Source organism: Pagrus pagrus, assembly GCF_965226575.1.
Source record: "Pagrus pagrus genome assembly, chromosome: 18".
In the NCBI taxonomy this organism is placed as follows: Eukaryota; Metazoa; Chordata; class Actinopteri; order Spariformes; family Sparidae; genus Pagrus; species Pagrus pagrus.
In genome coordinates, this window is record NC_140202.1 from 4,740,166 (window position 1) to 4,800,851 (window position 60,686).

The 60,686-nt window shown below is 42.3% G+C and overlaps 1 protein-coding gene across 1 annotated transcript; it reads left to right on the forward strand.

Moving 5' to 3' along the window:
* Positions 1–4,501: 4,501 nt before the first annotated feature.
* Positions 4,502–46,209, forward strand: gabrr2a (gamma-aminobutyric acid type A receptor subunit rho2a). The gene is made up of 9 exons (XM_084381117.1): positions 4,502–4,792; positions 8,482–8,588; positions 25,085–25,152; positions 30,885–31,108; positions 35,418–35,500; positions 39,385–39,525; positions 40,817–40,969; positions 42,301–42,509; positions 45,360–46,209. Exons 1-9 carry the CDS (start codon positions 4,671–4,673, stop codon positions 45,693–45,695), a joined length of 1,443 nt encoding a protein of 480 aa, XP_084237243.1. The 5' UTR covers positions 4,502–4,670; the 3' UTR covers positions 45,696–46,209.
* The last annotated feature ends 14,477 nt before the right edge of the window (positions 46,210–60,686 follow it).

Below are 60,686 nucleotides of genomic sequence, written 5' to 3' on the forward strand. Positions count from 1 at the left end.
CAAAAATTATATGCACTTGTATGTTCTTACCCATAGCACTTACATCATAGCACTTTTGTACTTAAGGTATCATTGATAAATAGATAAATAGCAGCTACTTTGCTCAGATGAGGGCTTTCTCTACTTTATCGATGGTAATACTTTGTGGTTTCTTTCGTGTGACAAATGTACTTATTGTAAGTTGCTTTGGACAAAAGCATCTGCTAAATGCCCTAAATGTAAATGTAAATGTTGTGATTGCACTCTTTCAGGATTTTTGTGAGCTGATCATAATATATATTATATTATAGCAAATTGACATTTAAATGACATTTGTTGGGACAAAATTATTTTTAACCCCACATACTCAAGAGTGTTACCAGGTTTGAACACAACATGTTCACATTTAATGCCATTTTTTACATATGTAAGCACCCCCCTCCCCTCAGCTCTGTCCTGTCTACAGCACTGATACCCTGGCACCATTAATACATGAACAGGAGTGGATGGTTGTAACCGTGTTTCAGAATTGCAGTGAAAGTCCAGATTTGAGTCCCACAAAAGAAGAATTAACTGGTCACTCCTTGCAACAACACTTCTAATGTTCAATGTTTACTTCAAGAATACATTTTATTTACCAGTTTAAGATGCGGTATGACAATAAGGCTGCTGAAATAAAACTCAGAAAGACTGACTTACTGTATTTAACTCTTTTCTTTGGTTAGAACTGAAATTACTCCTTTTGTATTACAGAGTGAGTGAAGTACTGAAAAAAGGTACTGTTGGGTACCAGTATGGAATTCCAGGTACAGTCAGAACTGGTATCACTTCAAATGTGGACGGTACCCAACCCTACTCACTGCAGTAAGATAGTGCAGAGACAAGTGAAAGGGTGGTGGAGTGGCTGAGACAGACACTGTAGCATCCAAATGATTTTGAAGCTGCTATTTTAGGGTCATAAAGTGTCATAATGCTGCTTTAAAGGAGTATGTGTAGGCTGATTGGTTAAACTGATGTAACTGAGTAGTTTGAACTCAAAGACTTTCACTATTTATTGACACATTCATTAATGTTCTCCGTCCCTGTGGTAGCTAATTTTACACATTGTCTTCTGCATGAGTGAGGTTTCTTTTTCAAGATGATCTTAAGTTGTGGAAATCCATTCAACACTTTGTGTGTTGTCTGATTGTATTCTATGTTATTGTCAAAAAATCAAACGTGCAGACCAGCCATGAATGTATCTATTGGTGAGACCTGTCAAACAGAGAGGGACTCTAACCCTCTGTTAGTCTGACTGAAACACTGAGTGAATGGTAAATGGACTGTATTTATACAGCACTTTTCTTGTCTTACTCAAAGTGCACACATTCACAGTTTCACTGCGGTGACAGAGGCTACCAGGAGTGGTAACCATTCACACACAGTCACACCGACTGAAGAGCCACCATGTTGCCAGAGGACACGACCACATGTGGACTGTAGGAGGCGAGGATGACTCCTGAGCCACAGCTGGCTGCTTCATGTTGTGACAGGTTAACAGTGTCAGCACCTCTGAACTCATCTCATCAGTTATGTAGAGCGTTTCCTCTCTGGTGTTACTGTCAGTGTTTGTTATTCATTATTGTTATTACTTTTGTCTGGTGTGTTATATTGTATATCTGTAGTAAGCATTGTGTAAGCATTGTGTGTGTCTCACAGGCTGGTCGATGGTATTCTTCTGTGCCACAGAGCTCCAACATTTACTCTGACACTGTGCTGCTGCCATTCATTCTTACCAGGATGTCCCAGTACGTGTTCTTGGCCCGGTCCGGATGATGTTGAAGATTTGACAACAGTCAGTCCAATCTGACTTTTTTATATATTAAATGTTGACTATATTTACCTGACACCCTGAAATAACACCTGTAGCCTACCTCATCTGACACACCTTATTTTTCATGAGATTCCTGATAGTGGTTCAAGAATATGAGAGGTATAATCTGAACTGATTGATAAGATATGAATGAAGGTTTAAGAGAATGAGTCCTGATATTGTCATGCTGCAGTCAGCTTCAGGGAAACATGTCACTCTGCAGCCAGGATTATTGATTGTCTATCATCGAGTTACTGATCAAGCTAACATGGGTGGAGGCTCGGAGCTGAGAGTCACAGACAGGTTAGTCTGCTGACAGTAATAAACATGTAGAATTTAAAAAGGCAGCTCAGGAGGGACATGTTGAACTAAACCAGGGACAGAAGGGCTTCACGGTGGTGTGGGTGTGGTGTGTGAAAGCTTATGTGAACAAGTATGATCAAATAAATCACATTTTGACCTTGACAGCAAAAAAAAAACAAAGAAGAAAAGAAGACATGACTCACCAAGTTAATTTTCTTCCATGGATGTTTTCGCTGCTCTTGAATGATTCAAGTGTCCCTTTGTCCTTTTGTCACAGTTCACAAATATGTTTTTGATCAGCTCTGTGCTGCACCTGTCAGGAAGTCTGATGGTCATCACAGTGAAAAGCCTCTCAACAAAGGTGACTGAGCCCGGCACACTGTGCAGCCGCTTGGCTTTGCTCTGTCTTTAGAAAACTGCCGTCCCCTTCTCACTGGTGGATTTTGTGGTGTCCTGTCTGGATTTCTCTATTTCCTCCCGACTAGAACAAAACTCTTTATAGAGTCGATCCATACCGACCCCTCTGTCATTTTCAGGGCAGCCACCAGCTGCTCCAGGTCCGTGAAGGAGAGCTACTCATAGAGTCTGATCGGTTTTAGTTTCACATCTTCTGGTGAGAAATCAAACCACTTGTCACTGTCAGCTACGACAGCTACTTGGTCTGGTGTCCTGTTTCTGCAGCAGCATCTTCATCTTGAGCGTCTGGACTTGATGTAGAGCTGTGTTCCCTTCAACTTCTGTTCACATTGTGGGAAAAGCACAGATTAATCTCATCCTCAAAACTCTTCCTCGGTACAACAGGACAAGCCTCCCCACCTGAAGACCTGAAGTCTGCAGTAGGAGCTGGCCAGTTGTGTGGAGACGGTCGACAGCTGGATGAAGAGAGAGCCATCGTGTGCAATGAGCGGTGTTTACCAAATGGATATTTGCATTATCTGCTGCATGGCCTGTGATGTTTCTAATATCCAGCTCATACTCTTTCAGCCAGTTCACCAGAGCTTCATGTATGCCATTAGCAGTTTCATCACTGTCTTCAGAAAAGTCCAGTGCGCTCCATCCGACAGAATTATCTCACACTCTCTGGAAGCATTTTCAGTATTCTCTCGAGGCATCAGTGACAACTGAGAAATTCACAGGTTCACTGTTACGGCCTGAGAGCCGTCAGCGGTTGTGTGTGTGGGTGTGGCTGCTCTCTTCTGTGCTTCTGTGTCCTCCAGGTGCTGCCCTCCCCTGCTGGAGCAGGTGATGTCTGGCTGTCTCCAGTTAGTAATCAGGGCAAGATATAAGCTGGAGCCGGAGGGTCATCCAGCAGTGTCCATGATTTGTGTTTCATGAAGAAGAGAGCAGTGTCAATGCTGTGTGTGTGTTCTGAAGCGTCGAGAGCAGACTGAACCTTCTAGTGTTTTTCTGTTAGTGGAAGCTTGTTTGTGCAGTGCCACCGGCTTCCCTGTTCTTCTAAAGGGAAGTTAGTTTTCTGTTTGCATTTTCACTATGTGTGTTTAAAGAGTAAATCTTAGGTTTTTTTTGGGTAACCTAATAAAACCTGAAAACTGATTTGGGAGTTAAGCTTTCTTTTGTAATGTGTTACTCCCCACGCCGCCTAGACCTCCCAGGGGACGTAACCCTCACCTTCAGTCAGGGCCAGTTCGTCTGAAATATCCCTCACAGTGTTTGGTCCTGAAACATTCACTGTAATTAATCAGCTCAGCGTTCACTCTTCCTAAGTGCATCTTCTTACAACATACGAGTCACTAAACACACTGAAACACTGAAACACTTATTGTGACTGCATGGGAACTAAAACTGATCATTAACAAAGATGTTAATTATTTATTGAGGAGTGAAAATCCTGCTAAAATGAAGTTGACTATATGAAAACACTGACGTCATCCTGAGAGCCGTGCACAGTGCCAGACATTCATCTACAGCTGCTCTGCATGGTGCACAAAGCTCCAACAGCAGCACCACCATTAAATATCATGTGGGAACTCATCTTACTCATCTCATGGTGAATGATGGAGCCCCTGGCCCCAGAAACGCTGGCTCCGGCCTTGTACTAAGTGAAAATGGGGGTTGCATTTAAACTGCTCCAGCATGTCCCTGAGAGGACTGAAACATGATTCCTGTGATGAGGTTTTTATTTACAAGAGGGAGGAATAATCTGCCTCTCTTGTTGTGTCAGGCTGCAAATAATCCCTGTGTGCGTGTGTGTGTGTGTGTGTGTGTGTGTGTTTTTCCCCCCTCGGAGCATGTAGGCTACAGATGTTCAGTCTCTCTCTCTCTCTCTCTCTCTCTCTCTCTCTCTCTCTCTCTCTCGTGAGGATAAGCGCACATACACAGTGTATGGGATCGCACACACACACACACACACACACACAGACTCCTGCAGCCTCACGCGGGAGAGAGTCTGATGCCATGACCAAGGACGCGTGCAGCCTCCTCTGCTGAGAGCCATGCGCTGCCGGCTGCGCGCTGCTGGAATGAACCGACTGAAAGGAGCTTTCAACAGACTCACCTGTAGATCTGCGCCGTCAACATGCCTTATGTGACCAAACCTCTGATCTTACTCTTATGTCTGGTTGTAACCGGTGAATGCCGTCGGCACGGCCACCGGGTGCGGAGATGGACCGGCACTGTGGAGACCCAGAAGCATGGCACGTAAGTGGCAGCGAGTCGCTCCATGAGGGAGATTCAGTGTGATAATTGATTTGTGATCATCTCATTAGCAGCATGTCTCTAATGGACGGTGTGACAGGAGAGACAGCTGGAAGCTGAAGAGTAGTGGAGCTCAAGCCCACTTTATTATCAGAAGATCTGACCAGGGCTGCTTCTCATGATCGGTCATTATGTCGGATATTTCACGATTTATCATTGAGGCATTAAAATGTCGAAATTAAAAATGCTCATCACAGTTTCCCAGAGCTGCTTCTGTCCAACCAACAGTCCCAAACTCAAAGACTCTCTGTCACATTGAAGCAGCTGCAGACAATGTTTGACATTTTTACTTGAAAAACGTCTACAGCATGAATTGATGATCAAATGTTATGCTTATTAATTTTCTTGATTGATTAAATCTTTGCTGCTCTGCTTTTTACATTTCACAAATTAAATGTTGAATTTAAAAAAAACAAAAATTATTAAAAATAAGTCCTCAGAGTGTCAGGAAGATAACTCAGCTGCTCTATCTGCTAATAATCAATGATGCGTGGTGGACTCCATGCTAGGAGAAGTGCAGGCTGTGACTGATCAGAACGGGAAAAAGCCACTGGTCTGAACTCTGCTCTGTGTGAGCGGTTTGTGGTCAGGAGAGGAAATGTGTAGCTTCATGTCGAGGCATCTGTGGCTGTGTTACAGAAGAGTGATATCTGGTTAATAAGAGAGTGACCTGTATGTCAGCACTTTGTAACAAGAGCGAAGGAGTGGAGACGATGAGGAAATCATATAAAAAAAGGTTCAAATTGGGCAAATGAAAAGTGCATGGGCTGTAAACAGTAAATGGACTGCAGTTGTATCAGAGCAAAGCACTCTGCCAACACCACCCACACAGGAGGGTGGAGAGGCTGCCTGCAGGACGGCAACCTGCTCATCTGGAGGAGTGTGAGGTTCAGAAGAAGAGCACTGTCCTCACAGAGACAGACAACAGCATCACCTGCTCTCAAACAGCCAGCATCTCTGTGAACCAGACAAAGACCTCTAGTGGTCGCGTGAGTTATAGCTGCTGTTTGTAACAATGTTGGCAGGGAGCCTCAAAACCTTTCAGGGTGGAGGACTGGGTGGATGAAAGGTCGACGGAGCAGTCACTGATGCTGCTCCCTCTGACGGTCACCTTCAGTTTCTGATAGCTACGCCCACTTTTAGCTTTACACTCAATCCCTCCCCTGAAACCTGAGCCAGGTGGCTTCTTTAAACGTCATATAGTCATGAATTGTAACTGAGCAGCGCTGAAAATGAACGTGGTCCTGCAGGAAATGCTCCTTCAGGGAGGCAGAGTCCTGTTATGCTGCTTGGTCTGGGGGACACGTCATGGTGTTACTGTAGGAGGGTCAGAGAGAGAGCCCTTCCATTCAGAACCATCCATTCATAAAATGTCAGGCAGGTGTCACGTCTGCGGTGAGGTCGACACCAAAGCATGTAACAGACTCAGAAATCCACTAGAGGACACAAGTGTGTGTGAGGGTTTGGTCTCCTGAAGCAGCAGGGGGCGATAAAGAGAGCAAAGGATCAACGTAGTACAAAGAGCCAGACAGGCCACATGCAGAGGAGGTCGGGTCGGTCAGGTGGGTCATCGTTTCAAGCAGATAGTTGCTGCTGATTGTTTAGGAAGTAGTTATTGTTAGGCCAAACCACGACTAGTTTCTGTGCCTTTATTTTGAAAGTGTAACCGCACTCACACCCACTGCAGGTTTACTGTTGCACACTCACAGTGAATGAGGCCATGCTGTGAGTCCAAACACCACATGGCACAGTGGACCGGCGGGTCTAGTACACGGTCTGATGTGATACCTGTTGTTGGTTAAGGTGAGGGACATACTGTGGGTCTGAGATGCTGTTTTAATGTTGCTGAAGTCTCTGAGGATTCTTTCTCTGTTCATTCAGACCAAACGCTCCTGGTCCTGCAGCACCAGCATCCAAAGGTTCATAAACGCTGGAGTCACTAAGAGTAGATATTAAACAAACATGAACATTTTCTGATGTTTCTGTGGTGACATTTAATATCACACAATTAGAAATATTTGTATTTTTCTCATTTGATCAGGCTATTTTAAGAAAATGTGTGTGTGTGTGTGTGTGTGTGTGTGTGTGTGTGTGTGTGTGTTTGTGTTTGCGTGTGTGTGTGTGTCAACCTGGCGTCAGAGAGAAGAGAGAGAGAGCAGCTGATGTATCTCTACTGCAGAAAACGAGTATTGTGTATTGTATTTAGAACTGTTATGTATCGAGAAATATATATTTTTGAGAACACATTTATGCTTTTCATTCAAAATTACTAAGAATTTAAATGGTCGGAAATTTAAATAATGTTTCCTTTAAAGCATGTTTGCTGTTGTAAATTACATATAAACATATTTTGTGTGAGACGGGTCGGACACGAGAGACATCTCACCTCCATCTCCTGACAACAGTTGTTCTGTGGCTTTGTGTTTTCAGTGACCTCAGCGGTTAGCATCTTGTAAACAGGGTTGTAAAGGTCATGGAAGGCTGAGACCACATTACAACATCTGTGGTCACTCAAACCTGGAAGTAATCAGAAAGTTTAAGAAAGTAAATGAAAGTGTCAGAAGTCACAGTGTTATGAGAAAGAGGGTCTTCCTCAGCGTCACATCATGGGCAGACTAAAGGTTCCTAAAGGGAAAGCCTTCCTAAACTGGACCAGTTGTTTCCAAAACACAAGCAGACAGACCCAAAGTGAGCACAGCATCAGAGGATCAATACATCCAGCTCAGTTCACTGAGAGACGGAAAAGCAGCTTCAGCACAGACACAGAACTGACTAAATTAACAACACAAGAGTCCAATCAGTGGTCCTGTCAGAACAGACTGTCCTGTAGAGTCTCAGAGGACGAGCAGCAGTTTGTCAGGAGCTGAATGTGTGAGGTGGACTGAGACATACCTGGATTTCACAGATGACGAGTGGTTTCAGACTGTCAGAGCGCACTGTAGCTGTCAGGTAGATTAACATTACCACGTGTCATTCTGGAAGGCATGTTATTATTCTTAACATTATTATTTATATATTATATATATATATATATATATATATATAAAACCCAATCCAGAAAGTGTGTGAGATGAAAAGATGACGCTCCCGCTCAGTGAGACAGAGTGTGACGCTCAGACAGAGCTGCATTCAAACATATCGTACCCTGAATGGACACGAGGGCAGGGAGGACAACACGTCTGTCTCCTCTTTTCTGCTGACTGTTAGAGAAAACATTTATCCGTCTGTCCAGACAGGTGATTTAACACAGCATGTGCTCTAAACACCGCATCACTGTGAGACCCACAAAATAGCTCTGACAATTATCACAGCACGGCAGTCTATTCAACCAAGGACACAAAAAGAGTTTTAGGAGGAGCGTGTCTGCTGTCAGGGTGACTGTGTGGTTGGAACACAGGGCTGATCTCTAAAACACATTAGCATTTTCTCCACCATGATATGATGATTAGTGTCGGGTTGAGCTCTCAGTGGCTCCTTTAGACATTTGGGATGCAGATGAAAGAGAAAGACATTTACTCTGCTGAGGAGAAAGGATCGAGTGTCAGTTCTTGTCCCCAGCTGTCCCAGCAGACAGAGTCAAGTCTTCAGTGTTGGTTCAAAACCTCCTCTGACAGAATCTTCTCTTCCTCTAGCTCTTTGGCAAAGAAGCCTCCAGATGTGACCAAGTCTCGCAAAATGAAGACGGAGCATCTGCTCAAAGTAGATGATCATGACTTCACCATGAGACCAGCATTTGGAGGTAGGTGTGGAGAGTTCCCCACATTTTCATGCATTATTTTCCTGTTGTGCATTTATTCATGATCACACATACATACACACACACACACACACACACACACACACACACACACACCGAAGCTCCTGCCAGCTGTTTTTCTTTGAAGCTTCTTAGTTGTCTTGTGTCTCTTGTCTCCATTCACTCATGAAGAACATGAGATGTGGTCAAAAATTAAAAAATAGTATCAAAGTTCATTCAACAGGCTTCCTCAAACCTCCTGTATGAATCCAAATCCATTATTATCAGGATGTGTTCGGTACCTGCAGCTCCATCTACAGCTCCGTCTACAGCTCCACCTGCAGCTCCACCTGCAGCACGATCGCCACGTTGGTGTTGTGTCTGAACGTCATGATTAATCATGATCGTGATCAATGTTTTTGTCACCTAAACCTAAAACAGCAAACAAATAGGTAAGAGTAGGTGAAGTAGAGACCTCCGGCTTGCTCTGGAAGTGGACCTTGTGGCTGTTTGTTGAAATGATGGTCCTGGTGCCACATTTGTTATGATGTTCCAGAGGAACACCAACATAAGTCTCAGAACCATGACATCAGAACAAGGTGATTGGTCAGTCACAGTGATGATGCTCTTTGATGTGATTCCACCACTGCCTCCACCCTCAACATGACTCGCTCCATCACCAGCCTCCACCCTCAACATGACTCGCTTCATCACCAGCCTCCACCCTCAACATGACTCGCTTCATCACCAGCCTCCACCCTCAACATGACTCGCTCCATCACCAGGTTGTCTCAACAATTAACTGACACTTTTTCCCTGCTGGATCACAAAAGGAAACAGTCAAGAGTCTTTCTTTTGAAGCCTTCACAGGATGTTTCATACACTTCATACACAAGCTGTTGTAATGTTAGAGTTGTTCATTGAAATACTTGGAAAGTCACTGAAGCCTCAGTCATTGTTGATATGCTCAGTGCCTCTTGCACCTCTCTTGGGTTCTCAAATGAAAGTCGTTGGATCTACTCATAAAGACATCTAGAAGCTAAGACAGACTTGCATCTCTGCTCTGAAATAGGGGGGGACAGGAATAAATCTCCTGACTCGTCTTCCTCTGAAGTTGTACCTTGTTAGCAGCGGAGGATGAAGCTGTTGTTAAGTGATGTCATTTCTCCGCTGTTAGTGTGATTGTTCAGAGAAAGGCAGAGCGTGCAGCCGGAGGTCACAGTGGAAATGGGACTAAAAATAGCCGGGTTCTGGCACAAAGTCCCAGCAGAGGATACACGGCTCTAGTTGCATTAGTATAAAGAGTCTGATACAAAGGGCTGCCCCTCCAGATGTGTTTAAACCCTTAGCTGTTTTTATACTGAATAATACTTTAGCATGGGTTTTCCAACATAACAGATCAGTAAGCTACTGGCTTAGCTGCATCAGAATGAGATAGGCTGAAAGAGTCCTCCCTTTCCTCTGATAGGCAAGTCAATAACAGACTGAGAGCATATAGAGCAACCTGTTGTCATCCAGAGCAAAGGGAAAATATCTGGTCGCTTTCCAAAAAGAAAACCAATTGTTTAACCCAACTTGGCTTTTACTTCTGTAGCTGCAGGCAGCTCATGCACTCACATGATCAGGTCACTTTTAAATACGCAGAAAGTTGATCCAGATCATCTAAACCTGTTTTTTATTTTGGTGGTCGAACTGAAACAACTTGTGTTTGTTAAGCCACTAAAAATCTGTCTTATCTGAAAATGAAGTTTTAAATCTGTCTGTAAACTGTGATGGAGGTTCACAGGTTTCCATTGTTTAAATATATCTTAGTGAACCTGACACAGCAGATGGTTCAATACACAGACCATGTGGAGAGAGACCGCCGGGAACATTTTGTAAAAGGGCACAAAAATACTCTGGAGGTGATCGTCTCTCACGACAAACTTAAACCACCAGCAGAGACTGCTGTTACATTTAGCAGATGCTTTTGTCAGCATATCAGGAGCAGTTTGGGGTTCAGTATCCTGCCCGAGGACACTTTGACATGCAGACCAGGGGAATCAAACCAGGGACCTTCCGATAACAAGACAGTGGCTCTACCCCTGAGCTACAGCCACTGCTTTTAAATCAAACACTTACTGAAGTCAGTGAGGAGAAGAGTGAAAACATCTCTTCCTGGAGAAAAGCCTCCAGTGCTGGTCTTCATTCTTCTCTCCACTTCTGATAGAGCTGATGCTATAGCAGCTACACTAACCTGTGGAGGAGCCGCCATCGTTGTTTTCAAACAAGCACTTATTTTTCTCGCTGGCCATCTGAACCTTGGCAGTAGCTGCTAGAAGTTCCTCCTAGGGCACTGATTGGATCTATCTATCTATCTATCTATCTATCTATCTATCTATCTATCTATCTATCTAACTATCTATCTACCTACCTACCTACCTACCTACATACCAACCGACCAACCAACCAGTGAATGAAGCTAACAGTAAAGTAAAAGCACAAATGAACAGTTGTTATTTGATGTTGATCACTGAGATTGTCGTCAACACAATTAGTCAGAGCACTGTGTAACTGAAGGTTTGAGTTACATCATCCTCATCATTTTAAATCTTTCATGCTTGAATATTGAATGGCTTTATCTCCCTGGCTGCATGAAAGTGCTAGCAATCATGGCAATCTGTGTCATACAGTGTTGGATTTCATGTGGCTAAGTGGAGAATGTGAAGCTTGAAAGAGCACAAAGTGCATGACGTGTACAGTCCCAGTTGGGAGCAGGTGGAGGAACAAGAAGAAGTAGTATGTACAGCTATGACGAGCTTCCAGGAGATAAATTAGGCAACACCGTGGCCATCAAGGCTTACCTGACAGTGACCCTGATGGCTGAAATGCCTCTCTAAACTTGAAGGAGCTCACAGTTGAGTGAACGACCTCTTTGTTCCATTTTGTGAATGATGTTTTAATGAGGATGCTAAAGAAAAGATAAGAAAAACACTGAGTCGGATTCCTGATGCAGGGTGTCACTATTTACATTCTACCTGGCCAGTAGCTGGCCAAGACATCTGACAGTGATGATGAATATCTCCATCCTCAGGAGATACAACCCAAAATCAAAGAGAAACTCAATTAAAGGCTCTTTCAAGACACTTGTTGGTGTTGAACTTCAATAGTTTTGGAATTCACAAGCAATATACATTTATAAGAAATGGTCCAAAAGTTAAAGGAATAGTTCACTCTAGAAGAAATTCAGTCATTATCGACTCACCCTCATGCTGATGAGAAGTCCAGTGTAGTTTCTTGTTCCTCAAAGTGCAGCTGGAGACCCGCGGGGGTACAAAAACTACACAAAAACGTTGTAATATTCCTCCATACTGCTCGTCCACTGCAATCCAAGTGTCCTGAAGTGGCGACATCCAGAGTTTATTCGAAACAACGTCATTTAGTACATTTTTACAGCCTAAACAGTAGAGGTGGGTGCAATTCATCGATGTGGCAACGCATCGCGATGCGTCACGTGACGATTCGGCATCGAATAATTAACGTCGATGCTTTGCTAGGTCCGCGCATTTAGACAGAAGGCGGCAAATTGGCGGTCTGTTTTGGTCCGCCAATTTGACGCCTCTGAGGGTACACTTACTGCCGCCTCCATTGCTATCTAAATCCGAGGCGTCAATGTGCCGGCAATTGCGGGACATGGGCGGAGGTGTCAATAACGTGCACTGTTGTGCGACCCGCAGCCGGGAGTTTTAAAACCAGGAAACAGCTGATCGCGGATGTCAAGATGAGCAACTGGAAAGCCGCTGAGATCCGGGAGATGCTACCGTCTCCTCGGTCTCTGTAGCTGACAGCTAGCGGACACAACCAAACAGCAGTAACAGCTGCTGACTGTCAGCTGTTGTGTAGCGGCAAGCTACGAACGGTCGCTACTTTCAAATTAAAAGCCCCCCGCTAAGAACCCAGTTCTAAAATCCAATGGGGTGCAATGTAAAGCTCTGATTTTGAAGACAACTTTGTTGTTACTGATCACTGCCCAACTTCATGCTTCACGCCACATCACGTCACATGTTTACGCCTCATTAAATCCAGGGCTTGACTGTTTTCAGTGTTTTCCGCCAATAGAGGGGGCTCTCCTGCAAGTGGAGCTTTCCCTGGTCAAAGTTAAGTAGGTCAAAGTGCAAATGTTTACATAAACATTTCATAAAATAAAATATTTTGTGTCTTTGAAGTCAAATGTTCAAAAAACCTTGTTATTTACTTTATGAGTGTAGTTTTAGAGGAACTGAGTTAATTGAAAAAGGCTATTTATTTACAAATATAGCCACAGATGAAGACAAAATCAATCTTGTATGGAAAAAAGCATTAAAAATTGCAATAATCGAAGAATCATGGCCAATAATCGAATCGAAGCTCCCATAATCAAAATCGAATCGAATCGTGAGGTAACCTTGTTGGAACACCCCTACTAAACAGTCACTATGCTATACACGGAGGCACGCTCCGCGTTCATGCCAGTCTCCCTCACAGCGTTTGCACTACGGAAGCCGTATCGGACAAGATGAACGAGACTTGCGATAGATACACACCGGTATTTACATCCTGCTGTGAGTGTCAAAGCTTCAAATCACCAGTACAGCAGATCCCTCTTGTGTTTGTGTGTTGCTCGGTCGCTCAAAGTATCTACCGGTATCTATCGCTCAAACTTGCGATACATACCGGTGTGTATCTATCGCGAATCTCGTTCATCTTGTCTGGCTCGGCATCCGTAGTGCAATCGGCTGTGAGGGAGACTCGCATGTCCCGCTGCTGTCCAAAGACTCGTTACTGTCCACAGTCTGGTTACTGTCCACAGTCTCGTTGCTGTCCAAAGACTTGTTACTGTCCACAGTCTGGTTACTGTCCACAGTCTCGTTGCTGTCCAAAGACTTGTTACTGTCCACAGTTTGGACAGCAACGAGACTGTGGACTGTAACCAAAGACTTGTTACTGTCCACAGTCTGGTTACAGTCCACAGTCTTATTGCTGTCCAAAGACTCGTTACTGTCCACAGTCTGGTTACAGTCCACAGTCTTATTGCTGTCCAAAGACTCGTTACTGTCCACAGTCTGGACAGCAACGAGACTGTGGACTGTAACCAAAGACTTGTTACTGTCCACAGTCTGGCTCCTGTCCACAGTCTGGTTACTGTCCACAGTCTGGTTACTGTCCACAGTCTGGCTACTGTCCACAGTCTGGTTACTGTCCAGAGACTTGTTACTGTCCACAGTCTGGCTCCTGTCCACAGTCTGGTTACTGTCCACAGTCTGGCTACTGTCCACAGTCTGGCTACTGTCCACAGTCTGGTTACTGTCCAGAGACTTGTTACTGTCCACAGTCTGGCTACTGTCCACAGTCTGGTTACTGTCCAGAGACTTGTTACTGTCCACAGTCTGGTTACTGTCCACAGTCTGGCTACTGTCCACAGTCTGGTTACTGTCCAGAGACTTGTTACTGTCCACAGTCTGGCTACTGTCCACAGTCTGGTTACTGTCCAGAGACTTGTTACTGTCCACAGTCTGGTTACTGTCCACAGTCTGGCTACTGTCCACAGTCTGGCTACTGTCCACAGTCTGGTTACTGTCCAGAGACTTGTTACTGTCCACAGTCTGGCTACTGTCCACAGTCTGGTTACTGTCCAGAGACTTGTTACTGTCCACAGTCTGGTTACTGTCCACAGTCTGGCTACTGTCCACAGTCTGGTTACTGTCCAGAGACTTGTTACTGTCCACAGTCTGGCTACTGTCCACAGTCTGGTTACTGTCCAGAGACTTGTTACTGTCCACAGTCTGGTTACTGTCCACAGTCTGGCTACTGTCCACAGTCTGGTTACTGCCCAGAGACTTGTTACTGTCCACAGTCTGGCTACTGTCCACAGTCTGGTTACTGTCCACAGTCTGGTTACTGTCCACAGTCTGGCTGCTGTCCACAGTCTGGTTACTGTCCACAGTCTCTGTTCAGCTCAGCTTGTGACTGCTGCTGACTGACTCTGGACCAGCAGCCAGTGCATGACTGCAGCACAGGCAGGAGGACTGATACTGACGTCTTTCTCTCTAAACTTTACTCACTGGTTTGATTAGATTTGTTTCTGGTGACTTATTATTGACATATTATATGACATATATTGATTGTGCTGCTGTAAATATTACTGTTGCTGCTCTAGAAACAATAAACATATATGTATTTATTTATGATCTATTCCTGTACTGAACTGATTCTTTTTTAAAATAATATATCTTTTAAAAAGCGATTATTTACTAAAGAAAAAGAATCGAGCCGATAAGGAGTATCAATAAGATTAGTATAATGGTTAAAATCCTCATGATACCAATCCTGAGTACAAACTGTGCACGACAACACTAAGACATATTACATGGTTGTGCAGTGCACATTTAAAAAGATGTAGATGAAGTGAGATGCTGCGTGTCTTCAGTGGACAGAGGGGGTGAGTGTGGCTAACGTGTGGGCTGTATTATTGCTCTTAATCCTCAGAAAGATAACACATTAAGCTTGTTGTTAATCCACGCTGAAGGGAGCGAGGGAGAAAGCCGTCGGCCAGATCATTTGATGTATGGGCTCGGAGCGACTCATGTTATGATCTGTTCACTGTATACCAGAGCCGCTGTGTGCTTTTCAGAAAATGTGGTGGCTTAGCAGTGTTGAGGATTTACCAGAGGTCAGAGAGTCAGAGGTGGGGTTGTTTCATGCAGCCTATTACTTTAATATATCATCCACCCTCACTTAAAGTTACACTACTCTATCTATCTATGTGTCTATCTCCAGGGAAACATCAGATGATGTGTCAGGTGAGGAAGAAGTTGGTGAATCAGAATAAACATGACCTCATCTGTGAGTCATGTAGACAGATTGTTATTACCAGTGTTGGTAGTTAGGGTTAGACAACAGCTCCCATGATGCCACACTCCTGCAGAGCATCATCAAACTGTCATTGTTTTAATTGAAACACCCCTGGTGGCAGACCGTGCATACTGCATGTTTAGGTTGAGATGTATTAATACAGAATATATAAAGCCACAGACTGTTTAGAGCTTCTGTGAGTACCTTCTTTCATTTGACCTAAAGCCTGCAGTAATCAATATTTTCATATCACAGAGGATTAGATGAGTATAATGATGGTGGGCTCGAATAAAGAAAAGAGGGTGCGGTGATATAACTCCAGGCCAATCACAGAGATGCATGACGACAGCAGCTCAACATGCTGGAAATCCACAGGGACCATAGATCTGTAGGACGAGGCCGAGGGTCTGTATGATGCCATCAAGCCGCTACTGTTTCCACTGCCTCACCTCATAAATGTTCACATCATATTGTAACTGATGTGACTGCAGCGTTTGCACCCTGATGAATTTCAAGAAAAAACATAAATAGTCAGTTTTTCAGAAGAAAAGTTGGGCGAGAGGCTGTGACGCAGAACTGATGAGGGCCAACATCTCCTGCACACACAGGCAGAGCAGAGGTAATGCTGAGGTGTTTAGGGGTCCTGTGTAGGAGCCTGGTGTCATTTATAGGTGATGTAATGAAAGTAAACAGAGGCACTGTGCTGTCAGAGGCTGCAGATGTGTGAATATACAGGATCTGTCCTGCTGCCTTCACATGGCTGCAGGGATTTAACAGCACAGTCAGTACAATCAAATGATTTATGCAAACCATACTGACGTTTCTACAATACATTTAATATCATGTTCACATTACACATCATGACCTGATTCTATATCTGGAAACGGAGGGGATGCTGCTGGGGTTGAGCTAGCAGTTCACAACTGTGTTTCAACATTTGTAAGCGTGAAGCCACCGAACATTTTTGGGACATTTCCAGCTGTGTTTGTGGCGACCAAAACATGATGTGTTCCTAAAGCTAACCAAGTGTGTTTGTGCCTAAACCTGACCAGAGCATAAACACAGCGTTTCACAGCACTACATTAAAAACTGAACCTAAAGGAACATAAGACATGTAACGTTTGAACATTGCCAACATTTATTCCAGTGATTAGTGGGGATTTAATGAACTGCAGGAAAAGCTTCTGATACAATATGAAGCAGCTGAGGACAACAGATACAGATTATATGATTATGTCATAATTTTCATCAGTGCAGATCATTTACCAATCGTCCTGCTTTAATAACATTGTCATGCTTTAAAAGCTACGAATGGTTAGAGAGTGTTTAATTCAAACCGTCTATTTGCATTTTGTTTGTATTCTTGAGTAAGTATTTTGTTTGTTCTTGAGTAAATCAAGCAGCAGCTGAGGGGCTTCATGCTTCGTAGATTTTGATAAAATATTTTTTTAAGCTTAGATGAACCATGTACTACAAACACAGAAGTGTTTGTAGTACATGGTTCATTCAAGGACTGTCAGAAGTTTAAAAATCCTCATCATTTCTGTTTCTGGCAATAAAAATAAAAATGCAACACATCCTAAATGAGTGAACAGAGTCAGGGCTGCCAGTGACTCCCGAAACAGTATATATATCACCATTCTCAAGGCAAGATGACTGTTGCTGCGTAACAAGGACAAGGTATACTGGACCTTTAGCATACGTTCACAGTTTAACATCCTGGTTTGGGTTAAACTACGTTACTTACAGTATACAAAGGTATGAACATACCTGCATTGCGTGCATTGCTGCAGTTATCTTATGTACATGAGGTAAGTTCAAAGTGTTATTTATTTAAAATAACTCACCATTTATTTTTGGTTTCACACTTTCCTCTTTTTAGTGCCGCAATAATTATAACGGCCATGAGGTGACAAGAAACATTAATATGAGTCGTAATAAGCTGCTTCCACAGTCGACCTATGTGGTCGTTCTGCTCATGAAAACTGAGTAAATGGTATAATTTTAGTTATTTTATCAATAAAATGCTGCTCAAACCCACCCTTGGTTTTGGGGTTCTGATACAACAATAAGAGACTGTTTTAAGAATTCTGACAGACCTGTCAACACAAGTGGAGTGGACCACATGACCCCAACAAAAGTTCTGCTCTCTATAAAAGCTTAGAGGCTGAAATGTCAGATGTTTAATGTGTTTTATATTTGATGATATTTCCACATGTTCTGTGTCCATAACGATCGATGAATGCAGCTTTGACTATTAGTAAGTGTACCTGAGGCCAAAGGACAGTTGAGCTGATCGTGGAGCTGGCAGCAAACGTGACCTTAAGCAATACAGTCTTTAAAAAGAAGATAGAAGTCCCGAAGCACTTCATATGTCTTTATTCATGTAGAGGAAGTAAACAGCTCTGGGTCTCCAGCAGCGGCTCCCTGCTGCAGCCTCATTCTGGGAGCTCTGCCACTGAACGATCTCTAATCTTTTAGTCTTGATGAAAAGGTTAAAGGACCATTGAGGCATCATTGACGTACACAAACAGCCATAACAGTTTTTAGTCGTACTATGAATCAAATGATTGACTATCATCCCCCGCAAATCTTAAAATAACCAACATGGCATGATATCTTCCAAACATGAGCGCTGTGACTGCTGCTGCCATAGTTTGATGTCAGAACTGTGGAGATTCAATTAGAAGATTGTATCGAGCTCTCTACATCAAAGGAAACTGTAATAATCCATTGATTTAGGCTCACTGCTGCTTTATTTAAATGCTGTCACTTTTCAATGTGTGCCGAGTTGAGTGACTTGTGTGTTGGCAAGGAAAGAGGTTAAAGGCATTAGATGTCATGAACAGCAGGCATGAGTAGCAGAGTGACAGGCTGACAGGCTGCGAGGGCTCAGGGGAACACAACACTGGGCTACAGCGTCTGTAGCTAAAGCTTTCAGTAGTGCTCACTGATGGACTGGTCAGTATAACACCCAGATACCATCTGGAGATGTGGGCTTTATTTGAGGCGACTGGAGTGTAGCTTTAGCGGCTAGCTCCACCCAACATAACTCAGCCTGCCTGCAGTGTTAGCCTAGCCTAATTCTGCCTAGCTGCATGGCAGGCCCCACTTCAGCAGTGATGAGCAGATTAAGCTGGCAGCGGTTCCTCCTGTTTACAGCTTAGATTAGCACAGGCAGCAATCTGTTACGCCATCAGACAGCTGTTACCCTGCAAATGACACTTTGTCCCAGCTGAAGAACACAGAAATGAGTGGAGATCCAAAACTGGCTGTAAAAGTACATCTGGTACTCTGACATTCTGATATTAATAGACTTATTCATATTATTTATAGACTTAGTGTCACTGTCCTGTGTTTTTTCATTATGACAGTTATTCACTGTGTTTGTACGGAACACACTACAACTTTCTTTACTATTGAGTCTGTTTATGTAGCAGATTTCTGCCACTAGAGGTCTCTCAATCAAAGCAATGAAAACAATAGACGCAGTTTGATGTCAGCGACAAGTAGCATAGGATCATGGGAAATGTTGTCCTCATTGTTAAACAGCCGCCATCGGCAATAAATATCTATCTTCATGCAAAAGTGTTCACAGACGTGACAGTTTATTAAAGATGTATTCATGTCACATGAAGTCACGTTTCCTTCTTCACTGACGTCTCGCCTGCTGTTTTCATGGAAGTTAAAGTCACAGGCGACCAAATGAAACGCACCCTTACGTTGCAAAGAGTTACAGATTAGGATTCAACAAACTATAAAACAATGTAACAGACATTTTAATGAGGAAATATTACATACTGTATATTTAAGTTTATGGAAATGTGATTCATCTTCTTGCTGCCAAATCTCTACAAAGTAGGTGGTGAGTAAAACATTATCCTGACCAATAAGTCAGTGCAATAAAAACTATGAAAATAGAAAATAGAATTTTGTGTTAACTCTGCATTTCCTCTGAGCCTTTTGGCCTCTTTTAGCTGTTAGTTTTGATTTTATAGCCCACGGCTGTATGCTGTCATCCTCAGTGTCTGTCACAGCAGACAGACTCAGTTAGAGACGAGCTGGTGAACAGACGTAGAGGAGCACTCAGCAGCTCAACAGACATTTTTCTCATCAGCGAGACACAAACACATCTCAGAGTGATGATAATGTTGCTGGACCTGTAAACAGGGAAATGTTTGCGAACACGTTAATATGCGTGTCATGTTTATCCTGGTCCTGGTTATTACTGCAGCTTTAACAACTTTGTTGAAAATAAAATGTGTTTTGAACTTCATGCAAAAGCTTTCTGTTCTTACAGAGACAACTGTGTGCTAACAGGACATCACTGTTGCATTTACAGTGTAAAAAAAAACAAAAAAAAAAACATATTACAGCGTTACTACTACCTGACACATAGATTGAACAACAAACATACGCACAACATTGATTATGGTGGCAATAATAGACAAGTCACATAAACTCAAAATACACTGGCTACTAACAAGCATGGTCAGCATACTGTACACTGGTGAGACCAGAAGGACCAGCATGTGTTGTGCTTTACTGCTCTGCTGGTCACCAGCATGATGTTAGGCTCACCGAGTCATGTGATCCAAAAGTTGACCCTTCTTTGGCGACATGTTGTGAGAGGTCCAGGTTCCATAAAAGGTTATCCATCAAAGCATATTCGATGAACAGTGTGAACAACAGGAAGTCATCAATCATCAGGTAATTACACAAAAACATAGGAAATATAAAAATACCAAAACACACTGGAGTGAGACTCTAACAGGCTGGACACAGTGGATGTGTGTGCAGCGCTGCTGCGTGGCGTCACCTCTCACTTTTCATTTCAGCGTCCATGTTAACAGGTTAGACGTTCACACTGGATGCACAAGACACTTCCAACGTGTGTGTGTCAGGCGTGGCTGCTGCACACAACAGGTGAGGCAGTTTCTGTCCTGTGCACTCTCTTTCTTTCACTTCCTCTCCCTCGCTCCCTCCGGCTGTCTGGCTCTTTCAGCGTGGTGAAGGAAAATCACGTCACGCAGCCGGTGTGAACAAACAAACACACCAGTGAGCCACAGCAGCTCGGTAACACAACCGCCATGCAGCACACAGGAATCCAGTGTGTCCAGCCTGTAATAGTTAGACCAGGTGAGCTGAATCTCTCTGTGTCTATGTGCATGGAAGGTGATATTCTGCTTGTAAGACAGTTTGGGAGGTTTTATGGGAGGATTTCTGCTGGAAAACCTTTTGAATGGTCGTTTCACTTTTCAGAAGCAGTGATAATCACCAAAAATAGGAATCGTCTCTGTGGAGACTCCCAGTGCGAGCCGACGAGAATGTGCACCAGTCAGACAACACTCAGTGTGACACAGCTGCGTGCAGCTGACTGATACCTGTATGTGTTGATCTTCAGTATGTCTGCCTTGTGGCAAGTCCTGCACATCATTTACCATCATTTGCACATTAAATTAGGCCATATTTAAAGCCACAAAAAAACAACAAAAAAATCCTAAATGTAGCCCAACCAGTAAAACTGGAGCCTGCCATCAAATTGAAATCACTATTAATTGTTTCTTTACATCAGTCACATCTGTGAACACGCAGGAATGAAGGCTGATAGTCTCTTATGATCAGGTACAAACACACAAAACTCTTCGGTTGTTCATGTGCAGATACATCACTTTAATGTGTCCAACATAATCACTGATAAGACGTTCGGACAGTAATAAATGCTGTCACAGTAAATCATCAGGGCTGGCTGTTCTGGTGCTGCCGTGGCCGTGCTGGCTCTAATGCAGGGAGGCTAAGTGGCCGGGCTGTCAGCATTATGAGCCTCAAACAAACACTGTTTATAGAGATGCAGTGGTGGTGATAACATCCCTGTTTGATTGGCTGCGTTAAAAACACAAAATCACAGCGCTGGTGGAGACAAATGCATCAGCTGTGTTTGTGAGAAAACAGATGGCAAATGGATCAGTCAGAACATTTGTTCATCAACGTCTTGTAAACATTGAACGCCCTAATCAATAACTAACTAACTAACACACTGCTGCACACAGCCAGTGAAACAGCCTGACATTAACAGTTACTTTACTGCCTGCTGGAGATTTAACATACAAGTAATAAACCGTTTGCCACCATCTGCTGGAGGTCTGTCTTCTTTCTGATGACTGTCCCGGCAGCAGTGGTCAGTTTATTACAATATGTCACCTCATCGTTTGATCTGTGGTGAATTAGCTCCTGATGTCAATTCTCCATTCACATTCAGATGTGTCGGGATGCTGCTCATCAATACGGACGCTGAAACACGCTGAAGACAAACTTGTTGGACTGTGTGGCTTCATTCTGACGAGTTCTTCCAGACTCCACACTAACCCCCCTGTCCTGGGAACATAGGATTTGCTCCCCTCCCCCAAATACATCACTGTAACACAACTATGTAATTTCAATAACATTAATAAGACGCAATAAATATCCAGGTGCTGCTGTCGGCGTCAGCAGCAGCTCATGATGCAGGTACAGTCTGTGTGGGCGTCTCAGTCTGTCCCTGATGGCTCACCTCCACTAAGTGCTTCAAACAAAGGATACATTAGACATAAAACAGGACGGAGGAACTGATGTGAAAACAGACTGAAATACACAGGGACTGATTCAGTAATCAAACACAGGTAACAGCTCTAGATTCAGACTAACCTGGACCTGATGCAGACTGTAGGAGGCTACACCAGGTGTTAGGTCCTCAGGGACATTTAGAAAGATGCCGGTGCATCAGGTCAGACATCCTGTGGTGACTTATTGTCAAATAATTTCATGATATTTAAGAATTCATATTCATTAGTCTGTCCCAGTATCTGGTCTTTGTCATGTCGTCAACAACACAAGATGTTAATGAGAAGCTGTACATGCACACGAGTCATGACTGACGTTGGTTTGACTCATATTCAGGACACATAAAGAACATGAGGAACCTGGTTGATCACATGTGTGACTCATCCTCACATCACTGATCGTCTGTGAAGGAGAAGGCCGATCTGAAACACCTTCACATCACAGACATCTCAGTCTGTTATTTCACAATCTGATCTTCATCTGTAAATATTTTATGAGCCAAAAAAGATTATTCAGATTCTCTCAGTGCACAGTAAGCCTTCAGCATGTCTGCATAAAGTGAGTGAAGCACTTCAGATCTGTGTGACAGCTGTAGCTCTGCATTAACACAATCTAAGCTGCATCACAGCTCTCCCTCAGTGGTGTCCCATTATAGTTTGTTTGTCCCCCATAGAGTCCACAGGGGACGATCTGTTGTGTTTAGACAGGCCCTCTCTGAAACTACTGGCTGTAGTGTGTGTGTTTGTGTGTGTGTGTGTGTGTGTGTGTGTGGTTCTTCACTCACAGTGTAACTGTAATGTCAGTAGCACACATCTGGATCTACAGACAGGAGCTACTCTGTATCTATCACACATGAGCCTGTAAACATCTGGACAGCAGTACTTTCACTTTCCTTTCAGATTGTAGATTATTACACTTATGTTTTATTACTGCTGGATTTATTGGAGTCAAGGGTCCATTAATATGTACACAGTATCAGCTTCATGAGTCCAGTTGGTATTAGGACCATATAATGTGAGGTTTGCATGGATCTAGTAATTAATGCTAGTATGTGATTCTGCTGCAGTGGAGAGTGATGTACAGTAGTTCACAAAACTGATATCAGCCAGCAGTTTGATTTAATGATAGTGAGCAGTCCTCAGTAAGTGTCCCCACATGGAGCTTTATTTAAAAGTGTCATGTGCACAGTGGACATCACATACATGTCTGTCAGGACTCATGTCACATGTTCTGAAGACTCTGAGGAAGTCCAACATCCGGTCACAGAGTGATGTACTGAAGGCCAGAGTCTTCAGTTGTGTTTGAGTCAACGATGTGGATCATATGGTGGGAGAATAATATCCTCTGAGGTGGTACATGGTGTAAGAAGTTTGAGCATCACTGGGTTATAACTTCCATCTTGATGTGGATTCTGCTTCTTCTTCTTCTGAGATCACCAAGTGTTCACTGGTAGTAGTCCTCACTGGTAGTCCTCAAAGTCTTCTGGGGATGCACCTCTAAAGTCTGAAAGTCAGCAGGTGCTGTGAAATCTGGACATTTGGATTCAGTCAAACAGTCGGACAGTGACAGTGAGCCTTGCACTCAGTTCAGCATCACAAACGAACAAACATAGAGGAGATTTAAATTTCTAAATGCTGCTCGATACTCTGACCAGGTGGACACTGGTGATTTAGTTGGTTTCAACATGATGACGTTTCAAGTGCGACACACTTGCCATTGTCCCAGTAAGTGAAGAATAATCCCAAACACAGAGATCCCTCCACAGCCCCTCATTTGAAGAGCTTTGGTGACTCTAATCTAGCATTTAGTGTCTCTGCTAATCTCTGTGGATTACAGACTGTATAGATAAGTGATGCAAAGTGGTTCAAATCGCCTGTAAATCTTGCCTCCACTTCAGCTCAATGCCTGTGAGCATTGTGTGCTTGTGACAGGGTCACACGTAATGCTGTTATCCTTATGGAGAGGTCAGAGGCCAAAACAGATATGATAAAGAGATCTGAAACATTTACAAGAATCAGTTACAGTAACACTGAATGAGATGGAGTCAGAACACCTCATACAGGTAAAGCTCTTAAAGCTCCTGTACTTTGACTGCACGAGACAGTGAATGTAACCCTGGACAGAAACATGCTAACACAGACATGTAACAGAAGACAGTCCAACAGCATTCTTTAAAAAAGCTGAAATCTTTGCGACAGGTGTGTTTACGTTTCCTCTCCTCCATGAACAGAAGTCAGATGTGTTGTGTATCACTTCCTGTGGTGTTGTGTGTTTCCATCCCTCATTGATACACTGCTGAAGTGAGATGGCTGTTAATTCCTGGATTCCACACAAGTTAAATCACAGAGAGAAAATGGGCCAAATGTCAGCAAAAGTTCACATGGAGCTTAAGAAAGTTTGATTCTGAACTGACTGTAAAAGCTGTGTAACTGTTGGTGTTGGTGATGCTGGTGGGAATGAAGACGCTCTCTGACCCAGTTCATAATCCAGCTCGTTATTTACACTTCTGTTGTGATGGTGCATGATTTTCAGGATGTCACGCTTCAATATCTGGTGAAAAGTTTCCCTCTATTGAATTATTATTGCTTTTATTTAAGTTTGTGCGTTAAGTGTGTTGTGGCTCAAAATCATGGGTTACAGTTTGCTGACTTTAAAGTTGCATTTTGTGTGTTGAAATAAATGTAATAAATGAATTCCATAGTGTTTGTGGGCTGATCTGTATAAACACATATCTGCAAATGAACAGAGAATCTGTAGACAAGAGACTTATCATCTAACTATAGACAATACAATAAGTCAGTATCAGGTAGAGCTGTCTGCACCTCCTTGCTGTGCATCCTAATGAAAACACACACACATACACCTGTTAGCTGCAGTCAGTCATGGTAGAAGCAAACACACTGAGCAGAGGAAGCAGCCAACTGGTCAAATTCAGATTGTTGTCTCATGAATCAGCTGGACAACAAGGTCTGCTGTTACATAACTGTGTACTTCACACTATTCGCTCATCATATACTTCTGTTTGGCAGGTCCTGCGATTCCTGTCGGAGTGGATGTTCAGGTGGAGAGCTTGGACAGCATCTCTGAGGTTGATATGGTAAGAAAAACTGTGGTTGTCCACACTTGTATGCAATGTGAAAGATTGTTCCTGATGCAGACAGACAGCAGGGTCCAGCCTGAGGAGATCTGTGTGCTGGTTCATAAGGAAGAACTTACGTAGCTGCTGCACTCTGTACGGCTTACAGTCTATGAATTGTTTTTGAATAAAAGACCTTTACAGTGACACATACTGTACGTAACTTAGGTAATGTAAGTAATAATAATAATAATAACTGTGATGTAAGTTCATCAGTTAGGTAACTTCATGTTACCTCATTTACATACGTTAACTTACTTATATAACATACTCGAAGGACAAGCTGAGTTCATGAGCCATCCAAGCACCTCGACCACCCCGACTCAGATTGTTCTTGCCATTTATACGACTGCACTTGAGGCTCTTACCCTCCAGAGATAAGTACAGGAATGAATCTGGAAGTGTAGGTCCACTGACCCGGCTGCTGTATGTGATGGGTTGGAAGTGAGAGTAGTGTTGTAGTCAAGACCGCACCAACCGAGACCAAGACATTACCGAGACCAGAGAGTACCGAGACCGAGACAAGACCAAGACTTTAAGAGGTCGAGACCGAGACAAGACCGAGTAAAAATGTCCTTGATTCCAAGACAAGACCAAGAACCTCAAAAAATGGTCTTGAGGGAGTTCCGGTAACCGCGTGGACCTGATGGCTGCCTGAGTTTTGAGCTCTCCGGCAGCATCCCATTTTTGTCAAATATTTAAATCATTTCACGCCAAACAAGCACCGTTTTTTTGGTGAATGCACCGATGGTCGGTTAAAATGCTGATTCAAAAGGAAAGACGGCTAAAACCCTGAAAGACGAAGATATTAAATCCATTGCTGAAGTCGTCAGAGCTTTGCTGCACGAGGAGCTGGAAGCTAGCATGCAGCATGTGGTTAATAGGCTAGATTCTGTGCAGACAGAGCTAACTTCACTGACCACAAGGATTGTTACGGCTGAAGGCGAGCTTACTACTCTGAAAAAGGACACTGAGAAAGTCTCTGTCGTGATCTCCAACACGCAAGAGAAGCTGCAGGGTTACGAATGGAAGTTTGCGGACTTGGAGGACCGTAGTAGTAGATGCAACATTCGGGTCTACAGCATGCCGGAGAACACAGAGCAGGATGCCCCAGTGCAGTTCCTGGAAAGGATGATCCCGGTGTGGTTCCCCGCACTAAAGCACCTGCCTTCAGTTCTCTGTGCAGCAGTCTATCCTACGGGAAGCGGGGAAACATGCACCCTCAGTCGGCAATCGAGTGCTCCGGTTTGCTGCTGACTTCAGCGATTAAACAGCTAAACGCTGCAGATCATTATCACGGGCAATGGCTATTGCAAGAGAAAGGGGCACCGAGGCTTTCCTACTTTACCCTGCCACTCTCAAGATAAGATCTGGACAGTCCACTCATCTTTTTTCCTCACCGGCCGACGCGGAGCAGTTTCTGGACTGGGACCGCCCCAGTGATGCTACTGAAGACGAGCCGGTGGTTGAGCACTCTCCGGCAGTTTTGCCCTTACTGGACGACTGACCCCAAGAGTGGCGACGGTTAACAAGTTTGAGCTTGTAATGTGTTTGCGGCTCTCAGGTTGGCATTCTGGGGCTGGAGGTTGGCAGCCGGTGCAGTTAAGTTTTTGCCTTACTCGTGCACTACAGGCGATTATGTTTTAATTTTATCTGATGTCGTTGTCACTTTACAATCATCCAGCGTAGTGTTATGTTTGGTACATGCGGTGCAGTTCATGTTAAATGACGACGATTTTTACAGCGTGAATATTATTTTCATATAGATTCATGTTTACCGTAAAGCTGGATAACACAACAATCTTTTTTTTTTCTCTTCGTGTGTGGCTCTGCAGTATCTGGCACTGACTTGTGGATTTGTGTTGATTGTGTGCTTATTTGGTTGAACATTTGGGATGGAGGTTTTTCTCCTGGTTGCGGACTATTTTGTTCTTCCTTTGGGAAGATACATACATACATACATTCACTGTTTACATCAATTTATGACTAATTAAAACACACTGGTTTGGAACACAGGCGGCCTTAACGCTCCACATAAACGCACTAGTGTCCTTGGTTTATTGAGGAGAAAAAAGGTGGATATAGCACTACTGAGTGAAACTCACCTTCTGAAGGCTGATGTTAGGAGACTGGCCGACAAATTCTATCATGTCATAGCATCCTCCTCTGCTAGTACCAAGGTACGAGGTGTGGCCATAGTGGCTAAACGTAGTCTAAATATTAAAGTTCTGGACATATGGGCAGACTCATCGGGGAGGATAACTATTGCCAAAATTCAATGTCCTAAGAGGAAAATGGCCTTGATGTCAGTTTTAAGCGCCTAACCAGTTTGGTGCAGATTTCTATAGTGTGCTCGCTGACATTAGGCTACAGCTTGCAGACTACATGTTTATAGTAGGGTCAGACTTTAATGCAGTATGGGATCCAGGCATAGACAGATCAGGTGCTTCAGAAACACCGGAACAGAGACAGGCCTCAGCTGCTCTGCAGTCTTGGGCTCGCAATACTGGTCTTGTTGATATGTGGCACATGGTAAACCCCTCTCTGAGAGATTTTTCCTCCTTTTTTCAAGACATAAGGCCTTCTCTAGAAATGACTACTTGTTTGCCTCCCCGATCTTTTTGATGATGTGTCCATCTTAGCCCATAGCTTTATCCGACCATAAAGCCATCTTTCTGTCTGCTTCATTTAAAAAGCTCTCCTCTCGTGCTTCCAGGTGGCGATTTAACACAACATTACTGAAAAATGATGACTTCTGCTTGCAATTTAGGGAGAAACTCGCAGAGTTTTTAGAGTTTAATGTGGGTTCAGTGGAAGACCCCAGAATATTGTGGGATTCAGTTAAGGGTTTCATCAGGAGCCACACTCACTATTTGCATATTTTCCATCAATTTACGTAAAGTGTACCTCTCAAAACTTGGAAAATTGGAAGATTTATTTGCCAACCTGAATGCTTCACTTCAGTCTAATTACAATTAACAATTGGACTTGCAGGTGAAAGTAGTTCAAAAAGAAATTAATTCCATGTGTAACCCTTCCTCGTCTGAACCTCATTTACTTAGAGTGTTTGAAGAATTTGGTGACCTTTCAGGATTTAGGATTAATTGGCCCAAATCTGCATTTTTACCTCTTAATGAGACCGCCAAATTGACTCATCTTCCAGCAGGCATAATCATGGTCGAACATTTCACATATCTCGGGGTAGAAATATTCCCCACTTTAAACCGGACTGTGATGCATAATTACACATACTGTACAGTACAACAAGGTTCTGCAGGACCTTAATAGATGCACGCCTGCCCAACTCTCTACAAACTCGTGTTTCGATCATTAAAATGAATATATTTCCGAGAGTTAATTTTGTTAGTTCAGTGCTCTCTTTACCTCCTCGTAATGGGTATTGGAAGAAACTCGATTCAATTGTGTCTAAATTTCTTTGGAACAATAAGCGGCCAAGACTTAAAATGTCTACTATTCAATGGAGGAGGCTGGATGGGGGGCTGGCGGTACCACATTTTAAATTATACTTTTGGTCTTTTTCTTTGAGACCTTTGATTAACTGGTTTAACCCAAAGGATGTGGTCTGATGGCGTGTGCTAGAGGAACAGCTGGTCTCCCCTTGGAGACTTCAGGATGTTGTATTCACAAACATTTCTATCAAACAATGTCAGCTGAGGTTTGGTCCTCTTATCTCACAATTCAGATTTGGCGTAACTCCCAGAAATCTTGTGGTATTCTTTGTCCGTGGCATTTTGAGTCCCCGATATTTAATAACAGCCAAATTCTCATAGGACAGAGGCCCATTACTTTTTCTCAGTGGGAGAAAAAAGGCATTCACACCTTAGAGGATGTTTATAATGATACTGGTCTTCGCTCATTTCAGGATCTGAAAGAATGTTATGACCTGCCAGGCTCATCTTTCTTTTTTTATCTTCAGCTTAGGGCAGCACTCAAGGCCTATGGAGTCCCGTGGGGTCAGCCACTGAAACAACACCCTTTTTACAAACTTATTACGAGCAGAGGAACCTCCAGGGACTTTGTCTCTACTTTTTATACTTTTCTACTGAAGTCCTCTGACAAGGACCTGCTCTTAGACAAACAGTGGAGAAGTGATGTTCCAGGACTTAGACCTGATTTTGATTGGGACACGGTCTGGTCTGACATTTTGTTGACTTCACGTAATCCAAATCACCAACAAATCCACCTGAATTATGCTCATAGAACTTACCTGACCCCACGAAGACTGCACTTAATGGGTCTAGTGGCTGACTCCCGGTGCACCCTGTGTTCCCTCGTGGCTCCTGGTACATTTCTTCACATGTTCCTGCAATGCCCACCTGTCGCTAGTTTTTGGCAAATATATTTTCTTTGACAATTCCGGTGTCAATAACTACTTTACTCCTGAATGATTTATCTCAGTTTTCAGGGGTTATTTTATGTGGGTTTTATTTTTTTTACTATTGTGGTTTCTCTTAGTTCTCATCTTCTCATCCTTATGTCTGTCATCATGTTTTGGATTTGTTATTAAAAGGCACTGCCTTTTTCAAAGTTTGGAAAATAAAATAAAAATTTGATCACAAAAAAAATGGTGTTGAGACCGATCTCGAGTACTACAGCACTAAGTGACAGCGAGCTGGGTTTATTGTTACTAAAGGTAATTATTGAAGAGATTCAACAAGAGAGGAAGGTGAAGGTCAGAATCCAACATCATGCTAGTTTCTGACAGAATGCACGTCAGATGAATGTTGAATGGGTTTTGTGCGTGTGTGTGCTGATGGTCAAGACCAACAGAAACAAACTGAGGTCCAAGTTAGTGTAAAATAATGTGTTCAATAATCATATCTAAATGCAGACATTCATCTTAACAGTCAACTGAGCTGGATGATGTAACGGTGAAGACATTTTAATGAATTCAGTTTTCTACCTCAAGGTGACTTCCACCTCATGCAACCAACATCAGCAGTAAATGGTTCTCCGATGGCTTTGAGCCTGCAGATGTGCAGAGCTGTGAAACTCTGAATAGCTTCAGTCTAAATCTAATTAAATCTTGACTGTTGAGGACCAGCAGCAGCGAACAGCAGCCACGTTTTCTCATCTTTTTGATGGTCTTCACAGACACCAGATGTCCCCGCTGTCTCAGCTCCTGTCAGTCATGTTCCTGGCTGTGAGTGCAGCCTCACTGTCTCACAGTAGCTAAAAACATACATTTGGTTTCTCAGCTTGTTTCATAGCTTATTAGCTTTGGACTGGTTCTTAGTGGACATGTGTTCAGTGTTGACAGATGGTCCTTAGATTATACATCATGGTAGATTCTCCATAACACTTACACAAACATTTATGCTGTCGCTCAGACTTTTCTTGTACCACTGTGAAATTACATTATAGCAGAGCACAGATAAACATTTCAGAGGTTTTATCACAAAAGTAAAGCAGGAAGTAAAAGCAGCAGATACACCTGCAGATACACCTGCAGATATAACTGGTTTCTTGTATGTGGTCCCATTGATGATGATGATGATGATGAGGTCTTCAACAGAAGATGAGACTTTATTGATCCCTGAGGGAAAGGTTTTTTTTCTTTCATAGCATGTTCGGTCCGTCAAGTCACTGGTCTTCGTCCAACATGGCTCTGTGTTGTGTGGTAGTGGATCTCCAGTACACTGTCTCATACACTCGTTCTTTGACTCCACCAGGACTTCACCATGACTCTGTACCTGAGGCACTACTGGAAGGATGAGCGCCTGTCGTTCACCAGCAGCACCAACAAGAGCATGACGTTCGATGGTCGGCTGGTGAAGAAGATCTGGGTCCCTGATGTCTTCTTTGTGCACTCTAAGAGGTCCTTCATCCACGACACCACCACAGACAACATCATGCTGCGTGTCTTCCCTGATGGACATGTCCTCTACAGCTTGAGGTCTGTAGCATTTAACCATCTGACTTCTTCTCATACTTCAGGCTGGTTTTCAGTGGTGTTTACATACACCATACGTTCATAGCCTGATTTATTTAACACAAAGTGAATGGATTTTTATGTCTGTTGACAATATTATCAGATAGCAGCATCCAAAGTTCCCTCTGTACAAATCTGTGAGCAGGAGGCACAGGTGTCATATTAAACATCAGTGATCACAGTAAGCCCGTCCACTGGGCCGGTACCAAATCCAAATTCTTCTTCTTTGTGTTAAAACTTCAGTTGAGATTCAAATGAAACTTCCTCTGTTATCTCAAACCATTATTCATACAGTATCTGTCAGTTTACCCTCAGACAAACCAGTCCAACAGAAACTAATCTCAGTGTTTGACTAAATCATTTTATCTCCACAGAGGTATGACTTTGTTTCAAACTCAAAGAGGCGTCAGAGCCAGTGGTGAATAACTTATAATAAATGCTGTTAAAGGGTCAATCCGCCAATCTTACTTGTGTGTTCACAGGTAATGTTTTACTGTACATGTGAAACTATGTTTAATATTCAATATGTCTAAAACACAGTTTGTGTGTTGCAGTGTGATAATCTGTGATGGATTTGAGACATGAGGCTAAAACTAAACCTATCTACTGTAAACCACAGTGATTCAGACCACATGTGCCATGATGGCAGTTTATATCATATCAGTAAGCCAGGAGTTTTATTTTGAAGCCTTTTTATCTCTAGTGTTGAATAATGAGGTGGGTCAGTCTGCCTGAGAGAGCTGCTAACCCCAGAAGAATTCAATTAACCTGAGCTTGAGTTCACGTGTCTCTGTTCAAATGCCACATCAGAGACTTTCTGAAAAATGTGAGTCTTATATATTTTATATATAGATCACCGCTCGTTGAAACATGCTGTTCAGAATGCTCTTCTGTATTGCTGCTTGCAGCTTTGAAAAACGCTCAATCAAACCAAATTACATCAATTCCCCTGTGCTTTCTCTGGTACTGAGCAACACACCTGCATCCCCTAGCAGTACTTGAGTGTGCACATCATTTGGGTTCAGGTGTTCTGGTAGTGTGAGGGCTGCACAGATCCAGTTAGACCTCCTGAACTGCTCACACACTCAACAGGGCCGCCCAAATGATATCAAACAGGTCCGTTCCTTTAAAGGACTTCCTTCAGAGTGTCATAAATGTTCCTGTGCATGTAAAAGATCCTGAAAGTCCACACCACCAGGAGCTCCTCTCTCCCACAGAAAGCACCACACACACACACAGGCAGACAGACAGGCAGGCAGGCAGGCAGACAGACAGGCAGGCAGGCAGGCAGGCAGGCAGGCAGGCAAACAGACAGTCAGGCAGGCAGGCAGGCAGACAGACAGACAGAGAGACAGGCAGGCAGGCAGGCAGGCAGGCAGGCAGACAGACAGAGAGACAGGCAGACAGACAGACAGGCAGGCAGGCAGACAGACAGGCAGGCAGACAGACAGACAGACAGACAGACAGGCAGGCAGGCAGACAGGCAGGCAGGCAGACAGACAGACAGACAGACAGACAGGCAGGCAGGCAGACAGGCAGGCAGGCAGACAGACAGACAGACAGACAGACAGACAGACAGGCAGGCAGACAGGCAGGCAGGCAGGCAGGCAGGCAGACAGAGAGACAGACAGAGAGACAGGCAGGCAGGCAGGCAGACAGACAGACAAACAGACAGACAGACAGGCAGGCAGACAGACAGGCAGACAGACAGACAGGCAGGCAGGCAGACAGGCAGGCAGGCAGATGTTACAGTACATCCTGTTGACTCACTGACCTGTTAGCTCAGTAATCATCACGTTGCTCAGTAATGATACAGTTTAGACTGACAGAATGGATAATAGCTCCAAAAACATGCTGCTGAATTTTAATTGACACAATGTTTAAACGAATCCATTTATTCTGCTGGCTTTCTGGCAGTGTCATCATCTCCCCTTGAGATCCTCCTCCTCCTCCTTCTCATAGATCCCCCCCCCTCCTGCTCCTGTTTCTGGATATCATTAATCTCTAAACTGCTAATTTTCCTGATCCAAGTGAGCCTACAGGTTGGTATGTAGTGAGCGGAGGTGCTCATTAAAGTGCTGTTAGACTGAGATATGACTCATGCAATCTAAAAGATATTCATGAATGTTCATGCCAGAGATATGGAGATGTGCAGATGTAGAGCTGAACTACAAACAGAAGTTCAAACACTGCCAGAAGACTTCACTATTCTCCTTAATGTGTCCCCTGCTGCACTGTGCAAACGTCAAGATCTTCTGACAAGATGACGAATAAGAAAGTCATTAAAGTAGAATCTGAGCCAAGCAAGTGTTCGAGTGAACAAGTAAACACAGTGATGTCTTGCTGCAGACTGAACAGGAGCACAAGTATTAACCGCTGTAATGAAAGTCATCAGGCCTCAGTGATGGCCAGCAGGCTTCATGTGTATCTTGTGTTTAGTTTACTGTCGCACTGACTGAACAGTTGAATAAATAAAGGGAGACTTTTGAAACCAGAGCTGGATTAAGATGCCAGGAAGCCCCAGGACAAGAATCAGATGCAGATCCTCCATTAATCCTCATTCAGTAATCCTTCCACTGTGTGCTGGCATGCTTTATTTAAACAGGACCACACCAACACAACACTGGAATAATGGTAGGGTGAGTAATAACTTATATATAATAATAATCATAATAATAATAATAATAATAATAATCACAATAACAATAACAATAAAAATAATAATAATAATTATAATAATGATAATGATGATGATAATATTAATAATAATAATAATAATAATAATAATAATAATAATAATGATAAGTGTCGGCTGGAGCTGAAGTTGTTCAGCAGTGAGCTCATCAGACCTCTGTGGACGTCCTCACCTCTGCTCCAGGCCACATTAGCTGCTACTAGCATAACACACCTGAATCTCAGAGAAAACTGTTGGTGTTTGAGTTGCATTGTGGGTAATGTAGGTGCCAGATTTTGTAGAATATGTCGGATAAAATACAGACAATGCTCCTGATTCTGCTGCACTGATTCTAATCCTCTTTTCTGTCCATCATCAGTGTGACAGTATCACAGGAGCACAGTGCTGAGTCTGTCTTTGACACCAACAGTCGCTCAGACGACAGCGTGTTGTGAAATGTGTCATTGGTATTAATGAACCTGCAGAGAAATTTAGCAGACTCTGCATTTCCCCTCAGCTCTGCAGAGATGTTTAGCCTCTTTCAGCTTGTTGTTTTGGTTTGACGGCCCAACAGTAACCACAGCTTGGTTGTTTTGCTTCAGTCTCACTGCTCACACTGACCTGGTTTCCAGCAGCAGCAGCAGAAAGCTGTCTGCAGGGAAAAGGCTCTGAAAAACCTGCTGTACACGACCAGACCAGCGGCTGAACACACTGTTCTGATTCTGACACATAGAAGATGTCTCTACATGTTCACGTTTAATGATAATAATAATAATAATAGCTTGACTTTATACAGCAGCTGTCACGTGACCTGATGACGCTTCACACAGTAGAATAAACACACAAACAGACAGATGACCTTTTCCCGCTAAAAGACAAAATAAGTGACCTCCTCATCTGTTCTGACATTGTCCTCCAGTGATACAATGTGTTGGTGAGCCACTGAATGACCGGTAAAAAATAAGATAATCATCTCTATAAGCACAATGTTGCTGCTCTCAGTCTGTAACAACAGTCTGAGGTATACACTGTTTGTGTCAGACTATTTCACTGAGATGAAAAATGATGAAAAACTTTTAGGTATTTTTCTTCAGAATGTTATTCCCAATATATCATTTGTTGTCCTGGTCCATACTGGCAGGCCTTTATTACAGATTCTGACAGATGACAGATGATGGAAGAGATGAACAACAACAACATGCAACAAAAGTCTCAGACTCAGAGTGGAAACTTTCAACTGTAGCCAGTTGGACCGTGACACTACAGCTTAGGTCCGGTTAAAGGTTATAATATGTGACTTTACTGAGTGAAACAATGTGAGCAGATCACATTGAGACCTGTGCTGCTCAAATCTGAACCAGGATTCTGTCTCTGCATGGCCGTTTCTCTCCTCAGATGTTTTCAGGATGTATGTTACTGTACTCAGCTATAATGTGAGGGTTTGGACTCCCTAACGACCTGGTACCGGGGCGGCACTTTACCTCCTGCGTCACACAGAGTGTGGTGTGCCTGACAATATTTCCAGTTAGATTGAGAGTAATATTAATAAAGAATAAATGCAGTAACATGACTGTCTGCTGTTGTTTCTGTGCTGGACAGAGTGACGGTGACAGCAGCCTGTAACATGGACTTCAGCCGGTTTCCTCTGGATTCTCAGACCTGCTCACTGGAGCTGGAGAGCTGTGAGTACATGCTTCTTGTATTGCTGTAACGATGGTCAAGTGGTCATGTTCCTGGTCAAAATGAGGCAATGTGTTCACTGCTGACATGGTGAAGAAGACACCGCTACACGTCAAATATTTCTCTAATGTGAGGCAGTGCAGGTCAAGCATTCACATTTTTTTTAATGTATTTCTATGTTTTTCCCTCAGAAATCAGGACCTGATGTTATTTTGTATTCAGAGATTGTTTCAGTTCTTAGAGGAACTAGAATTATTTATATCAAAATAATGAGAGTGATTTATTATTGAATTCAAACAGCAGAGAAGAAAAAGTTGCAGTCGTAAACTGAGAACACCAGAGACAGGAACAAGGCCTCATTATGACGTCATCGAGACATCATTATGACAGGCTTGTTATCAGGGAGCTGTCACACAGGCTGACCTGACGGTCTGCTATACTGTTAGAAAGTTGGCAATACGTCTCTCTTACGTGGGTTATTAGAGGTGACGAGACACATGCTGACACCTACATTGTGATTCATATTAAATGAGACATATAATAACCATATCCCTATGGAGGGTGTGCCCACATCATACCTGCTGAGAGGTGAGAAATAAATGGTTTATTAATCATCCTAATTCAGTAGAAACCCACTCTGAAACGAGTATTTCTGAGCAGTCTTCTCTTTATTACATCTGTAAACATCTGTAAACAAGTTTGTTCTGAAGACGCTGGTTGTCTCAGAGGACGAGGAGGAGGCATCCACCTTTTGTTGGCCCGTTGGCTCCAGGTGCAGACTCCTGGGCTGAGGTCCAGACGGGTGGTGTTCAGAGGTGAAGAGCCGTAGAGAGTTTCATCCCGTGTTTAAGGAACCTTGGGAATGGAAAGTGACGTGTGATGTCATCAGATGTGACGTGTTACTCCTCCCCTTCTTTACCATTTAGAAATTATCATCTAGAAAACTTTCACACTGACTGAATCATCAACAAAGTCAGTTATAGGGTCGAGGTTTACAGATTTAAAAGTGTGGCTCTCTCAGTTTGTGAATGATGCCGACCAACTGTAAATGACCAGCATGTTGAAACATATGAAGAGATGCAATGAGAATTCAGAAGATGCTCACTTCTGTATGAACCCTGGGCCATGTGTGAACATGTGTGAACATGTGTGAACATGTGTGAACGTGTGTGATGGCAGTAATAAAAGCCATTCTGTCATTGATCCTTTGCTGACGTGTGTGTGAGGAGTCAGTTTAATGACTGTCAGAATGAAGAAGTTCCCTCAGCTCACTTCAACAACTTTTTAATTGTCAGAGTATCTCTGATTAATGAGTAACTACGCATTGCTACGTTTTACCAGTTACTATGTTCTAGTTACCACATTATTAGTTTGTCACAACTTGGCTCAGGTTTCTGTAGTTCAGGCTATCAGTCTCATCTGTAGAGTAACACTGTGCTCATCAAAGTATTCACAGAGATCAGAGAAAGTCTAGACATCAATGAAAAGAAATCAGAGGAGTTGGGAAACATGACAGTCAGACAGGCTGTCGAGCATTCACGGAAGAAAAAATGAAGATAACCCATAATGGTCCAAATTGTTAAAATCTAGAGTTATCCATGAATCTCTTTTTGATTTGACTTTAAATCACCCACTCACTGATGGTAGCAAGCTGCTTTTTATCGAGGCTTCAGCGTGTAGGCAGGTTGACAGGAGGAGCAGCGGACTGAACTGTCAGCCTTGTAATTAGTGGACAACTTGCTCCACCTCCTGAACCACAGCCGCCCCTCATACACTGTTGTGTTTAATCAAATTAACACAAGACTGTTGAACCAGGCAGACGTAGGTTTTGTTAGTAAGACAGCATAGGAGCAGCGGCTGGTCTGGGAGCCCCAGCAGTGTGTGGTCAGTGTGTGTGCTGGATTCATGCACACAGGGCAGGTGCGTGCAGGTTTGCTCTGTCACCACTCTCATCAGTCAGTAATGTCACTGCTGACATCGTCCCTCCTGTAATGAGTTGCTGCTGGCCCACATGGCCTGTAGTGTTTCCCTCACCAACTGTGAGGCCATCAGAGGGAAAGAAGGCAGGGCATACCTGAAGAGAGGCCGACAGAGAGGCGCTGCAGTTTCTGCCTTTTGAAAGTCTTTATTTTTGAGACATCAAAGATTCTGAGGAAAGATCCAGCACACCCCAGGGTCCGGTTCACCAAGCGTCCCCGCACATTTAACATTAAACACACACCCTCTGATGTTTCAGGCTCAACAGTGAAGTGTGTGTGAGCAGCTTCATAACATCAACAGTTAGCTGCAAAGACATCTGGGGATTTAAGGTTGCTACTGGGCACACTTCAAAAATGACAGCTTGTAAAGATAAAAGCTGTTCACAGCCTCTTCCGGCTCACAGTGGGGCTTTATAGGTTTCTCAAGCAGAAGAAGGTGGCAGCAGGAAGTTTCTCAGCATCAGTGTCTGTGTTAATCACATCTGTGGTCATACAGTATATCTCCTTGCTGTTACTTCATTAAGCCTCTCTGACAGCCTCACTTTATTACATTCCCCCTCATGTGCAACAATGGACATACTGTATGAATTTCCTCTGTGTTGTCATGGGAAACACATCTGCATCATCATGACTGAATCTTGGTAAACTACCACATCAACCTGCCACTGGATCATTTAAAGTCCAGAGCCAGATGTCTGTGTGTCTGTCTGGTATCAGTCTGACAGCTAATCAATCACATGCAGAGAAAAAGACTGTGACAAAAGTTCATGGTGGAGTTAAACACGTGGATACTTCAGTGAGCCTCAGACTTCTCATTTATAGAATATATATGTATGTCTGAAAACAAGCAGACCTTTGTTGCAGATGTCATTGAGTTGTGTTCTCACATTATCACAGATGTTTCCAACAATGTTCAAACCAGACGAATCCACGTGTTCACTGAAGGTAACGGTGCGTCTCATTAGATCACTGCTGCGTCGGCGACAGGGAGGAAGACGAGATTGAACTTAATGAGAATAAAACTTCCCCTCGTCTGTGAGCAGTCACATGTGGGTTCATTCACATTACTGGCACCAGTGTTCGTCACCACAAACAGCTTTCCTGTGAATTAAAATGTGTCTGTGTGTTTGAATCCAGGTCAATCGCTACATTCAGCCCTCAGCAGAGACTCTGCTTCTCTCTCCTCTCTAACGTTACACTCATGAAGTCAAGCACATCCCCTCCAGCTTCATTTAGAAAACAGATGCGGGGCACAGAATACAGTCTCATTCTCATATAAGGCAGAGCAAGCAAGCAAATACCAAACAGAGGAAGCCTCCATATATCACACGCAAACAGAAAACACTCCCTCCTTCCCTTCTGCTCACAGCAGTATGAGATAATAAAGATTGTGATGGGAAGTGATGAAAACAAACTATGGAGAGTAAACCTGTGTTCCCATCAACATTAGCTGTACATTGCCTTTAGCTGTAATTAGCGAAGCAGACCTTAAATGTGTGAATAATAAAATGTGTCCTGGTGTCTGTTCGCCGTGACGATGGCATTATATCACCAGGTCTCACTGTAAGTGTTCTGACACTGTAGCAAACACTGCCATGTTATTCTGCTGCTAGTTTCATGCTGCAGACTGTTGACTCGTGCCTCGGGCTGCTGCTCGCTTGGTGGCCATCAAAAGCTGTTCTCTGATGAATAAATAACAAGTGTGGAAACATGTGAGCAGAGTGCAGTGAGAAAAGAATGTACTTCTGCTTATCCAGGTCAGTTTCATGAACATTTCAATGTACATTTCCCAAAGCTGAAGTCTGCAGCCAGGATTATTATTATTATATAAGTATGATGTTAAATAGTGATTCACCAAAGATGTAAAGTTGAGTCCACGCTTACATCTGATTGGCTGTTTTTTTCAGATGCCTACACAGATGAAGACCTGATGCTGTACTGGAAGAGCGGAGATGAGTCCCTGAGCACTGACGATCGCATCTCCTTATCACAGTTCCTCATCCAGAAGTTCCACACCACGTCTCGCCTGGCCTTCTACAGCAGCACAGGTACACACACACACACACACACACACACATGCAGGATTAAGGCAACAGGAGCCCAGATGTGTTTGCATTAGCATTCTTTGCTGGACTTTGTTCTGTTCTTTTACATAATCCTGATATGAATGATAATGTTTCATGTCTGCTGTCATGAGGCCTGTGAGTGTAGACCTGAACACTACTGGAGACTACTTTGACCTTTTCTCTTGCTACATTGTACTTTCAGGAGAAATGTTATATTTATAGTTATGTAATATTTGAACTCCCCTGCTGTCGAGGCTCTAAAGAGGAAATCCACACAAGATTTGAGTTCCTTATTGTATGCAAGCATTTAACAAATGATTCAGTCGGCTGTGGTGTTCCTGGTGTTACACACTGGTCGGACATACACCAGTTACATTACTTGGTCACCGCCCGACTGTCACCCTTCAGTCACAAGCTGTGATACAAGTGATGGTGTAAACAACAAAAGATTGTTTGCTTTGTTCCAATAATTATAAAAGTACAAGTTGTAAGAATGTACGTTATGTTTAAAACATTTGAATTATTAATACAATACAGTAATACTTCACAGTCTCATATGAGGTCCAGTATGTAGGATTTAAGGGGGTCTATAGGCAGAAATGTAATATAGTGTTCATAATAATGTACTGATTGGTGTGTAACCACCTGACACTAAGTATAGTTTTGTTTTCATAATTTTAGAATGTGGCTTTATATCTACAGAGGATCATCCTCCACAGCCCACTGTGTTTCTACACAGACATCATTAGATTTTAGATCAGTAGAGAGGTCCTGTTAGCTGAGGTCTAAAGAGAGAGGACAGGTAACAGAAGACGTGATAACAGACCTTAAAGAAGGTTTCTATTCCATTCTGTTGAGGTTTTCATGGAAGGACGCCATTAATAAAGATGTAAGGTGTCAATTAATAATAATATTTATTGTAATTCTTATTATTATCATCAAAACAAACCCAGCAACATTCATGTACGTGTCTGTATGTGCACTTCTGTGGACATATGAGAGTAAACTATGATTGGTCGTCAGACAAAAATATTTTTAATGTGTATAAAGGACTAACAAGAATAAATAATTAATATGGAATAAGTACAGAATCATGTTACTTTGTATACTTTGATATTAGAGGTAGGGTATATTTTGGTTTATATGTGTTTGTCATCATTACATTGATGTGTCTGTAAATACTGTTAACCTTCATGTGCATGTTGACTGTGTGTGAGCAGATGAATCTTTCAGTGTTCACTCTGTCTGAGTGGATCTCTTGCTGTGTTTGCAGGCTGGTACAATCGTCTCTACATCAACTTCACGTTGCGACGCCACATCTTCTTCTTCCTGCTGCAAACATACTTTCCTGCCACACTCATGGTGATGCTGTCATGGGTGTCGTTCTGGATCGACCGTCGGGCTGTGCCGGCCAGAGTTTCCCTGGGTAAAAAAACTGTCCTTTGAAGAGATTGTGCATGCCTGAGGAAAAACTGTGTGTGAAATGATGAAAGCTGGCTGTGACATGGCTCCACCAACTGGGAACACACACATGCTTGTGTGAACACACAAACCTCCCACGCTCCACTCTGGGTTTTCTTTTGAATTATTTTCTGTATCGGGGCTGTTGCTGTGCTTGTCATACAGGCGTCACCGAGATCCTTTTATGGCTCATCTCATCGCTCTTATTAACTGCAGCTGTTAGGGTGTTAAAAGATTTTAATATCTCAACTGCAATTTGTTCTTCTTTGTTTCTCCTCTCTGTTGTGCACCAAAATTACACACACACACACACACATATATATATATATATATATATATATATATATGATGCATATACTTCAGGGTGTGTAATCTGACTGCAGCATGTACTGACTCCATCATTTTAAATACTGTAGGTTGGTTCGTGGTCCTACACTTCAAACTATGACGCTCTACTTATTGCTCCACTTTTAAAATAAAGCTTGTCAGGTTGAGGCATCAGAACTACTTTAGGGAAAAGATCATGGTTTGGGTTTGAACAAGAACTTTACTTACGTAACTTGCGAAACACATTCCTCAGGAGACACAGTTGTCTAGTGTTCACTCGACTGCAGTTTCTAAGTGCCTAGAAAATATACATTTAAAGACACGTTCCATGACAGATGGACAGCTCCACCTGGTGATGAAAGTTATGTAACAGGATTGAAAGCTCCAGAAAAACTACTAAATGGACCTTGAGATTGATACAGCAGCTTCTCTCCTCGGGCTGTGACACTCCTCACTTCATCCTCCACCATGAAAAATAGTTTGGATTTTATGAGTTATCCAACCCAGATGAGTTGGACTCTGACCTGCTGACAGGCATTAAGAATTATAATAATTGTATAGAAAGAGCTGATCTTCTCACTGATGGTGCTGTTTGCTTCTGTAGGTCATATAGAGGCATCACTAGTAAATTAAGACTGTTTCATCACCAGGTCACTTTCTTGTAGTATGTTTCAGTAAAAGCTGAGTATTTCACCACCTTTCACCTCTGACACCTTCTCACCTGTGAATCTTCAGCACCATGCTGACTGCGAGCTTCACAGGGTTGTGTAGCATTGCAGCACTATTGGACCACATTGCATCATATTGTATAAATGGTCATATTATTGCTTTCAATAGCTATCTTTCACTCGCAGTCCACCTCCTGACCCAGCCGTCTGTAGTGTGTTTACACTGTGAAAGTAAGAAAAGACCAACTCAGAATCAAGCACATCATCACTCTGCTTTTTGCTGTCTATCAATTGTTTTCAGGCATCACCACAGTGCTGACCATGTCTACCATCATCACTGGAGTGAACGCATCCATGCCCAGGGTGTCCTACATCAAGGCGGTAGACATTTACCTCTGGGTCAGCTTCGTCTTTGTCTTCTTATCCGTGTTGGAGTATGCGGCTGTCAACTACCTGTCCACTGTCCAGGACCGCCGAGAGCGCAAGATGAGAGAGAGGGCGCGATCTCAGGTTTGTTTCTGCTGCATGCTGTTTGGTGCTGTGAGAAAGACCCCAGACTGCCATGAAATATTAATGTAAGAGGCATTACTCTCTGTGCTCATGAGCCGGACCGGTCCCCCAGAGAACCAGACTCCAAAGCTCTGGCACTCTTGCTGACTTTCTGCAATTTCTCTTACGGGAGCATCTGTCAGGCTGTCAGGAAACAGAGGAGAAACAAGAGCAGCAGTGAAAAGACAGCAAAAGCAATGAGTTGCTGTATTATTAACAGTATGGTATTAACAGTAAACTGCATGGGTTGGGAAAGTTCAAGTTCCTGTTTGAAACAGAAGTAGAATAACTTGATCTTCTCACTTCATTCACTGCTTCAATCCCTCAAATCAAACAAGCAAGACGGGAAGGCAAAAGAAAAGCTAGCACAAAGATCAACCTTTTATGGCTTTACACGACTATTACAATACAATAAAATGTAGCAGCAGTTATGATAGCATGTTATAACTGAGCACACCTCCACAGAGCTTCTGTAAAGACAGCACAAGGTGAAAAGTCAACATTCATCCATATTGAGTGGAGTGGTCCTGTGATGACATCACATCACATTATCATTTTACAAACTTCTGTTATTCAGATTTATTATATGAAACAAATTGTAACTGAACGTTAGAGAGAAGGATTTCTGAGAGTTGGTGGAGACCAAAACAGAGCTAAAAGAGAGAATAATGGACCTGCAGTTGTCGTGTCTCGATTTCGTATTCTTTGTTTGTCCAAAAAGGTGTTTCAGAGTTTCAAAAAGTCACCAATAAAAAGGAAATAATCTCCAGGAGTCCTCCAAAGCTGAGTGCAGTAATGTTTAATTGTCGACAATTAAAACATGAGATCTCACAGACAAAAGTTTATCAGATAAGACCCAAATCCTCAATGCAAAATATACTCCTTATATTCCCTAAGATGGGGGTTGGGCACCATGGTTTATCCAATCCTTGCTCTTTCTTTTGTTTATGTATCAACTTTTGCTGACTCTGGTATTTTCCTGCACGAGGCTAAACATGTGCCCACCCATGCCAACATTTAGTCGAGACAACCTCCACACCGGTCATACGCTTTAAAGCCCTTTTGCAGCTGCTTTCCTGGAAATCATGTAACCAAATATACCACACTTTTATTATTATTTTTTGCATGTCTTATCTACTGTGTTGCCACTTCGTGGCCTTGCCTCCACTGTGCTGCGGCTGTGAGACGTTTTTTCTAACTCTAAGTCTCCTCCATGATATGTTCTACTGCCCTACTGACTGCATCTCTTTTAAAAATAATAATAAAAGTGTGGTATATTTGGTTACATGATTTCACTCTTACATTTGTGGTTATATTTCACTCCAAGTTAACACAATTCAGTAGTTTAATCATCAATTCAATCAATAGGTGCATGTTCAATCAACTAGTGCAGAGCAATACATGTTTTAACCATTCATTTGTGATTCATTAACATTTGGATTAGATTCTTTAATATATTATATACTATATACTATTTACTTATGGTTATATGGTTATATTACACTACACAGTCATTCTCTGACTTCTTCAAATATAATGTCTAAGTGTCAAAGTTGTGTGAGTCCAGTTCTACACATGATAAGAGGCCCGGCCCATCAGTGGATCATTGTCACTGACCCACCACGTGATGTCCTGTACTTCAGACTCTCTGAACACTCTGACATGAGTTCATCATTCATTTGACCTGATCAAACAAATCCAAAACATCATGGTAAGACATTATCAGTTACTAGTGAGCAGCAGAATTCACTTTCAGTGGACTGTGATTCTGTTTTCATTAAAGATCATCAGAAAACGCACACATAGCTGAGTAAAACTAACCAGAGTGATAATAATAATAATAATAGCACAGTGACCCCCCTTTCCTGAGCAGGTTAGAGTGGGTCTATTAACACATATTAATTCAAGGGAAATAATTAATTGTAATTTAAGTAAAGCATTAGTAAAATCTGAATACATTCAGTGACCAAACTGTAAAACATACAGAAACAACAACACACAAACTAGAGTGTGGCAACAACACATTACACAAAGACAAAGAGGTTCTGGTGTTGGACCAGGTGTGAATGGAGCCATGAATGTGAGGATGGTTTAAAACTGAGAGTACTGAGAGTAACTGGTAAGAAAGCAGGAAATCTAAGTTTGAACTTGGTCTGTCTTTTCCTAGTCTACACTGACTGAGCCTTTAAACCATCAACCATCTTTTTCAACCTTTGGAAAGTTGTTATACCTGATGAGGCTGCCGGGGGTCAAGAGGGGGGGAACAGGAAAGGATCTAGAACTGATGTGATGAATCAACCTCATATCACACAGTGACTGAATAAAGAGAGAATTAATTAAAAGCTTTTGACGAGTCAAAGAAAACTGCAGTGCAGCACTTCCTTTGGTCCAGACATGAAACAGTATAATCTACAACTAATGTAAGAGCAGGGCTGGTCGCAGGTCTGACAGGTCAGACTGGTGATATACTCTGAGTTAGTTATTCACTAGTGATGTCAGGATGTTCAGCCGACAGGGAGCTGGATGATTACCGACGTCCCTGTTGTCTCCTACACTGTATAAAGACTCACATGAGCAGACTTCCAGATACAGGGAGTTACCTACAGTAACTGGTTGGTCCAACAGACCAACAGTTAACTTTCATAATCAGGGCCCAGGATCAGCTGGACAGCAGGTATTAGCATGGGTTACAAAGTCAGCCATCTACTCAGGACACTGATGTGTTTCCTGATAATCTCCTTAATGGTGTATTTAATTTAAAAATCCAAATGTAATAATGATTAGATTGTATGTTGTGTTTTTCCCTGTCAGTCCCTGCCCTGCACCTGCGGCATCTCCCAGACACGAACCATGACCATGCTAGACGGCACCTACAGTGAGGCCGACACCAACAGCCTGGCCGGCTACACTGAGGAGCCCATGGTGCCAGAAGAGGAGCAGGAAGAGCTGCACGAGGTGTCAGAGAAACCTGAACACATGGTGGTCCATCTGTCAGTGAGCAGCGAGTCCACCACCACCAAGAAGAAGAAGAGCCTGCGTACCCTCAACATCATCCAGAACACGCACGCGATTGACAAATACTCCCGGATGATTTTCCCGGGTTCCTACATCTTCTTCAACCTTATCTACTGGTCCGTGTACTGCTGAAGACACTGAGTCAGAACCAGAGAGATCAACACGCAGACAGTCTGACTGCTGCTCCATACAGGACACTTCTGAGGCCTGTTGTTCTGTACAGTATGTCAGCTGACCATGGACCATCAGGTTTAAGGCCTTGGACAGCATTAAGACGTTGGGATTGGTCAGAACAATCCTTTTTGGATTTCTTTGGTCATGCAGCAATTTGAATGTTCATCAACTCTCTAAACTAAAACAAAGACAATAATCATGTGATGGTGTTTCTCTCAGTCAGCTATCAGCTTCTGTGTTCTCATTACTGCTGTTTCTGAGACAAACAGACGTTTGTTGGGAACATAAGTACACTTTTGTATCACACTCAGAGCATTTATGGATCGGGACAAGCTGTGCTCTGCTGGTGTTCATGCTGACGGAGCGATGTATTTATATTCATTTGTAATGATCATCGGGCTGAAGCGTGATTCTAAAGTTTTCAGGCCTATTATCTATCAGTCATGACTTCATAACAGTGACAACAACTTTATAATACTAACAAACTTTGACCGTATTTTAAAGCCTGTTGTTTAAAAAAAATTTAATATAACTTAATGTTGAGAAATGAACGTGACCAAGAGTGTACAGCCATGTTAGAACTTTTTATTTAGTGGTGCACTGAGCTAAATGCTAATTCCAGCATGCTAACATGCTCATGTTAACATGCTGGTGTTGGGCAGGTGTTGTGAAGAGGTTACAACTGATTCTTTGGAGAACATGAATGTCTGAACCAAAGTCCACAGCAACTCATTCAGTAGCTGAATTGAAATCTCAATCCTCTGTTGGCACCAGATGAGAAGACAGGGGATCAACCAAGTCATTACAGGTCATCCTCTGGAGACCTTGAATGTCTGCACAAACTTTCATGGTAAACTATTCCCCAGTTGTCAAGACAAAAACTTTCAGCTTCATGATGGTGCTAGAGGCAGATCATGCTGAGGATCATGAAAGTCAGTAGGATTCATCCTCTGGGGAAGGTAAATGAAAATCTGTCTAATACTTGCCAAGATATGTGCGTCTGTACCAAAGTAAGTGTCCCTGAACCATCCCTGCAGCCTCACTGTTAGCATGGATACAAACTGTGTGCTCGTGATAACTTGAGTGTGTCTTTATCTGAACACAACAGGCAGCTCTGTGCCTGGTGTGTCAGAGGGGATTTCATCACTGACTCTTTTCTCTCACACTTAACATGAGTCTGGTTTACATCCAAATGTGGCACAAATTTCCAGAAATTCGGCAAAGACAAAGCAAATCATTGTATTTTTCTGTAAAAGAATTAGGAGTTGGGTGCATCAACATAAACAGCCAAGTTCTGTTGAAGCACTGCCGTAGAAAAAGGCTGAGCGAGACGAAAATGAAAGAAAATTAAGAGAGAGCTGGTCAGACCATGAACAACATGGAGAAACGGCATCTGTGTTTGTTTCATGTATTATTTGGAGAGATTATTCTCCTCGTCACTCCACAGATCTGATGTTTCTCCTGCTGATATTCTTCATCTCTTTACTGCAGCAGAAGCTCCAGCGGACGTTTAAGTCTCATGATTCATGCATCTCATCATTTATTTCTGTTTCTGTTGCATTTTGTTTTTACTGACAACTTTTCCACCAAAACAGGTTGTTTTTGCAGCATTTGGATTTACAGTATATTTCAGCATTTCCACTTCAGATGAAGTTGTTGTTGATGGGAGCATGCACTCCAGAAGTGAAAACAGCAAAATGACGATCCTGTATATAACATAAAACAATTAACTTGAGGATTAAATCCAGCCCTGATAATGAAGGAAATGGTTTGAAGTAGGAGATCTATCTTCAGAACCACAACGCCGCTTGATCTCTTGAGGAAATTAAGTAATGATCTCGAGATAACGGGCCTAAAAAATAAGAGCAGCCATGACCAATCTACACTGCTGTAGTGTTGATGTGACACGCTGGTGTGTTGAGACTACAATGAGTTCTTGAGAAATTGGCCCATAATATTAATAATAAGGTGCTTCACATAGATTGAATGAAATAAATACAAAATGACAGTGATATAATTTATGAGAAGAAGAAATACAATAATAAACAATACACAAAAAAATGAAACCCAATCAGATAAACAGTCTTGGTTTCCAACAGAAATATATCTTTACATGATGTGTGTGAGTGTTACAGCTGACTGTAGTCATACTTAATAAAAACTGTAATATCTCAGAGGTTTGTTGGCCAGTGGATCATCTGGAGCTAAATGAATAGTGACTTCAGACCTTCCCCATCATTCAGTTTGATTCCAGAGGGATTGATTTCTCTTGTCTTTGTAATAAAAGTATGGAGCCAATCTGAGACACTGGAATCAGTTTATTTTTTTCCATGTTGCTCTCACCAGGCAGAACCTCTGTAGAGATGAACATGCCTGCTGGCTGATATGTTTCTTGCATTTCTCATAGTGTGCAAAACATGCTTTCACACTTCAACTTGTTTATTATTCACTTTGATCATACGTTGTTACTCTCACGTACAGAAACCTCCACATAACTGCCACAGCTACTTCAAAAGCTTCTGACTGTATTCTGGATAATTGACTTTGTGAACATGACGACGTGATGAACAGTGACTGAAACGATGTGACTCAAGTCTTTTCTATCAGTAGTTTGTTGTGTTTGATCTCAAAGTGAATCAAAGTGGTAACACAGCTCCACACTATGGTTCTTCTTCTGTGAATTCATACCAGCGTGTGCATTCAGAAGTGAAGATGCTTGGTAGTGAGCAGGTGTCACTGCCCTCCTGATGCTCGTGTTATAGCTTACATTGCAAATTCACATTTTCTTCATCATTACTAGTGAAAAGCTGGAACACGTGACTGGGCTCTTACTGTTGGAAACATAATAGCAAAGACAGAAAACTGATTATTTTGTAACTACCCCCTTGAGGGGCTGATAGCATTGTGTTGGCTACGACTAAAGGAAAATGCCAAGGCAAACTCACCATTGTTCTAAGAATAGTAATAGATACTCATGTATGTACTATCATGGACAAGAGTTCAAAACAGAAAATATCCACTATTCATTCATCCATCCATCCATCCATCCATCCAGCGACATCATATCATCCATCACCTGTGAGGGTCTGACGTGGAGGACAACAGGCTCATCCTGTCCATGCGTATCAACCAGCAGAAGGATCAGTTAGGTCACAGCATTTAACTGATGCCGTTAACGTGCATTCAGGATTTGTTGTGTATTAAAAGATTTATTCTCAGCCGTACTGAATAAACAACTAACCATAATCAATGACTGAATAAACAGTCAGTTCATTCATTTATTCCCTTTGGCGATGCACTGCCACCGATAATCAGATCCCTTCCAGCAGCCTCAAACGATCTGAAAACAAAGTCGATCAGCATTAAGGTCCAAACAGATAACAGCTACAGTACCGACCTCTTCCAGTGTCGTAGGTGTCATGTTTTCTGAAACGCCATGTTTTTTTAAATGTTGTGTTTTCTTTAATGTTGTTGTGTCAAGAATATTGTATGTTTCATTTATTTCTATTCATCAATCAATCAGCTACTTACCCTCTGCAGGGTAAAGAAGACCCAACAGGCCCGTGGAGGACTCAGGGCCACTGAAGGTCAAAAACATCAGTTCAATCCAGGAAAGTAACTAAAGGACAGGCGCTACAAATTGTCAGATTATTCCTGTAAATTGTAAGGTAGCATACATTTTCTGGAGTGATGTGCACAGTTCTTTCTGACCCCCTAAAAATATATACATGCTGTATATATTTAATGTATTCATTTATTAGAGTGACATTTGAAACATACTGATCATGCTAAAGAAGATATTGTAACAATGTCAAGTCTTTAGAAGCTTTTTTTTAAAAATCCATTGATTTTGTATATTAGTGTAGCCATTTATGGATCAACTCAACTGTAAAATGTTTGCTTTTCACAGTGAGGCTTTATTAATATGTACTGTATAAAATGCACAGTAAAAAAATGTATAGAACTGTTCTGGAAGCAGACATGAAGAAACGTGAAGCTGAGATGTTGTTGAAGTGTTTTGTGGGCTGATCACTGTAACACTGAGGGTTGTTACTGACATTAAAGAATGTTTCATGTATTTATCAGGGCATATTCAGTGTGGTTATGATGAGCTAAGTATGCATTTGATTTAGAAACATTTAAAACTCATTTTTTGGTCCACGGGGTACCAAACTCAAACAACATTTATTATGGCAGCAGGGATTCCTCTGAGGGCAATGATGCTATACATCACAAGTCAGAGGTTGATGGTTCTGAGTCAGTATAGACAACATGGAAGCCTGCAGCAAACAGATGTATCTGAACTTCACAAACACCTACAGCAGCTGCTGTAACACTTTAACACAGAGAGGTGAGGAGTGGGCTCAGTCTACATGCTCCCAAAGACTGGGTGGTTCTCTGTGATTGGTGCCCTTTAAGTCCCCCAGACTAACTTCAAGGTTTTTCAAATTAAGTAATCTCACAAAATGCTTTTTAATCCCCTTAATTAATTCATGTGTGTTTACAATGTACTGCAAAAGAAATTAAAATATTAATTGTATTTCTTAGAAAAATGGGTCGTGTTTCTTTATAATACAAGCCTTTTCAAATGTCCCCATTGACCATCATCACTTTTGCATTGATTATTACAGAAATAAAAATCTAAAATAACACCAAATAGTTGGTGTTTCTACAGTCCTGTGTCTGCCTATTTTAACTTGAAATATAGTTTTTTTTTTGTAAAAGCAAATATTGCAGTATTTACACGTCCCCCAGTTTGTGTTCAACCCCATAACATGACCAGGGGGGTATTCCAGAAAGGAGGTTCAACAAACTCTGAGTCTATCCATGAACTCCGAGTTGACTTACCCTGTGAAGTGAAACTCTGAGTTTTCAGTTCCAGAACAGCTGATCTGAGTCAGGTAAGTCGACTCTGAGTATGTTAACTCTGAGTTGAGCTCGTGCCTGACGACTAGTAAAAAGCCATCATCAATGGAGCTCCGATACTGTGATTCACCATGGCAACAGGGGAGAAAACAGGAAGCAGACATTTTCTGGGAAAAAAAAAAAAAAAAAACAACACGGCTGCGGCCGTAAAATCACTGACAGAGTTTTAGATGCGGTCGTCTTTTCATTTGGAATTTAACATCAGTTTCTTTCATATTAGCCTTTGGGGAAGTGGTTGAATGTTGTTCAGTGTTTTATTTTAGGCTATTTTATTTCATTTAAATCGGCTGAAAATGAAATAGCCTAGGCCTACCTATAAAAACAGTCTCACGGTGGCTCCTCCTCCTTCTTGCTGCTGAAGGTGATTGATTAACCTGCGAAGTGATTAAAAAAACAAAAAAACAAAACAAAAAAACGCAGAGGATGGTTCAGATCTGAGAGCACGTCAGCGATGACGTGTAGCCTGATATTCGCTGTGCGGCCGGAGAATATAAATGACGGACTGATGAGGAGCGGTCTACTGTTCGGTCCAGTCCTCGTCAGGGAGCGAGAGCTCATCTAAATTAATCTAAATTCTCCTCCTGGTGTAAAACTATGTGAATTATTTCTGCTTCAACATGATCGGACTGAAGGAAAGGACAGCCGCTGTCAGACAGCTCCGTCAGACTCAGGGTTTCTTCAGGTGAACCTGCCAGTGAGCAGGTTATGTTCACAGAGTCAGTTACCGCGGTAACAGACCCAGAGTTTAAGTTATCTCTCTTTCTGGAACTGAAAACTCAGAGTTTCTCTCATCTCAGGGTTAACAAACTCAGAGTTTTCACAAAACCCGCTTTCTGGAATGCCCCCCAGCAGTGCACTTTGGATCTTGTCACCAGCTACACTCCATACAGGGGTTCTGTATGTGGGTGGGAACCAAGAACCAACCTGCTTCAGCACGATATCCCAATCGAAGAACAAAAGTCCGGCAGCTATATGGGAACACCTGAAGCCTGTGCTGGACTACCTGCAAGCGACACACCTAGAAGTCTCTGTGATACACTTTTTCAGTGACGGGCCTTGAACCCAGTATAAACAAAAGGGGATTTTTCTTTTCCTTTTTAGCTCTGAGCTGGAGAAAAGAGGCTTCAGGTTGTTGGAATTGTTTTTTTTAGGCCAATGATGGTGAGGGGGCTCCTGATGGTGTTGGAGCAGTCTTGAAGAGGACTGCAGACATGCTTGTAAGCAGAGACCAGGACATCCCAGATGCACATGGACTCTTCAAGGCCCTGGTGGAGACCAACAAAACCGTGAAGTTGTTTTTTGTGACTCAGAAGCAGTGGAGCGTGAATATGAGAGAATGCCATCAAACAATCCAGCAGTCCCATCAACAGTGAAGCTACATCAGATGGTTACCCCTGCTGCAGGAGAGAGAGTCTATCAGGATGTCAGCTGTAAATGGATTACAGGTGCTTCAACACAGAGCGCTTCAGCTTTAACAGAAAGTTTCTAAATGCTGTACCACAGAAGGAGACACAAGTCCAGAAGGGAGATCCAGAGGTGCTCGGGCAGTGATGCATGATCGATATGATGAAGGTAAGTATCTAGGAATTATCCGTGCTACAGATCAGACCATGTTTAATTAAAATGTCTGAACCGGGTTGGACCAAACAGCTTCTTCTGGCCTGCTCGTGAGGACGTACTGTGGTATTGTTTTGATGATGTGCTTGAGCTCATCCGGCCTTGAAGCCTGTGAAACTGCAACATTTAGAAATACAAAAACAAGTGTGGGCCAGGCTTTATGGATGAATACATGATGAAGCACTCGTAGAGTTCAGTGTTCAGCATTCGTATTGATCTAGTTTCCTCCACAGGAAACAATCTGAAGTATATATTTGTTTTTGTTTTCCATATTAAAAAAATCAGCATGCAAAACACTTCAAAACCACCCTTAACAATCGAAAGCACTGTCAAAGTAGGTAAAACTGTAATGCAAGCAATTTCCCCTCGGGGATCAATAAAGTATTTCTGAAAATGAATGGCATCCGATCTACAAAAATACACATATGATGGCTCGACCAACACAAGGCCCAACACCTCCTCGGGAAAGAGTTCAGGAGACGCTGCCCAGGCCTCGCCCACACTCGCAGAGAGGATGACCATGGACATCGCATCAGTCAAAGATGATATCCTCTCCTCCTTAAGAGAGGACATATCCTCTGTAATAAGAGAAGAGCTGAAGAATGCTATGAGGGGTCGAGTTCAAGTCTGAACAAGTGAGTCTTGAGTCTGTTGCGGAAGATAGCGAGTGACTCTGCTTAGTTCATAAATAAATGTGCAATTACCATGGTTACTGAGATGTTACGGTACAGATGTTGTTCTCTTTTTGTAATGTTTTACTGTGAGGTTCTGTAGGAGCCTGATTGGCTAACTGATGATAGTTGTTCTGCTTGGTTTTATATTCAAGCAAAGACAAGCACTCTCAAAGACTGTTCACACCACTGCCTGTTCTGACCTGCAGCCAGGGACCTTGTCCCAAAAGACTGATCGGACACTAATGTTGGTTGAGTCCAAGTTTTTTCCAACTTTCTGTCCAGTTCTTTCTGTGCAGATCCCTTTGTGCCCCAGGGATCCTACTGTAATAATGAGTTGTCATGTTCAACCCCATCACATTGGGCCTCATTCACCAATATCTTCTTAAGAATCTTCTTAGATTCTTACTTAAGTTGTTCTTAAGAGGTTCCTTAAGAAAACCCTACTTCAGATTCATCAACGTGTTCGTAAGCCTCAGAATTGTTCGCAGCTGTTCTTACATTAATGAATGCCAGCTCCTCATAAGTTGAGAGCGTGTGCAAGGTGAGTCTAATTAACATAGGATTAGCATAGGTAACCGCCCATTAATGCCCATAAAATCAAAGCCATACATCCTCACGCTGTAGTGGCTGAGGGGACAGGACACAGCAGGCCATGATTATCCTACAGACCTGTAATGGTGTGGGAGAGTCATAAGTTAAGATGCAAGGTGTTTGAATAAACGAGACCTTAGTCTAAGCAGATTTTATAATAAAATAAAATATAAAATGATGGCATGATTTCCAATTTACTTGATTAATGTTAAATCATTGGCACATTTAATTTATTTTAAAATTTAAAATTCTCTGTAAATTACCAAAAATATGAAATGAATAAATAAATAAATATGACAGAATTATCACTGTAATATTGTATTTTATTGAACTGCACAAGAGAAGAAAACACAACCATGTCAACATGTCGGCACTGAAATGTGCGTAAGAGTACTCCTGAGTGTTCGTAGGATTTGTTCTTACCTAAGAATAAATCCTGGATAAGAAAAAATTCATGAATGCCACAATCTTCGTAAAATCTTCGTGGGACTTAAGAACAAATTTGTTCATAAGAACGGTTCATGAATGAGGCCCATTGTGTTCTATCCTGTTACATGACAGATTTTTATGGATATACTGTTAACAAAGATACAAGTGTAATTTATTGTTGTTCAGTGGTGTGTACAATGTGTAGGGTAATCACTGTAATATAAAATAATTACCAAATTCTTATTTTAATGCATATTTTTATTATGCCATGGTCTCATAGAGTAGTGATGACAGGCTTTGGTGGTCAAACAGTGTGGATCATAAAATCATATTTCTAATTAGAATAAGTGATTTGAAACAAGGGACATATAAATGATAAGAAAGTAAAAGGATTTCTTACGCATCTTTTCAGATCAGACTCAAACTGGCTACAGGTTGTCCGTGATGGGATTTTTGAGAGAAATGATTTCAATCCTGAGGTGGGAAATTATTTTTTTCTTGAATGTTAAACAACCTCTTTATTAGATGAAAAATTAAATTTTTGAGGGTTGGTAAAGCCCAAAAAGCAGAGCTCTCAGAGAATCACCTGACTTTGATCAGGCACAAATCAGCTGAGTTGAAATGAAAATGACAACTACATCATTGTTACAACACATTTCACAACAGAAACACTACAGAAAGTCAAAAGTGATGAAAAGCTACAAAGAGAATTGTTCACTGCAGTGATGTCACGTGTGTTTATGTCGGTGAAGTGGAACTGGCGGGATCCTGTCCAAGTTTCTGACTTGGATTTTAGATTGGGATGACTGATGGAACGGTCGAGTGCATGTGAATGAATTATGAACTACAGCCTTTGTTATTTGGATCCATAGTGTCTAATGAAAGACTCACAAGCTTGATCAAACCCACCTTTAAGACTGCTCTCAGTTGTTAATAATAACAGCAGTGAGAACTCACAGAACTATGAGAGAACTTTAAAGAGTGCAGGGAGAAGCTCACTCAGCAGGAGACAAAACGCTGCAGGATTGTCCAATCATGTGTTGAAGTCTCGGCCTCGAGAGCCACTGAGGCACAACAATGCCACCCTGACACAAGAAGTGTGATGCTGCTTTACATTAGGACACCGCGGTGCTTCTGACAGCTCCCCAAATGTGGAACTGCAGAAAGACAAAACATGGTGCTCATGAATATGTATCACCTGAATACACTTGCCCTGGAAATAGAAGTGCTTGTGGACGAGCTGAATATAAATACCAGACAGCTTCCAGTGTAACCAAGAACATCTAGCGTGAAGTCAGTGGAAATTCATCACTTATCTGTTGAGGTAACTTGTTGTAGGAATCATCAAGCTAACATCTGGAGCAAAGCTCAAGATGGTGTGACCAGTAGTTGTTGAGATATGTATGTTTGTAATAACATACATTACATGTTACCGCCTGATATTTGCAGTTTCTGTACATCCTCCTAACAGACAGCAGGTCTGTAAGCCCTGTCTGAGACCCAGCTGCTACTTATTCATTCTTCGGTAGTTCAAAGCTCACAAATCACTACAGAAGACTGTATTAAATACAGACCGAGCTTCGGAAAAGTGAAGCCAATGTGGAAGTGTCTGAAGTCTGCATTCTTTCTAATGCCCAGCAGGGGGCAACTCCACTGGTTTCAAAAATAAGTCTGATTGCATGTAGGTTTATGAGAAAAAGACCCCACTGCTCACATGATTTATGACCTCAGTAAAGGGTTTCCTAATGAGTTTATGGACTCAGTGTCTACTTTAATGTCTCCTTCACTACAGAGTGATGTACAGTAGAATAGATGATAGAACAGGGGATGATTTAGGGCATGGTGTACCTCATGATTGACAGGTCACTACCATAGCGTGTCTCCGAGTTCACAGTCAGATCCAATCAGGTAATCCTCCCCAGCTCCGTCCTCAAGATGGTGACGGTCATAATGCCAAACTTCAAACTGGCAGGGTGACGTCACAGCAGGTTTACACTTGGTAAGAACTGAGGAACTGAGGAGCAGCTTTATCCAAACTGCTGCTGCTTATAAGGTTCAAGGTTTTTTTATTAGTCGTCTCACAAACCAGGTTGCAAAACAAAATGTATTTTAAGTTCCTTTATGCTACATAGAATCAATACTACACAAAACTATTTTACGGAGTTGAGTGTTGAGGATGATTTCAGGAGTCTCACAATCTGAGGAGTGAAGCTGCTCTGTAGTCTGAGGAGTGAAGCTGCTCTGTAGTCTCAGGAGTGAAGCTGCTCTGTAGTCTGAGGAGTGAAGCTGCTCTGTAGTCTGGTGGTACAGCAGCAGATAGTTCTGTATCTGTTGTCAGATGGCAGCAGGGTGAACACACTGTGGCTGGTTGGGTGTTGTCCTTTAGTATCTTTGGGCTCTGTGCAGACATCTCACTTCTCTGATGTCACTGATGCTCTGTAGAAGGTACCAGTGATGTTCTGGTGGTTTGGATCACCCGCTGTAGAGCCGTCCTGTCCTGGACCATGATGAACCAGGCCAACCATGCAAGTTACAGGTTGAGAAAAATATCATATATCATGTGATAAAAACATCTACATTTATATGTTCTTTGGTGAGTATGCTGCCATATTCACAGTGAACTTGGACTTTCCGGTAGTTCCACTCCAGAATGTAATCTGCTGTGTTGACAGCTAGAATGATTTATTTTTCATTGTGGCTGCAGATTGAGTCTAAATCAATTTAATTACAGCCTCTGAAACATCGATAACAAGCCTGTTTACATATTTTTCTTGTTGTCAAGAAAAGACCATACAACTATGTGTAAGTGTGTGTCTCTGTGTCTCTGTGTCATCCCACCTTAATGAGTAAATCTAACAACACAACATAATTATGTTTTAGTTTAAAAAAAAAAGTCCAGTCATTTCCTGAAGCAGCTGGTCACTCAACACTCAGACACTGTGCAGTTGTTGGGCTGCAGTTCTGTTCAACGGTGGATCCACATGTGGTACTGCAGGTAGTGTGTGTGTGTGTTCATGGTATAAAGGAGAAGGTCACCACATGCAACAGCCCGGCTCACTGATGTGTTTTAATAGTTTTCGGACAACAATGGAGTTCTACGACGCAGAGAAGGAAGATGTATCAGCCAAGATACATTGTTGTTGGTTTGGATCCTGATATTTGTTCATTAAAGATCCAACCAGTCTCTAGACTCGCCCTATTACTGCTGAGACATGAGCCCTTGAAAAGAAGTTGGACTGGGTTGTGTCTCTGCAGCCCTGCAGGGTTTATTGTGCCTCCTGCTGAATCTCTGACTGCTGCCTGGATTCATTAAGAATTGCCTGAAGGAGCAGAGCCCATCCACACACTGCAAAATAATATTAATGCAAGAAATGCTCCTGAAAGTTCTGGTTAAGAAGCAAATGGATTGATGGATTAAAATAAATGTATGAAAGGACTGCTAAGGTTGTCAGGGATGTAATTTCTACCGGGGACATGGAGACATATCACCCACATATTTCTGAAGTCCTGCTTCTGTCCTCCACAAGGTCACAAATTAATGTATCTGTCCAAGGAGCAGCTTAAACTGGATGAGACAGAGAGGGACTGATGAGACTGATACGCCTTCCTTATGGTAACATTTATAATCAACAGATAATGATGTCCATTTTCATGACAGTGTCACTGAGCCCTGACCTTCCAGTGAATCACATGCCCAGCCCTCAGCACAGCAACATTACCAAAGTCATTCACCATGAAACAGTAACCTAATAACACAGGAAGTTACAGACACAGTGACCAAACCACTTGGATCTGCACCAGGCTAACTACACAGGCTTGCTGTGATCTTGAGTTATTAGTCAGCTCAAAGTGAGGAAACAGTGAGTCAACAGCAGCAGCTAACATTAAAGTCCACTGTGTCGGATTTAGTGGAATTTAGCAGCAGAAATTAAATACAATATTGGAATATAGCATTCAGAATTATGCTTTTATTATTGTATTATCACCTCAAACTAAGACTCATTGTGTAGATTGTGTCATGTTCTTACAGAAGGGACAAACCAGATACTGGCTCTGTGGACGGCCTTTTGTGTCTTTAGCAGCCACAGCAGAGGGCGCTGGGATGAGGGGTATTCACCACTAGATGTCACTAAGTCCTGGACACTGGACCTTTAACTGGTTCATCTGAATTTCTTAATCAGAATTTTTCAAAAAAGAAAGATACAAAACTCAGTGAGGAGCAAAGAGGCAATCTTCCTCTGTGGCTGCTCCGACCAAACGGAGCTACTCAACACAGCTAACACAGCTAACACTAGCTAACGCTGGCTCTTCAGCTGGATGCTGAGTGATGATCAAAGCTCACAACCCCACCAAGCTAACTGTGTAGGTAACATGTGCATGTTGAGCTGACTAAAGCAAAGAGGTTTGTTTACTTTTTATTTACAGCAGGAGCTACAAATAATCAGTTTTTCACCTTACAACGAGCCCTTCACGTCTGCAGAGGCAGTGGGTCGCCTTTGTAGATCCACCATGTTGCATGTTGACCAACACATCTCTTTCTTCAGTTACAGAGACCATGTTTAATAACAATTATAATATTGTTATATAAAGCACATTATCTATAATTATCAGGCTTATATCAAAGAGATGAAATGTGACTTTACGTAGAGCATAATACATTTTACATACAGTAACTGATAGTTATTCTGATCACTGACACAGCATCTGATTCTTCTGTTAATTCAGCCAGACTCCGTTGTGCTGCAGGGAGGGAGGATGTCACCATGAACACTGAGGCACATGTGGATTTAGTTACAGGCAGGTGATCTCTCAGGTTGAAAAGAAAGTCTTCTCTCCTTCATCTTTTCTCTCTCACAGTCTCTCTTTGCTCCTGTAGTTTCAAAGTCCCTTTCAATATCGTAGCTGTGGTCAATAATGGATCAAAACTCAGTGCCCAGAGCACCGACACAACCTGGAGCACAAGTGAAAACTCCACTTAGGAGACTTTGAAAAGGCAAAAACTGTTATCTCTTATGAAATAGTCCATTGTTTTATATACAGCGTTAAAAAACACACAATTTCAAAGTGTTGCATATTTTAAAGTCACTGAGGATGATTGAGCACTAATTTATGATACACTCTCTGCATGACATAATACTAACACAATAATAACCATTTTTTAAATGATTCAAGAGTGAAGTTAAACAGAACTACAATAAATCTAAACTAGCTAAAGCTAAGCTGAAACTGCGGCGCAGCAGACTTTTCTATTCAGTTCCATCTTGATCTGAAATAAACCTGAACTTGGCTGCATGCCAGCTGCTATTTGAATAAGTTGTCTGTTTGGACGGTTTGTGATTTCCATATATAGAAAAGGAAGGAGACGAGTGTGGCTGTGATGAGAAGGAGGCCAGTCACATGTTGGGAGAGACAAAGATAAGATAACAGTTCCTGCAGATACACAACTTACCGGTTCTCTCTCTTCACATTCGCTGCTTTTGAGACACAAGTTTGATTAAACTGACTTGTCTGAAAGGATAAATAAACCCGTATCACAAAAGCATTTTTTCCTCCAGTGGCGACAGCAGCAAATTGTTTTTAACTGCCAGCAGTTGGTGAAACATTTGCTCCACATGAGTCATAGACTGTCTGCCAGAGAAAGAGTCCCTATCTGAAAGCTGTTGACAGGGTGTTCCTTAGATTTTCCAGATTAACAGGGACACTCACTCTGGAAACAGATGTTGCTGATTTCCAAAGGACATCTTTCGATGTTGCACCATTAATTAATGGGGCCATTTTTTATTTTTTATTTTTTTTTAATTTGTGTTTTTAATGATTGAAGTCTCCAGCTGCTTCAGTTGTTTATCAGAATGCTGCAACTGTTTTACTGTGAAGCTCCACAAATGTTTGTGGATGAAACTATCATCAGCACAGCATCAAGTAGATAATGACTGAATTTTCATCACTGGGTGAAATTATCCTTTAAATTCTAGTTACCTGCTTTGTAACAAGTAATTAAAAGTAACTTACTGTATAATGTAACTGAACTGGGCTGTAACTGGCTGCTAGTTTGTAGCCAAAGACTTGTGTGGGAATCCATCCTTCACTTGTTATCCACAATTCTGTGAATTTAATTAATTTAACATATTAACAAATGCCAGAAGTTTAACTATATGTTTACTATATTTATTTCAACGTGTACACCTAACTGATATGAGATCAAAGGTTACCCATGGTCATAGCATGTTTTAAATGGTTATTTAGTTATGTACAGTAACTTTTCATGAAATGTACTGTCAGTGAAACTAATGGGAAGTTCTGGTGGCCTGCATGGAGACTGGGTGGGACCTTCTTCCTGCCAATAGGAGCACAGTTGTGAGGCGCGCCCTGCAGTTTGAATCAGTGCTGTGGCTCCTGACAGCAGCTGCTCTGGATTTGTTCCTTCTGCTGGTTCAAGCTGGTCTGATGATGAGTTCACGTGCTGCTGGAAACACTGAACGCAATATGAATGGAACTTTGCATGAGTGAAGTATGAATTGAACAGTCAGAAATACCACATTCTGTCTGAGTTCAACTTAGATTTGAAAGAAATAAAAAATATCCATTTATGCAGCCTTTTAATAAATGACTGCACTTGAATAGAAAGCTGCTGTTTCCTCCCACGTTAGTGTCAACTTGTGTTGGTTGAAATATGATATGAATGAATATGTTCATAAGCAACTGTAATATCTAT

Coding starts and splice junctions, on each gene's coding strand:
- gabrr2a (XM_084381117.1), top strand. CDS start 4,671: ATGCCTTATGTGACCAAACCTCTGATCTTACTCTTATGTCTGGTTGTA. Junction 39,526..40,816: donor GGCCTTCTACAGCAGCACAG/GTACACACACAC, acceptor CTGTGTTTGCAG/GCTGGTACAATCGTCTCTAC. Junction 42,510..45,359: donor GAGAGAGGGCGCGATCTCAG/GTTTGTTTCTGC, acceptor TTTCCCTGTCAG/TCCCTGCCCTGCACCTGCGG.